Here is a 57,664-nt window from a genome sequence, read left to right as displayed (position 1 = left end):
ACTTTTACACTGTTGGTGGGACTGTAAACTAGTCCAACCATTGTGGAAAACAGTATGGCGATTCCTCAAGGATCTAGAACTAGAAATACCATTTGACCCAGCCATCCCATTACTGGGTATATACCCAAAGGGTTATAAATCATGCTGCTATAAAGACACATGCACACGTATGTTTATTGCAGCACTATTCACAATAGCAAAGACTTGGAATCAACCCAAATGTCCATCAGTGACAGACTGGATTAAGAAAATGTGGCACATATACACCATGGAATACTATGCAGCCATTAAAAGGGATGAGTTTGTGTCTTTTGTAGAGACATGGATGCAGCTGGAAACCATCATTCTCAGCAAACTATCGCAAGAACAGAAAACCAAACACCGCATGTTCTCACTCATAGGTGGGAATTGAACAATGAGATCACTTGGACACAGGAATGGGAACATCACACATTGGGGCTTATTGTGGGGAGGGGACGGGGGAAGGGATAGGATTAGGAGATATACCTAACGTAAATGACAAGTTAATGGGTACAGCACACCAACATGGCACGTGTATACATATGTAACAAACATGCAAGTTATGCACATGTACCCTAGAACTTAAGGTATAATAATAAAAAAAATTTTTTTTTAAAAAAGAGAAACAGGGTCTTCACAATGCCTGGGAAAGGGAAAGATAAGTCTCACTAGCCACAGAAAAACAGGCAGTTAATTTTTAATTGACTTCAGCTCTTTCTCTTCCTCAATGGGAATTGGGTTTTCTTACACACAACTGAGTTTTTGCTTACACATTTTTTAATTTCTTTTAATTTCTGTTTCATTGACAGTAGTTTTCTTCTTGCTGCAAGGAGCGGCCTGTGCCACTCACACAGACTCTAAAGCTGTGTTTCATTCTGGGTTTCCATTCCTACTCTAAGGGTGTGCTTGTCCTGACTTTATTCGTACACGCATGCTCCTAGAGGCTTCAGTGGTGCAGAGACCTGCACAAACCAGCTTCAGACTGAGACTGTTACCATCTGCTACTTCCTCCCCCATACGGTTCCAGGTTAGAGCTCACACTGAGGTCACCACCTCCCTCATCTTTGTTCTGTTGATCCTTCTCAGGGTGACCCTGGCTCCTAGGGCCCATTCTGCTAAAAGGGGTTCACATACGCTTGAGGGACAAGGTATCCCCTCCAGGTTAGAGAAGAACATCAAGATACATATTAAGTGCAGGTGGATGCTCTGGAGAAAAAAAAAGGCATAGTATGAGTTCAAGAAATGAATTTGAACACCCTGTGTTCGGTGCACATGTGCTGTGTGATATGGGGTGGATCAATTAACATTAGAACCATCGTTTAATCAGAATATGTGGTCCTTACCCTGATTTTGGAAGATAGAGGTGAAAGAGAAACATAGCAAAATACTACATTTTTTCCCATTCCTATTTATTCCCACTTCAGCACAACAGTAAAATCCAGGGCAGACTCTAAAGTCAGATTATCTAGGTTCAAGCCCTAGATCTGCCACATGTAAACTGTGTGACTTTGGACAAAATTCTCAACTTCTCTGTGCCTCAATTTCTTTATCTCTAAATTGGGTATAAAAGCAAATGCATCTGCTTTACATGGAACATCATAAGGATTAAATAAAATGACACATGTAAAACAATTACATAGGACACAACAGTGCCTGTAACACAGTAAATGTCTTACACGTTAAGTGTTATTATTATCATTAGCAGTGTTCTATTACTCCTTGAATTCACCCCTTCAAAGCCTCTTTCCACTGCATTCTTAATTCTCAGTTTCATAATCTGATAGTCTCTCTTTTATTTTCTGAGACAGTCTTGCTCTGTTGCCCAGGCTAAAGTGCAGTGGCGTGATCTTGGCTCACTGAGACCTCCGCTTCCCAGGTTCAAGCAATTCTCCTGCCTCATCCTCCCAAGTAGCTGGGATTACAGGTGCCCATCACAGACCCAGCTAATTTTTGTATTTTTAGTAGAGGTGGGGTTTCATCACTTTGGCCAGGCTGGTCTCAAACTCCTGACCTCAAGTGATCCCCCCACCTCAACCTCCCAAAGTGCTAGGATTACAGGCGTGAGCCACTGCTCTCGGCCTTAGTCTTTTAATATATCTTAAATTTTTTTAAGATGATTTGGGAACTGAACTAGAATATTTGGAAGCAGAATAGTCCCAACTTAAAAAAAAAGGCTGAAAGGCAAGATGAAAGATTCATATTTGATTAAAAAAAGAACTTTATTTGCCAATAGAGCCACAGGAATTAGTCTGGTTAAGACTGCTTCTAAATGAAATGAGAAATGTGATGTCATTGTCCCCAAGCCCCAGCTCTCTACATCACTGTGACCTGGGATGAGGGAGAGGTGACACCTCAGCCCCAGTTCTCAAGCTTAATTTCTACACTGGCCCTCAACTACATGCTCTCTTTTGCACTCCAAAGTTGCTCTCTGAAAAAAAGTCTGAGAAACCCATTTTCATCAGTTCAAAGAGGTTTCCTGGGGTTTTGGTACGTTTAACCTTCAGTGTTTGGCTCATTGTGGAATGAATCCAGGGGGTTAGCTGAAGAGACCTTTGCAGAAGTCCCAAACTATGTTTAGGGTGTAACTGGTCTTGGCTGAGGAAATCCTATTGCTGATGGGACAGGGGCTTCTCACTTCTCTGCTGTTGGAGGTGAGATTAAAAATGAGGAATGAGCTTCCTATCTCCATCCAATCCTGCTTCAGTCCCTACTGACTCAGCATTGCCATTCAGCTAATGGAGCACCTGGGAACTAAGGGATTCCAAGATGCTCCTTTGGAAAGGCTGAGAGAGGGTAAATATGGGTGAGAAGAATTTATGGGTCTCTTCTGTGAGCACTTCATAGGGGATGGACTCTGAGTTCCAGGCGGATTGATGATCTGCTAGTCTCAGCCTTGAACTCTTAATAAGGAATTAGCAGACAGTTGAAGTTACATCTCTATGGATTTTTCTGGACCCCAGATTTACATGCCTGGCATTCTCAGGACCTGGGGAAAAGTGGAGACTGAGCAGGGAGGTCTTTGCAGAACCACTGGATGGGGCAGCAGCAAACTCAAATATACAAGTGCTTTGCTGTAAACAAACGACAAACTCAGTCACTGGAAATTGACAACTGTCATTCTTTAGTATTGTTTCTGCCTCTTAGCTGTATAAAGAGGCAAAGCAGCTTGGTGGAAGGAGTGTAGACTTTTGAATAATGCTTCACTACTGTGTTTTTTACAGGGACAAAACTCAATGTGGAAGAGCACTCTTGAGCACACTCCTTAAGTCTTCTATACTGAGTTTTTTTCCCTGTATAGTGAAGATTAGGCTATCCTCCCCCAAAAGTGATTGTAAAGATTAGTGTAACATTCATAAAGCACATACTGGGGTCCCTTGAGCTCAATAGAATTGACACAACATTATACAAGGTATGTGACTTAGAGTCAGTTGGAAGACACACTGCCTATCTGAGATGCCTGCTGGAGCCACACAGAGAAACTGTCTTTCTCTTATAGACATTATTGTTTTCACAATACCTTCCCTTCCTCAAAAGAATGCACACCCTCCCATTTAGGGCAACATAGTAGAATGTGGTAATGGCAACTCTTTCACAATCACCCATGGTGAATGGACTTTTTTGTATACAATCACAGAACACATTCACAATTTATGAAAAGCAACAACAAACATTATTATAAAGTCGTGGTCATGTGTTTTGATATTCCAGAATAGTACATTAACCCCCTCTCATATTGAGCCTTTTCCACGTGGTAATTATGGTGTGGCCCAATAAACAACAACCAGCCCACTGTTCAAATGTCATGACTTAGTTCTGGTCTTCCTCAGTAAGGAATCCAGCATTCACTCCCTCTTGTTACCAGTAGCCTCTACCCAAAACAGGTTGCCCATTTTCCAACCACATAACTTTACATATTTAGAAACTAGTTAACGATGAGGAAGTCCAACTCACAATACAAATAAAGCTCACAAAGTGTTTTCTATTGCAACTTGATGAATACACAGGCATTGCTAACGTGATAATTATTTATTAATTGTGTGATTAGAACATGACAGTGATGTGAATGAAGAGTTATTTTTTCGACTTTCATGAGGACAAACCTAACTCTCAACCTTACATAAAATTGTGAAAAATGCAATATCAACAAATGAAGTTTGTGGTTTAAGTTTGGTGTAAAAGCATGTTCTGGTGGAATACTAACAGGTACAGGTAAATACTACTTAGCAAAAGTAAAAGTGCTAGTTTGCAAAATTAAAGAACTTACACAGAATGTAAATCAAAAGGTTTTCTAGGAAAAAAAAGTCAATTAAACTGAATAATGTATTTAGTGCTTTAATAAGAATGGGATTATAACTGACTTAATGTGCTAAATACTAGATTATTCTCTTTATTGTGTGGTAACATGGAAATTGATCAGAAACAAGGAGTTGCCATCTGATGAGGAACAATACCTATTAAGGTGAACATTTCTGTTGAGATGTTTGCACTGTGGGATGAACTTTGAGTGTTTCTGCAGAATCAGAAACCTGTTTGGTTCTTCCAGATTTTCTTACCTGGCTGTCTTTGTTATTTTTAATATTCTTAATATGTCATGTAACATGTTCTTTCATAGTAGATACGTTTTAGAGGCACATATTGAAGTTCAAAGTTTGGAAGAACAGAATTTGTATAGAACAATTAACATACTTTTATAATAATAATTTTCAATAAAATAATTGATGAACTTATATTGCATATCTGTAAAAAGTTATTACTATACACCTTGCTAATTTAATAGAATGTTTTGAATTTTATTTCCTATCCAAAAAAGTCCACACATAGGAAGTTCATGAATTCAGAATCTAATTTGTCATTAAAGAAAAAAAAAAAATGAGTTAGGCCAGGTGCAGTGGCTCATGCCTGTAATCCCAGCACTTTGGGAGGTTGAGGTGGGTGGATCACTTAAGGTCAGGAGTTTGAGACCAGCCTGGCCAACATGGTGAAACCCTGTCTGTACTAAAAATACAAAAGTTAGCCAGGTGTGGTGGTGTGCACCTGGAATCCCAGGTACTCAGGGGAATGAGACAGCCAATCTCTTGAACCTGGGAGGGGGATGTTGCAGTGAGCTGAGGTTATGCCACTGCACTGCAGCCTGGGTGACAGAGCAAGACTCTGTCTCAAAATAAATAAATAAATAAATAAATAAATAAATAAATAAATAAATAAAAGAAAAGAAAAGAAAAAATGAATTAAATTTAACTATAAATGTATAGAATAAATTGTTGAAACTGGTCACTAATTAAGCATTGAAGATAAATTTTTAAAATATAGCCTGCTTGGCTAATTTTTTAAAAAATATAAAAATAATTGTCTTGAAAATGACAAAATTTCTCTAAAATCATTTCTTTTATTCCTATTAACAGACCTTTGGGAGACAAGTTAACCTACTACAAACATTAGAAAAGCAAAAGCTAATACAAACACACATAAAAGTAGTTTAAATATAAATTATAAATTATTGCCAGGAAGTACCACTGTCATCAGTCCAACCTGAATTAGATAAATTAACAAGCAAGATGCAAGTTCACTTGACATAATTTTAAAGGTTGACATAAATTATATTCTTTCACCTGTGTGTCTAGACTTTTAAGATGGGGCTTTCACTATTTTACTTAAAACTTTTTCATTTAACTATAATTGCATAATGACAAAATTTCATAAGTCTAATATAAAATCTAAGTCCTCTATGTTAATCGCCCATATGCACACTTTCAAAGAACAATGTGTGCAATTTTGGGGAGTATTTTAATTATTTTCTATGTTTTCCTACACTGGTTATACTTATTGAAAGCTTTTTATGTCTTTTAAATATAACAGTAAAAGCGAGGCTCAAATTTTTTTGCAACTCTGTAGTGATTAATTATGATAAGCATTTTTTCATATGTTTGCTGGACACTCATATATCTTCTTTTGGGAAATACCTGTTCATATCTTTTGCCCATTTTTAACGGAGATTTTTGGGTTTATGCTTGTTCAATTGTCAAGTTTCTTATATATTCTGGATGTTAGACTTTTGTCAGATGCATTGTTTGCAAATATTTTCTCACAGGATCTTTGTTTGCACTATTGACAGTTTATTTTACTGTGAATAATCTATTTAACATAATTAGGCCCTACTTGTCAATTTTGGATTTTGTTGCAATTGTTTTTGAGGACTTAGTCATAAATTCTTTCCCAAGGCCCATGTCCAGATGTTGTTTTCCATGTACTCTGTTAGGATTCTTGTAGTTTGAGGTCTTACATTTAAATTTTTAATTCATTTTGACTTAATTTTTGTATATAGTAAAATGTAGGGTTCCAGTTTCATTATTCTGCATATGGCTGGCCAGTTTATCCCAGCACGACTTATTAAATAGGGAGTCCTTTCCTCGTTGCTTATTTTTGTCAACTTTGTTGAAGATCAGATGACTGTAGACATGTGGCATGGTTTCTGATTTCTCTATTCTTTTCCATTCGTCTATGTGTCTGTTTTTGTACCAGTACTATACTGGTTTTGTTACTGTAGCCTTATGGTATAGTTTGAAGTAAAACAATGTGATGTCTCCAGGTTTGTTCTTTCTCCTTAGGATTGATTTGACTATTCAGACTTTTTTAGTGCCACATGAATTTCAGAAGAGTTTTTTCTAATTCTGTGAAAAATTAAATTAGTAATTTGATAGAAATGTCATCAAATCTGTACATTGCTTTGGTCAGTATGACCATTTTAACAATATTGATTCTTTCAATCCATGAGCATGGAATGTTTTTCAATTTGTTTGTATCATCTGTGCTTTCTTTCAGCATTGTTAGTAGTTCTTTTTTTTTTTTTTTTTTTTTTTTTGAGACAGAGTCTCACTCTGTCACCCAGGTTGGAGTGCAGTGGCGTGATCTCTGCTCACAGCAAGCTCAGCCTCCTGGGTTCACGCCATTCTCCTGCCTCAGTCTCCCAAGTAGCTGGGACTACGGGCACCTGCCACCACACCCGGCTAATTTTGTTTTTGTATTTTTAGTAGAGATGGGGTTTCACCATGTTAGCCAGGATGGTCTTGATCTCCTGACCTCATGATCTGCCCACCTCAGCATCACAAAGTGCTGGGATTATAGGTGTGAGTCACCGTGCCCAGATTTGTAGTTCTTCTTCTAGAGATCTTTCAACTCCTTCATTGGTTGTATTTCTAGGGGTGTGTGTGTGTACGTGTGTGGCTAATATAAATGGGATTGTGTTCTTGCTTTGGCTCTCAGCTTGGACATTATCGGTATATAAAAATGCTACTGATTTTTGCACATTAATTTTGTATTCTGAAACTTTAAGATGTTATTTATCAGTTCCAGGATCCTTTTGGTGTAGTCTTTGGGGTTTTCTAGATTAAAAACAAAACAAAACAAAAAACAAACATGTCATCATCAAGGAGAGATAGTTTGACTGTTTTTTTTTCTCTTTGGGTGCCTTTTTTTCTCTTGCCGAATTGTTCTGGCTAAGACTTCCAGTACTATGTTGAATAGAAGCGGTCAGAGTAGCATTCTTCTTCTTGCTCTAGATCCCCAGGAAAATGCTTCCAGCTTTTTTCTGTTCTGCATGATATCGGCTGTGGGTTTGTCTTAGATAGCTCTGTCACTTTGAGGCATATTCCTTCAGTGCCTAGTTTCTCGATGGCTTTTGTCATGGAGGAATGTTGGATTTTGTCAAAAGCTATTTCTGCATCTATTGAGATGATTATACAATTTTTGCTTTTAATTCCATTTATGTGGTGAATCACATATGACTGATTTGCATATGCTGAAGCAAACTTGCATCCCAAGAATTAAGTGTACTTGATCATGGTGAATGAAATTCTTAATGTAGTACTGGTTTTCATTTGCTAGTATTTTGTTGAGGATTTTTGCATCTATGTTAATCAGGGATATAGGCCCACATTTTTTGTTGTTGTTGTATCTTTGCCAGGTTTTGGTATCAGGGAAATGTGGCTTCATAGAGTTAGTTAGAAAGGAGTATCTTCTCCTTGAGTTTTTGGAATAGTTCCAGTTGAATAAATATCAGCTCTTCATTGTACGTCTGGTAGAATTTGGCTATAAATCCATCTGGCCTGGGCTTTTCTTGGTTGGTAGGGTTTTTTTTAAATCACCGATTCAATTTTGCAACTTGACATTTGTTGGTTCAGTGTTTCAACTACTTCCCGATTCAATCTTGAGAGATTGTGTGTTTCCCGGAAACTTATCCATTTCCTCCAGATTTTCTAGTTTGTGTGTGTGGAGGTGTTCATAAGAGTCTCTGAGGATCTTTTGTATTTCTATGGGATTGGTTATAATGTCACTTTTGTTTCTGGTTATGTTTATTTGACTCTCTCTTTTTTTCTTTTTAAATATAGCTAGCAGTCTATTATCCTTCCAAATAACCAAATTTTGATTTTGTTGATTCTTTGTAAGCCTCACATTATTCTTCTGAACACAGAAGCTACCTCTATTGTCATTGATATATGACATAAAGTGTACATTCAATATTTGGCCTAGATACAAGTTGCAGGTATCTGAATTAACATACGGGCAAATGAGACAGAGGGGTGAGTAGGACTAAAATCCCAGGGGCTACTGAAATAGAATAATAAATATCCAAAGAATGGTTAGATGTGGAAAGTCTAGAAAAGATGTTAGGAACTTGTTCATTGATTCTTACAATTTGTAGAATACCATATTAGATTCTGAGGATGAGAAGATAAAGTAAGGCACAGTTCCCCTATGGATAGAGTCTCTAGTATAAGAAATTGGGAATTTGCACAAAGGGAAGATACATAGGATAAGATCATTTGTGTGTTGTAAAGTCACCTACTGATTTTTAGATAATTACTATCTTTTAGTCCAAACCAGAACTTGTAATTTCATTCATGATCTAAGAATGGGACTGAAAACTTGCAACCTTCCTGACCAGAAGGAGTAATTGGCACCTACAGCAGTAAATGTGAACTTGTGGGAAGCAAAACTGAGCCTAATCTGTTTTCTACTCCTATAAACCACAAAAATGTGGGAGGATTTTAAATGACAAACTGATGAGCTCAGGTTTAAACATAATGGGTCTGAGGTGAGAGTGACAGCAGTAATTGGTAAAGGTACTAACATATTATTGTGAAGTATGTTCTTATACCTAGCTGGTTGAGGGATTTTTTTTTTATCGTGAAGGGATGCTAAATTTTATCAAATGCTTTCTCTGCATCTGTTGAGATGATCATGTCATTTGTGTCCTTAATTCTGTTTATGTGGTGAATCACCTTTATCATTTTGTGTATGTTGAAACATCATTGCATCCCAGGAATAGAACCTACTTGGTCATGATGTTTTATCTTTTTGATGTGCTGTTGGATTCATTTTGCTATTATTTGGGTGAGGATTTTTGTGTCTATGTTCATCAGGGATATTTACCTCAAAATAATAAAGGCTATAATATGAGAAACCCATAGCCAACATCATACTGGACAGAGAAAATTTGAAAGCACTCCCTCTAAGACCTGGAACAAGACAATGATGCCAATTTTTACTACTCCTATTCAATATAGTACTGGAAGTCATAGTCAGAAAAATCAGTCAGGAGAAAGAATTTATTTCTTTCAGAAAGGAAGAAGTCAAATTATCTCGGTATGCTAACAACACGATTTTATATATAGGAAACCCCAAAATCCTGTCAAAACTCTAGATTTAATAAATGAATTCAGTAAAGTTTCAAGATACAAACCAACATACAATAATCAGTAGCATTTCTATATACCAATAACAATAAAGCAGAGAACCAAATCAAGAAGGCAATCTCACAATAACTACCAAAAATTGTGCCTAGGAATACATTTAACCAAGGAGGTTAAATATCTCTACAAGAAGAACTACAAAGTACTGATGAAAGAAATTGTACATGACACAAACAAATGAAAAAATAACTCATGGTCATGGATCAGAAGAATTAATGTTATTAGAATTGATGGATACACAAAAAGCCCATACTTCACCACTATGCAATATGTTGTAATAAAACTGCACTTGTACCCTTTAAATTTATACAAATAAAAAAGACACTAACATAACAGCTAATATTAGAATAGCATTTTACAATCTGCAAAGCACATTTATCCACATTTCTTAAGCCCAGTCCTGATCCTATGAGCTGAGGAAGATAACACATAAAAACTAAAGTATAGCATAACCAGCAAAAAGTTTATATAGCCATAGAAATAAATAAACATTTCTGGGGAGGAGGGTAGAAAAATAATAGCAGATGATTGAGCCAGAGATAGAGGGTGGAAGGAGGAATGATGACTGTACAGACATCAGATTCTTTTTCTTGGGATATTTGTCTTTCATGAGAGCCATTCATGTGTGTTAGTGAAAATCATGGGTTTCAACACCTACCAGGATGAAAGGAGTGTGTACTTCTAAATTACCTCAACTGGCTGGGTGCGGTGGCTCACTCCTGTAATCCCAGCACTTTGGGAGGCCAAGGCGGGCGGATCACAAGGTCAGGAGATCAAGACCATCCTGTCTAACACGGTGAAACCCTATCTCTACTAAAGATACAAAAAATTAGCCTGGCGCAGTGGTGGGCGCCTGTAGTCCCAGCTACTCGGGAGGCTGAGGCAGGAGAATGGCATGAACCCTGGAGGCGGAGCTTGTAGCGGGCCGAGATCACGCCCCTGATCTCCAGCCTGGGCAACAGAGCAAGACCCCATTTCAAAAAAAAAATTATCTCAACTCTGTATCGATTTATTTATTATTCCTTTCATAAACTTAAAAAATATTATCTCTTGGTCAATCCATGTTCTCAGCAACATGGAAATAACCAGAAGAGAATAACAGAATACTAGAAAATCTTCTGGTATCTGTGGCCAGTTTTGCAAGTTGACACGGAAAGCAGAACTCTCATACAGTCAAATGTGTCTTAATTTTAAGTAACTAGATTTCACATTGAAGTAGACAGTATAATAGTGGTTACCAGACTGAGGAGTGGACAGGAAAAGCAAAGATATTAGTCAGTGTTTAAAGTTTCAATTAGACTAGAGGAATATGTTCTAGTGTTCTATTGCACATCATGGTGATTATAGTTAATAATAATGCATTGAATACTTCAAAATTTCTAAAAGAATAGATGTTAAATGTTCTTACCATAAAGAAATCATAAGTATATTAGGTGATTAATAAGTTAATTAGCCTGATTTAGTCATACAATTTATTTTTGTCAATTAAAAATTTAAAAATAGCTGAAATGTAAATTAATTAAAACTTTAAAACACAACTAGAGTTTATAGCAACCGTAAAAGTAGGCTCTGATCTTCCCAGATTTTTTTTCCTTCATTTGGAGTCTATTTTCATAAGCATGAGGCTGTGTTTAATGAGAATATCACTGAACTGGGGGTTAGCAGATTGTATTCTAGCTCCACATTAATAACTTCCTTGCTGTGTGTCTTGGAAAAGTTATCTGTACTTTTTTATCTTCAGTTTCCTCTTCTGAGAATGAGATTTGGATAGCTTCAGTTGCATAGGACCTGGCCCTAGCCCTGCCTATTCCTCATGTCCTATCCCTTCCCTGGATCACTCTGCTGCAGCCACTAGGGCCTTATTTCTATCCTCAATTCATGTCAAGCTCTTTTCAGCCCTAGAGTATTTCATTTGCTGTCCTCTCAGCCATTGTCCTTCAGGCCAGTTTTAATCCATCACCTTATTCAACTTTATTTTTTTCATTTGTTATATTAATATTTTTAAGCAATGAACTAATTTCTTTGTTTTATTGCTTATCACTCTCCCAAGAATACAAAATCCATGGAAGAAGGCAGATATTCCTCATAATCCCAAATGCTTAGAACAATATCTAAAATATAGAATGTCCTTAATAAATAGTTTCCAAATGAATGGATGATTTTCTTTTTTATAATTTAACTTTTGTTTTTAAGTTCTGGGGTGCACTTGCAGGTTTGTTACTTTGGTAAACTTGTGTCATGAGGGTTTGTTGCACAGATTATTTCATCACCTAGATATTAAGCCTAGTATCCATTAGTTATTTTTCCTAATCCTCTCCTTTCTCTTATCCTCTACCCTCTGATAGGCCCCAGTGTGTGTTGTTCCCTCTGTGTGTCCATGTGTTCTCATCATTTAGTTCCCACTTTTAAGAACACACAGTATTTGGTTTTCTGTTTCTGTGTTAGTTTGCTAAGGATAATGCCCTCCAGCGCCACCCATGTTCCTGCAAAGGACATGATCTCATCGTTTTTTATGGCTGCATAGTATTCCATGGTGTATATGCACCACATTTTTTTATCCAGTGTAACATTGATGGGCATTTGGGTTGATTCCATGTCTTTGCTATTGTAAATATTGATGCAATGACCATATGCATGCATATGTCTTTATAATAGAACCATTTATATTCCTTTGTATATACCCAGTAATGGAATTGCTGAGTCAAACAGTATTTCTGTCTTTAGGTCTTTGAGGAATTGCCACACTGTCTTCTACAATGGTTGAACTAGTTTACACTCCCACTCTCAGTGTATAAGTGTTCCTTTTTCTCCATAACCTCACCAGCATCTGGTTTTTTTTTTTTTTTTCATGTTTTAGTAATAGCCAAAGAATGGATGATTTTCAAAACAGGATTTATTGGAGAAACTTTATTGTTCAAGTAGAATCTTACCTAAGTGCTTGATACACAAGCAAAAGTAGATAATATCAGGTCTGCTGTGATTGTGGAAAAATAAGACAAGAAACTTCCTTCATATAAGCCTTGAGATGCACCTTAAAGCAACCTCTCAGAATCCAGCTCTTTAGGATTGCCTTGGAAACCACTGGGATAGATCAACTCTACATTTCATAACAGTTTATGATTATGCTTCTAAGTTCCTTCTTTGATCTCAACATATAGTATTTTCTCAGTACCAATGCTTACAAAATTTGGATGCATTTTTCCATGGATGTGTTACTATATTGTAGTGTTCCCATCCTCATTCCCTCTCCTTGCTGTAAAATTGTGGCTTGCAATCAAGGAACTGCAGTATATAGAACAGAGTTCCAGAGGTCCTCTAACTAGTGTGGTTACATTTGTACTTTAGTTTCTAAATGAGCTGGCTTGAAGTCTAATCTGTGTACTGTGGGAAGTCCCGTTCTTTACTCAAATCTCTAACTGTTTTCAGGGGTTATGTTCTCCCAGTACTACCTCTGCAGCTCACTTTCTCAATGTGTCTTGGGGCCTAGAAGCTACTCTCCTCTCCCAGCACTAAAGCCAGCAACCCTGCCATTCATTGATCAATATGCTAATTCACTCATTCCCTTTATAGCACTGCTGATATAACATTATTTTAGCAGGCTTGTACTGAAGGCTCTTCAATTTTTCATATTGTGTGTGTATAGGGAGGAAACATTTAAAGGGAATTACAGTGGAACATAAAAGGAAGATAATTTGAATCAAATGTTATCATTAACATCCTAAATATCCATCTGATAATCCTCTCAGTGAGAAATTTCTCACTGATCTTTTCACTTTTATTCTCTCTTACTCAGTGTTTCTGTTTTACTTAACACACTCATAATAGCTACGAATCGCAATTTCCAAATTTTTATTTCTTTTTCAATTTAGAGTAATTTCGCTCTGTTTTCATCTCCTTCTTCCTGATCATATTCTGTACAGCACCCTATTTCACAAGCAAAGAGGTCATCAAGGATTTTTTTTATACATAGGACCATCATTTTCATACAGATCATGCCACATTCTTGGCACATGAAAGTAACTTCAGGTAGTTCTTGCTTTAAATAGCATTTGTCATTTCACTCTTTCTACATTTCTGTACACTGTAAGCTTATCCTAGTTATTCCATTGCCCAGTAAAACATCATCCTGTACCCTTAGTAGAAAACAAAACTATAACCTTATCTCTGATCTGCTTGGTCTTCACTCCGTAAACCATGGGGTTAAGTGCAGGTGGGATAACAATGTAGAGATTGGCAAACATGATGTGGAAGGTGCGAGAGACATTGTGTCCAAAACGATGGGCAAGGATGGAGAAAAAGGCAGGCATATAAAACATGAGGATGACACAGACATGAGAACCACAAGTGCTGACGGCTTTCTGGCGGGCATCTTGGGAGGGAAGGCGAAAGACAGCACAGAGGATAAGGGCATAGGAAACAGCAATGAGAATCACATCTGAGATGACCATCATGATGGGAACACAAAAGCCATACCAGATGTTGATGGAGATATCAGCACAGGCGAGCCGGACAATGCCTATATGCTCACAGTATACGTGGGGTATGATACGTGTCCTGCAGAAAGGCAGGCGCGTCAGCAAGAATACGTCTGGCAGGATGATGCAGAACCTTCGAAAGGAGATGCAATCTTGATGATGGTCTTGGGAGTCAAGATGGTGGTATATCTCAAGGGAGAACAGATAGCTACATAGTGATCAAATGCCATGGCCATCAGAATGGCTGAATCCAGGACAAAGCTGTAGTGAAGGAAGAACATTTGTGTAAGGCATCCTGGGAATGTGATTTCTCGAGCCCCCAGCCAAAGATACTGAGTGTTTTAGGCACACCAGCGGTGGACAAGGTGAGGTCAGTCATGGCAGCAAGGAGAGAAAGAAGAACATGGGTTCATGAAGACTATGCTCCACCACAATGAGGTAGAGAAGGATGCAGTTTCCCACAACAGCTACAATGTAGATGACACAGAAGGGAATTCCAATCCACATGTGGAATTGCTCCAGGCCTGGGATCCCTACCAGAATGAAGGGCCCTGGATTGTAACTGCTTAGGTTGAAAATGATCATGGCAGATGCAGATGGCATAAATCTCAGCTCCTAAAGACAGAGCATGATTAAGGATAGTTAGAGAAACTTGAGTAACTCTCAGACTTTCAACTAATTATCATTATGGCCTCCTGAAGATAAAGTGACCATATAATTTGTCATCCAAAATAGAACCTTTTGAAATCAACAAAGGTTAAAATTAGCAGTAATGGTAGCAACATGCATAAACCAAGATTATTCCAGATACAAATAGATACATTATTGGTCTACCTGAAGAGAATCTTTTCTTTCTTCTGGCCTCCCCCAGTAGTGTACACAGCTACTCCAGGAAGCCTTCCAGACTGGTTACACTCTTCATTGTACACTGTTCTCCCATACAAGTTAACAAAGTACAGAATACACTTTTTCATGGTGGATTATAGCTTATATGACCTTATGGACATCATTATTTAGGATCTGCTTGCTCTGTCATTGCCCCCAAGACAACTGTTTGCTTCTCTTAAAGCTACCTGATGACTGTGGCTCTTAGATTTGTAAGATCAACACCCCTTTATTGCCATCTAAAAACCTAATTCAGTTCAGCAAACACCAGATGAGTTCCTACACTATGCTGGATAACATGTGTAAGCCAAATTTAAATTAGAAAAGTCCCTTATAGCTGAGGCTCACTAGCCTTTCTCCTTAAAAAAAAAAAAAAAAATTCAGTAGTTTTCCAACACTTTGTATACTACACAAGTGTATTCTAATAGTGTGGACTTAGTGACACTATCAGTCAAGGTTTCTGTCCAAAAGAAGGACTGCGTTTTTGTGAACATACATCTATTAGAGAGACACATCGACCCAAGCAAGACACATACTCTCTCAAACACCGACCTTTAATATTTACATTCTCAGGCATATCCGGACCTACACTTATATGTTTTGCCGCCATATATTTACCCATACATAATCTTACACAATTATAAGCCCCTTCTCCTCCCGTCTTCCCCCCACACATGTGCTGAGAATATAAACAAAACATTTCATAATGAGATTTTGTCATTGTCACAGGCTTTGTAAATTCCTAAGACCTCTCCACTGGTCCTATACCTTCTTCCTTCCCTAGTAATGTCTCTACCCACCCCTCATCAAACATCCCATTTCATTTACATAGAAAGATATTTTTTATGTGTATAGATACTCCTTATGCTTATAGATACTCCTTTTGTGAGTAGAAAGACACTACATATGTAAGTGCTACAGGTAATGAACCATATAGCAAGGCCAGGGGCTTCCAGAATCAGGACTAAAATGAGACTTGTGGTAGCCATATACGTCATATTCCTCATCTGAGAAGGCCAAGAATCATGTTTAAACTTATTCCTACCCCTGCATTTTATGTCCTTCTTGGGCCCAGCTCATAATGCTTTCCATTCCTCAGATCAGAACTTATTTTCTTCATTCTTCTTTAGGTAAAAAGGGACACAAGATGCTTTCTCTTTATTTCTTACCCTTCCTTATCTATAGGTAAAAACACCTTTCTTACAACAACTCAAACTCTCCTCTACAGTGTCTTCACATTCTAGATTCTGAGAACATAGTCCAGACTTCAGAGGGTGGGTCATAGCTCAGCCCCCCATCTACTGAGGATTCAAAGTTTTCCTGCTTAGTCCACCTTCATCTTGATTCTCTTATCCACTGGGGCCATAGAATTCACCTGTTGCTAACACTAGAAACCTGACTAGGTTGTTCAGCCTTCATGTTGAAAAATCCTCTTTTATGCCGTTCACATACTGAAACATCATGTGAAAACTCCTATTCTGTGCTACTCACATACTCAAACAACATGTGGCATCAACATACTGAAACTATATGTTAATACTTTGAATCACAGCTCTCCCGTCTTGTCTGAGGTCATCCTTTACTCATACATATGTGAGGAAAGGTTTTCTTGAGTTTTTGTATTTCCATGAACTCAAATACAACAGATGTTCATGAAGTCATCCAAAAGCATTCACGAACACACATGGGTGCACAGACAGTTAACTCTCAGGGATCTCATTTAACGATCAGACAAATCCACAACATGGAAGAATCTACAACAGTCTGTTTTCCTTTTTCAAGTCAATGCCATTAAAGGGGAAAGGGGAATATCAGATAAGGAAAATCCATTTCCAGATTAAAGTACATTTAAGAGAAAAACAAATAAATGCAGTACGGTTATTTATTTATTTATTTATTTACTTCAGACAGAGTCTCACTCTGTCACCCAGGCTGGAGTGCTGTGGCATGATCTCAGCTCACTGCAACCTCTACCTCCCCGATTCAAGCAATTCTCCTGCCTCAGCTTCCCGAGTTGCTGGGATTACAGGCGCTCGCCACCACCCCCAGCTAATTTTTGCATTTTTAGTAGAGACGGGCTTTCAACATGTTGGCCAGGCTGATCTCGAACTCCTGACCTCAGATGATCCACTCACCTCAGCCTCCCAAAGTGCTGGGATTATAGGCGTGAGCCACCACGCTTGGCCTGCAGTATAGTTCTTGATCGAATTCTGTTTAAACAAACCAGGTATTGAATTCAATTAATGAATAATTAGGGAAACTTAAATATGGACTAGGTATAGAGTGATATAAAGGAATTAGTGTTAATTTTATCAGTAATAATTATTGTATTATGGTAGACACACACACATACACTCAGGCATCCACAGTATGTTAGCAAAATATTGGCACAGAGCATGTGCTCTGGAGCCTCAGAAAGCTAGCTTTCACAACTTAATCATGGTTCCACAATTTACTAGCTATGTGAATCTGGGCAAGCTATTTAAACTATATGATATTTGGGTTCCTATGTTTTTAAAAGAAATTAATATTTCTAATTTTTACAATTATTATTAGGACAAAATGATACACACTAAAAAAAAAATTTTTTTTTGAGACAGAGTCTTGCACTGTTGCCCAGGCTGGGGTGCAGTGGCACAATCTTGGCTCACTGCAACCTCCATCTCCACGGTTCAAGTGATTCTCCTGTCTCAGCCTCCCGAGTAGCTGGGATTACAGGCGCCCACCACTATGCCGGCTAATTTTTTTGTATTTTTAGTAGAGACAGGGTTTCACTATGTTGGCCAGGCTGGTCTCAAACTCCTGACCTCGTGAACTGCCCACCTCGTCCTCCCAAAGTGCTGGGAATACAGGCGTGAGCCACCACACCCGGCCGAAAAATATTCAATATAGTACCTGAAACATAGTAAGCATATAACAAGTTTTACTTCTTTATATTAGGTTATATTTATATCATTAGTATTATCATTAACAGTCAGACCACACAGTGGAGAAGAGAACAGAAATAGCAAGATGGATAAAAATTAACAAGAGCACCCCTGGGCATACACACATACCAGCACACTTAATTCTACATTTTAGGTTAGAGTTACGGAGTCTTGTCATATGTCTTGAAACAGAAATTTCCTAACACTGCTAACTGTGGTCATATTTAATCCAACTGTATAATTATCCATCTGTTCTGATCTATTGATGCTTATTCAGTGGAGCATATACACAAGTATTGGAGATCAGGACCTCAGTTTATAAACGGGAGTTGCTCAGGGAAGAAAATTATAGTGCCCAGCCCATGGCCCCTAAGAAATAGAGCCCTGGCTTTTCACTCACTTTCTCTAAGTCTTGTCCCAATCAAAGCCCTTCAAATAGCCAATACTCACCAAATCTTGGGGATCAGGCCAAAGGGAAAGAAGAAAGAATGTGTTGACAAAACCTGCAAGAGAGCAGACACACCAACCAAAAAAAATAAATAAAAATAAAAATAAGTAAGTGGAAGGAAAAGGAAGGACGTTAGAGAGGTTGATTCCCTGTCCATTTATTTTCTCTGATCACTCACTGCTCTCTGTGGGGAAAAGGCAGGTAGTCAGGGGATTAGGGACTCTGACATGCCTTCTTCTCATCCTCAAGGGAAGAAAATGAAAAAGATTCTATTAACTTTGTTAATGTCTTTGAGTAAACACTGCTTTAGGGTACTTTATTTATTTGTTTGTTTGTTTGTTTATTTGTGAGCTGATGTGTATGTGAGTGGAAAGCCGTGTGGATGTGCCTGTCATATCACCCAGGTTTCAAGTTCATGCCCTCACTTACCAGATAAAGGACTTTGGACGAGTTACTTAATTTCCATTAAAAGATGGTCATATTAGCACCTATCTCTCAAGATTTTATGAGGATTGACAAATTAAGTAGGGTACTGCTTGTGAAAATGCTTAACATATTGGCAAACTCATAGTGTAGAATAATAACCTAGGGCACCTGTTAAAATAAAAATTATATGGCCCACATGAAATAATCCTAACATTATCTTTTAAAAATTCCAGTGACTTTAGGGGTACAAGTGTTTTTTGATTACATGGCTGAATTGTATAATGGTGAAGTCTGGATTTCTAGCGTACCTGTCAACCGTATTGTGTAGTGTGTACTCAGCAGGTAATTCTTCATCCCTCACCCCTCTCCCAACCTCTCCTCTCCTGGGTCTCCAGTGTCCATTATACTACAATGTATGCCCTTGCATACCCATAACTTAGCTCCCACTTATAATTTTTAAAAAATTAAACTTCATTAAAAATTATAAAAACAATTTGAGCAAATAAAATATATTCTTATGGAAAAACTGTTAGGTCTACCTGCTGGTACTGTCAGGAATTTCTGGAAGTCCAGATATCAATTTTTACCTGAGAGGCTTTTATCCCACAATTCTGAAAGCCAAGTCAGTTTCTGTCAATGTTTGTCAAAGGTTTGCTAAATATTGTTGGATGTGTTAATTAATAAAGATCGCCAGGAGTCCACTCAGTACTCTGAATGTTCTATTATATCTGGAATAAACCAGAACTAAAGAGATTAGCATTGTATTGGCTCCCGACAGAATTTTTACCTTCTGCTGAATAAAAATTGAGGTTACTTCACTTCTCTATACTAGGATAAAGGACTGAAAAGTCACATGAACTTGTGTATTCTGTAAGAATGTCATTAATTGCATCACTTACTGCCTTTTCTAAGAGCTTTCTGAAGATATTTCTCTGTTCTTCATATCAAGAGTAGTTTGGCTTCTCTAACAATTAACTGTCTGAACTTATAGCTATCATGAATGATTTAGCTAATCATGTTTAACTCTCACACAGACTGCTAGAAAGCTTACAGCTGAATTTCTGACCCACATATAATAAGAGAACAAAAATTCATAGCAGGTGGAAAGTGTATTTTCAGCCTATTTTTTGTCTTAATTTTTTAAAATCTGTCTATTTTTCTTTTTGCCTTTTCTATTTATACTTTGTAATATGCCACATAACAATGTTTCTGAACAATGGTCCCATAAGATTACAATACCTATTATAGAGTACCTTGTCTATGTTTACACATGTTTAGATGCACAAATACCATTGTATTACACTTCCCTGCAATATTCGGTATAGTAACATGATGTACAGTTTCGTAGCCTAGGAGCTATAGAATATATTATAGAGCCAAGGCTATATCACACAGATTTATGTAAGTATGCTCTATGAGATTTGCACAATAATAAAATCACCTAACAATACATTTATGAGACTGTAGCCTCATTGTTAAGTGGCACCTGACTATATTTTTATTTATGGTATGCAAAATACATCAAATAATTTTGGAAACAATGTATGTAGCTATTGTCACACGTTAAGAGATAGAATATAAATTCAAATACAATTCTCTGGGTCCAAAGGACATCCTTTTCTATTAAAACTATATGTTGAGAGCCATTGTAGAAATAAAAATTTAATGATACGTGAAAAGGGTAGTAGCACAGGGATGGCAAAGTGGTCTTAAGGTAAAAACACCATGAATGACTCTGACATTTTGAGTCAAGTGAAAGCAGTGAGGGTTTGAACTACTGGGGTAGAGCCTGCACTCAGCTGGGGAACCCAAGAGGTTATTTAGAAAAAAAAACACAGGTTTTGAGGACATATCAGATTTGAAGGGGAAAGAAGACATTGACTATCATTACTACCTGGCAAACACCTAAAAATAATTATTATTGACCGAGTGACTGAATGACTCACTATGACCAAGTTATGCATATTGGATTTGAAGAGATAATGAATCATACAGAGGTACATTTTTGGCTTGTGACTACATCTCTATGAAGATACAAACATGAAAAAAAAATTGAGACCACTAGTGCTTCCAATTGGTCAAGTCTCAAACCCACTTCTTAGTCTGTATATGCTTTACCATTTTACTAGCCATAGGAATTTGCCTCCCTCCTTTTATTCCTTGTGGAAAACTCCACCCACCTACATCTCATTTGGCTTTCTCAAGGTTGAGTTAAACATTGAGTTTTATCATTGCCTTATCCCTTTGCTTAATATAAACACCTGCACTCTTAAGTTAATAATTTTATGATTATTTGCCATTTATTTGATAAGCATTGTATGTCCCTAGTGTATGCTACATATTATACTTGATATTGTCTAGAAATTAATAGGTGTGAACGAAGTAAAAACTCAGAACCCTGCAGAATCATCAAAGAGGTAATTTACTGCCTTGCTATGGTGTATAAATAAACTACTATGATATATACATCTGAAAAACCATTGAGATTTGCCAATCATTACATTGTCTTCATTAAAAGTTTTATAATCACTTTAGAGCAATCATAAGGAATTACAAAAGTTCTTGTTTCTAGAAGTCAAAAAATATTTATTATTTCCTAGACTCAGAACTTACTTTGCTATAACTGGAATGATTGAGTAGACTTCTGCCTCAAATCACAAAGAAAGCAAAACTCAAGTTCTCGTTAATAAATTTTAGTCTGTCCTTTTTCTTGGGCATCTGAACACAGGTTCAGTCTTTGACCCAACATACACTAGGAACTTGTCCCTACCTCCAAGAGCTCAGGCACCTATCACTGGGACCCCTTGGGAAACAGCAGAAGAAGGATTCTGTTCCAGATCTGCTTGGTCTTTACTCTGTAGACAATAAGGTTGAAAGCAGGTGGGATGATTACGTAAAGGTTGGCAAACATCATATGAAAGGTATGAGGGACATTATGCCCAAAGCAATGAGCAAGGATGGAGAAGAATGCTGGTATATAGAATACGAGGATAACACAGACATGGGAACCACAGGTGCCAAGGGCCTTCTGCCGGGCATCTCGGGAGGGGAGACAAAAGACAGCATAGAGGATGAGGGTGTAGGAGACAGCAATGAGGATCACATCCGTCATCACTGTCATGATAGGAATACAAAATCCATACCAGATATTGATGGAGATATCAACACAGGCAAGCTGGGCAACACCTATGTGCTCACACTATGTGTGAGAAATGATACGTGTCCTGCAGAAGGGTAAATGATTCACAAGGAAAACACACGGGACAAAAACACAGAGACTTTGGAAACATATTCTCACAGCAATTTTGATAATGGTTTTGGGAGTCAGGATAGTAGTGTATCTCAAGGGTGAGCAGATGGCCATATAGCAGTCAAATGCCATGGCCAGCAGTATAACTGAGTCCAACACAAAGCTATAGTGCAGAAAGAATAATTGGGTGAGACAGCCAGGAAAACTGATTGTTTGGGAACCAAACCAGAAGATGCTAAATGTTTTGGGGACACATACGGTGGACAATATGAGGTCAGTAATGGCCAGCATGGAAAGGAAAAAGAACATGGGTGCATGAAGACTGTGCTCCACCACAATGAGGTAGAGAAGGATACTGCTGGCCACGACAGTCACGAGATAGATAAAGCAGAACGGGATGCTGGTCCAGAAGTGGTACTGCTCAAGTCCGGGGATGCCCAAAAGGGTGAAGGGGCTTGTACCATGGTCACTCACATTGTACATGGTCATTAAGATCAATAACTTCTGTGTCCTAAAAACAAATTGTTTATAATGAACATGAGGAAATTGTATGGTAATTCTTCCTCCACCACTTCCTCGGGGCTGGTCCGCCTCTTTCCTATATTCCAAGAAAAAACCTCTCATTGATATTAAGAGCAATGTTCATCACTTGAAGAAAGACTCTCAGACCCAAAACTTCTGATACTAATCATCCAATTACTCTAGAATCTTCTTCAAACTGCATAAACTGCTATTCCCATTTTAATGACTGAGTTCTCCCTGGGTCAATGGAAGTTGCTGCTCTATAGATATGAGTATAGAAAAAAGTAGTCTAACTACTTGCAGGGATAGAAAGAAACTGAAAAATACTGGATCACAGTTGGGAAAATGAGGTAATTAATAATTACAGACTCCCACTATGTGCCAGGTTCTTGAAAAATATTATCTTATTTAGAGCTACCTTCTGAGATATGTATTTTTATCCCCCTCATTTTTTTTTTTTTTTTTTTTTTTTGCAGAAGTTGAAACTGAAACGTAACCTTACCTAACAACTCACCTTTAGTAACTAGCAGAGCCAAGGTCATTAGATTCCACAGCCACTACTCTTTCACGTTGCTGTTACACCAGGTGACTGCCTCAACTCACTGTGAGATGCCAAGAATTCAGAAGAGGCATGGAAGTGTAGCAAAGGATGTAAGGAAACGGATCATTGGAACTGTAATTTGTCCCGCACACTGACCCCACCCCAATTTCAATGACTGTTCTGATATCCCAGACGCTACACAGAGAGACTTAAGGCGTGTAGACCAAAATGTTCTCTGAGATTGTGATGTTTGATGCCTCCCATATGAATGACATGAGAAAGGGTATGAGGCTCAATCTCAGTCCATCCTTAGGAATTAATGAGGGAATCTTGCTTAAGTATCAGAGAAAATTGGTTTGTGTGCTTTTTACAAATACAGAGGGGACCTCTAGTGGAAGAAAAATAGAATTTATATATTCTAAATCCTAGGTCAAGCTAAAAGCAAATAAACTTTATAACAAAAGCTAATATTTTTTGAAAAGTTTAATATACTACATGAGACCACTTTTGTAATTTTCTTAACAATTCTATGAGACAGGTAATAATATTATCCACATTTTAAGAATGCAGAGAAAAGTAATTTGTCAAAAGCCACACAAGGAGGAAACGGTAGCACTGGGAATCAGACCCATGAGTCTTTTCCTAGACTCCTCTGTATATAACCAAAATTATCTACAGACTCTGTGTGGCAAATAACACATATAATATCGGTATAGCAAGAGATACAAAATTAACCAATATATAGAAAACAAAAATATAAAACAAGTTAACAACATAAAACCAAATACATCATTTATGCTTATAGATTGCTTGAATTCTTCTGTCAAAAAGCACAAAGATAAATAAAGTTTAAAAATTCAATTATATGTCACATGAGAAAGATCTAAAACAAAATGATGCAGAAAGGATAAACAAGTGTGAATAAACAGGATAAAAAGGATAGACAAGTGTGTTTCAGACAAATTTAAATGTGATGGAAGCAAGTCTAGCAAAATGGAAAGCAGAAACAGTAAAACTTAACTTAGCATTAAACAGAACAAAAGGTACTTTGCACAGTTAAAAGGAACACTTCTTAATGAAGGTGTAAGTCATGCTATTTGTACACATCTCTTCTTAGCACTCTAGATACTGTTCCTTAGTGATAGTCAATTCATTTACCCACTTTTTAAATTTTTTATTATTTTTCATAGTTCTCTTGTAATTCCTCTTGATTGTTTAAAGACATATGTCTAGACATTAACTGCAGTTTAAAATTCTTGTGACTCATCTACTCAAAACTTTGTCTCCAATGGATGGATTTATATGTTACTGAGGCACAATCACCTAATTCCAGGGTCATATATTTGAAGCACTGTAGTCCAAAATTGATCAACTTCATAAATCACAAATGTAGACACTGCAATTTGTATCTATTCAATCATGTGATTCAGTTATTACCAATTTGTCCTTGAAAAACCTGAAGCCCTCTAGAATGACTTTCTTACTACCATTCATTCAATGCCCAGGAGTCTTTACATTCTGCTCTGTTCAGGTTAAAATCCGTGATTCATCGTTTCAGCCACTCTGTTACCAACATTTTGCTTGCCCTTGTTCCACTGACCTTCCATCACATATGTGTGATAAAATCCCCTGCATTATTCCACCAAATAAGTACCCTAGGTCCAAGAAAATAAGGAAACAAGCAAACTTCTTAACTAGACGTATTTGTGTTTCCATAATCTCATGATAATCAATGTTAAACTTAACTGGTGAACTATCCAGTGATTCAACAGCATAATCTTGCTCAGCTTAATCTCTATGACTCATTGTTTCCTACACTCCTCAAAGCATTCTCATCTCACTCCAACTCCCTTTCTCAACAGATAACCTTTCATTTTACTTCACAGAGAAATTAGGAACCATTAGGTATGAAATTATATAAGACTGAAACATCAGTCTTACATGGGAAAATTATTATTTTACGATTACCAAATATATGACAGTAATTTGATGAAATTCATTTTGTTATTAAAGGGAATGCTGAAAATTTTAGACTTTCATTAGAACCATTTTAATTAATATCCCCAACTTCTAGAGGAGTTTACTCAGTATCCTTTAATGAATAACTAAGAATCTCATGTTTTCTGTTGGACCAGCTCTAGGCTCATGAATCACCTGGAGTTGTCCTTTGATTTTTGAAAATAAGTTGGGCAATCTGCTATTGATTACTATCACTTGAAATATTGGTTGGTGACATAAATTGGCATAGCAGCGATTATTGAGTTACATTCACCAAAGAATAGAAATATGTGCACAACAATATATGATTGTCCTTTATTCCATATTAAAACATTTTTCTAATTTTTTTAAAGAGCCAAGGCATTTTTCCTATTCACAAAGATCAACTTGACAAATAATATCTTTGATGTGATGTCTGAAGCTTTTAAAATGGAAGAAGTTATGTGTGTGAGCTCAGACTTCAAAGACAAGCAACCGAGAAGTCTAGATCAAGATCTAGCTACCCACAGAGGATAAGATTTGAGAAGTACCCGTAGAATCCCTGTCTTCTCTATCAAGAGCACTGATTCCCCAGACCACTTACTTAGGAGCATCTCTGATCTGGAGTCCTACTTCAAGTTAAAAGACTAGAGCACCCTCTTGAATAGACTCTATTAAAAGCCTGTGTCATTCAGGAGCCCCTGGATGCTGGCATTTTCATCATGCATGGTTCTGTGAATTAGATAATTACAGCTGCAAAATGTCACTGGGGAAGACTCAGAGAGCAAGGCACAGAGGTGGGCATTATTCCTGGGAAAGGGCACAAGAAGGCTGAAAGTTGGAGAAATCTTACAGGGGACCTGTGGGGAAATTCAGATTCAGAGACTTGAAATCCTGGGTAAAGGTTACACTCTGAAATAAAATTACTTACTTTACCTCCTGCCAACTTGGCTAGCCCACAATCTAGGTGGTTACAGTAACTTCTATGTGTCTGTATGTCCAAGTTCACCAGAATTGTTCTGCTTACTACCTGTGCAATCTAGCTCACACACTTCCATCCCTTCCTTCAACCACAGATGGGAGACTCCCACCGCGCTACAGGCAGGATGAGCCTGAGAGCGTTTATGGCTCCTAAGAAAGTCCCAACGGAGTGACCTCTGGGACTTGTTGCCTGCCCCTGTCTCCAGCTAAACAGCACACAGGGACAAGTGAGCAAAGAAGACAACAGTAAACTTCTTTTCTGTTTAACTGGCAGTAACATCTTGAGTGTCTGTGTACTGAGCAGTGAGCCCCATAGAGGTGCCTAGCATGCAATACTAAAGGAAGCAGTTGAAACCCTGAGAGTGAGTCCTTTGTTCCTTAAATGTTGCACTCTAGGCATTTCCCCTAATTCCAGCTCTGGAGGAAGCATTATTTAATTCTTCCCTCTTAGCATGTATCATCATCTCTGCCTGGACTACAGGGAAATTCTCAAACTCATTCTACTGTTTCTAAAACTTCATTTCAATTGCATCTTACTGCATTCCAATAGCAAGTCTACACAGAAGCCGGAATGCACTTTTCAATATGTCAATTTCATTCTGTCACACTCTCAAGTAAAATCCTCCATCAGCCCCCTCCCTCCCTTAGTCTTCAGGATAAGATTCAAGTTCTGAATCAGGAAGTACAAGCCTTGTTTACTTCTCCAAACAAATCTGACCTTCCGCTTCTTTTCTCTCAGTTTCGGCATATCTAGGGTGCTGTCCATACCAGGGTACATACAATTCCCCAAATCTCACAATATTCTCACTTAATCCTTCACATTTGAAATAATGTCTTCTCTGCCTACCATATTCCTATTCCTGTCATTTGCCTTGAGAATTTCTCTTTTTCCTTCAAAACACAGCTCCAGTACAAGGTTCTTGACCATCTTGCCCTCTTTCCTAATTACATAGTAACTTCTCTGTGCCCACACAGATCTTTGTGCTTTTTGAGGTTACGTATTATTTGTCACTCTGCAGTGGAATTGCCTCCTTCTGTGTGTATTTCCCTACTAATCCGTGATCTCCTTGAGGACAGTTAAAAAAAAAAAAAAAGCCTTAGTCATATCTGCATCCACAGTGCTTGTTACACAGTAGAATAAAATATAAAATTAAATTAAAACTTAAAAAAGGTCACTATGTAATGTACTAAATAATGTGCAAATTGCATTGCATATAACATTGCAATCAATCATCAAACCTGTGAGGTAGCATAGATCTTCATACACGCATGAGGAAACTGAATCTTGGAGTGGTTAAATAATTTTTCCAATTTCATCCACAGAGAACTGATGGAGTTGGTGTATGGCAGCCAGGAGTCTCTGGCCTTCAAGTCTTTTCTCGTAACCATCTATACTGTCCTGTAGATTGCCTCAACAAATGGTGGGTGGACAAATGCATACATACAAGAATAGCAAACTGGGACAGAGCAAGACTCTGTCTCAAAAATAATTTTTTTTTTAAAGTTAAATGTGAAACAGCAAAAACCTCATCCTTTGTCTACAGCCAAGTCTTCCTATCACCAGCCTTCTTTCTTTTCCCACCGGGGACCACTTAGCTATAGTGAGGTGTCCTCCTGTAGCTTTTCCCTATCAGTTGTGTGTCACCTGCACTGGATGGAGAATGACAAGACACTATTCAGCTGCTCTATCTGCACTGCTCCTATACCAAGTGGTGTGACTGACTGATGCCTCTTTGCACTTCCCATCCTTCAGAAATCCCTGTGAAGATTTTCAAAGAAATTTTACCTTGCTCCAGAACCATGGAAACTCTTTCTTCTCAGTTGTCTGTACAGACTTTTGGCATCTTTTAGGGTATAGAGAAATTACTTTTGTGTTTGTCCTGTGTTGGGGATGTTTACATTAATTTTGCCAAAAACTTGGGATGCTAGGCTAACAGCAAGCCTTGGAATTGAATTTACAACTACATAGATATTGAGAGAACGCCAGAGGGATTTACCTAACTTCAGAAGTGTGGAGACATTTCTGGGTTGTGAAGCTTGTGAGAATGGTCTTATTTTTTTCTGGAATATTTATACCCTGTTAATGTCTAAGGAAACATTCTGAGAAGGAGGGAGGTGTGTGTGTAGGGGTGGGTCTAGGGAATAGTCTTTCTGGCTTTTGTAAGCAAAGAAAATACATATTTCTTCATTCTTTGCTTATAATGCAAATATAGCAAGCTATCGTACATTTGACCTGGCCTGCATTGCATTGTCTCAGGAGTAAGAATCAGCTGTGGGGGACCATACAGTTATTATTTTCTTTTTAAGTGAATAATAACAATGTCTCTGGTCCAGAATAATTTGTATGTTCCTTCAAGATGAAATTGATAAAATGAATCTTTAAAACACAATATAATTCAGTGCAAACTTCTAATGTAAATGATCTTCAACTTTCACATAATGCAACCCTGTATATTTTGAGTGACCATTGTCTCTATGCTAATTCCTATCTCTTCTTCCCACTCTCCTTTCTTCTTTACTCCCTATAGTAATACAAAGCTATATACTTAAAAAGTTATATCTAAATCACAATAAAATAATGTGTTATCATACTACTCTCAAAAATACGATCAAGTTTAGGAATATGAAAGGTCATTGGGGTAAAACTAACCAAGGGGACATAAAAATCAGAGTTCAAAAGAAAAGAGCCAGTGAAGTGGTTGAAGCTCAAGTGCAGCCTTACAAGGCCTGCAGTCATGGCCTGAGCCACACTCAGACTTGTGAATTGGGCTTCAAGAGGACTATGGCCAGTGGTAAGCTGATGAATGCTTAACAGCCAATTTTTGGGGCTTGCTTGTAGAGTGGCTGATTGAGAAAATGTAGATATTTCCACTATAGCTGACTTCAAACTACCAATTTGATGTTGACCTGCTTGCAAAATTCCTGAAAGTTAACATGACTCTCATGAGCCAGTGGGAGCAGCCTCTAGCACATGACTCTTGTGATTTTAGTTAGACCTGACACACTGGGATTAGAATGATGTAACTCAAAAAGGATGTGACAGTGAAGTCTCTGGACTACAGAAATCCTGACTCATTCTGAGGTAGAATAGTGAGTAGGTGAGAACAAAAATTTTGGAATGAAGTTGACTTATTGTCTATATATCATCATATATTTCTTGCATAATAATGAGCATCTTGTTTAACTTTTATTAAGGTAAGATTCACATGACATACAATTCTCCACTTTAAAGTATGTAATTTAGTAGCTTTTAGTACATTTCTAATGTTGTGTAAACATCACCAAAGTCTAATTTCAGACCTTTTTATCACCCCAAAAAGAAACCCCATATTCACTAACTAGTCACTGTCCACTTCCTTTTCCTCCATTAACATAGTTCCTGTCTCTACAAATTTATCTCTTCTAGACATTTAATGTAAATGAAATTACACAATATGTCAGCCATTTGTGTCTGGTGTCTTTCACTTAAAATATTTTCAAAATTCATTCATATTTCAACATGTATTGAAACTTTATTCGTTTTTGTGGCTGAATATATTTTATTGTATAGTTATACCACATTTATCAGTTGATATACATTTTATTTATTTTTACTTCTATTTTTGCTACTATGAATAATGGTTTTATAAGCAACCATTTACAAGTTTTTATTTGAACACCTGTCTCAGTTCTCTTGGGTATATACCTAGGAGTAGAATTTCTAGGTCAAATGGTAATTCTACATTTAACTTTTTGAGGAACACCCAAACTGTTTTCCACAGAGGCTGCACCATTTTACATTCCCACTACCAACAGGGTTCTAATTTCTCCATGTCCTCACTTGTTATTTTCCTTTTCATATATATATGTGTATATATACATATATATATGAAAAATATATATAATCACTGTCCTAGTGGATGTGAAGTAGGACAAAGTATTTTATGCAAAAGGGTTTTATGCAAAAGGGTTACAAAATCGTTTCCCCTTCTCCTCCTTGTTACCCAAGTTCAAGCTAAGCTTCATTTTCCAGAGGGAATAGCATGTATAAAGGTCCAAGTGGAAAGAAAACACACTTTGTTTGAAAAACTAAAAGAAATATGGTATGATTGTAACATAAGGGCATGTAAAAGTAAGAGAAAAGAAGGAGGTTGGGGCTAGTGGACACCAAGCAATGACTGGTTGGCATCGTCATACCATAAAAGGCTTTGAAAACATACATGTTAGGAAATTTGGATTTTATTCAAAGCAAATAGATCTACTGTTGAATTATTTAAAGTAGAAGAGTGAGTTGATCTAGGTTTGAGTTTAGTAAGACCATGATATTTTCTGAGTAGCAAATGGATGGGAGAGAAAAAAAGATTGGAGGTAACAAATTCCTAAATTACAGTATTGAAAAGCTTGGGAGGGAGGGACAATGGTGATCACATTTTAATGTGAAATGTGTGGAAAAATTCAAAGCATATTTAGAAGACATCATAAATAATAAACATATGTTTAAATAATTAAAAATTAAAGAAATTAAATGATATAAGAAAAACAGATGTTGACATGGAAAACTAGTTAAATTTTGTACTGTTTAATAAGAGAGAATTCAAGATGATTTGTGGATCATGAAGCAAGTAAGGAGAGAAGATGGTAATTTTTATTTGAACATGTTGATTTTGAAGTTTCAGTGGGAAACCTGAGTAGACATCAAATAGGAAGTTGGCTTTATGGGGCAGATAAGGAATTTGATGTAGAGCTTTAGACCTGGGAATTTTCAGCATAAAGATGGTTACTGAATTTATGAGCTTGCTATATCTTAAACAGACTGAGCCTTACAAGTCTATAAATTAGTTTTTTTCTTTATTTGAAAAAGAGAAAATTGAAAAAAGATGAAAGGACTAAAAGAAGGGTAAAAGTTTCTGCATTTATTTATAATTTGAAATAAGCAATGCTTCATTTTAGGCCATAGAATGAGTGCTTCCCATATTTATGTTTTTGATGGTAGAAAATTAGAATGCTTCCATTTGATGCCTATTATTTTCTTGCAACTTGAATAATCCTTATCTCTCTTATCTCCTAATTCCTTTAATTGCACTAATGAGTTTCTCCAACAGCGCTGAAATCTTAAAATTCATAAAAATTGGATCTCTTATTGGAAGACTTTCTGCTAGTAATTTACATAAGAATTCTTTTAAATTTTTCATAGCCCATTTCTCCATATTCTCATCCTCATATCACTGCATCCCTTTAAGAAAGAATAAAAGTATGACCTTGTTTCCAATCTGCTTTGTTTTTATTCCATAACTATGGAATTGAGTACAAGAGGGATTGCTCTATAGAGGCCCAAAAACATGATGTAAAAAGTGCAAGAGATATTTTGGCAAAAGTAATGAGTAAGGGCAGAAAGCACGGTTGGTGTGTAAAATATGAGAATGACACTGACATGAGAACCACAGGTACTTAGGGCCTTCAGAAGGGCATCATTTGATGGAAGGTGGAAAACAGCATGAAGGGTGAGGGTGTAGGAAATATCAGTGAGGGTCAGATCTGAGATAATAGTCATTACCAATATAGTAAAGTCATACCAGATATTGATGGAGATATCAGCACAGGAAAGCAGGGCCACACCTATGTGCTCACAGTATGTGTTAGAACTAATGTGTGTTCTGCAGAAGGGCAAACACTTCCCCAAGAAATCAATGGGCAAAGTGTTATTAAACCTCCAGTCAATGCTCACCACAATCTTGCCAAGTGTCTGAGGTGTCAAGTCACTGGTATATCTCAAAGGGAAACCAATGGCCATGTAATGATCAAATGCCACACCCAACAAGATGGCCAAGTCCAGAAAAAAATCTGAAGTGAAGTAGACCAAAATAAAACCTGGTGAAGCATCCAGGAAATATTATTTCCTGAGCCTTCTACTAGAATATCCCTAATGTTTTGGGGAAATGCGTGATGTATAATATGAGGTTTACAGAGACCAGTATAGAGAGGAAGAAAAACACGGGTTCATGGAGGTTGTGTTCCATGGTGGTAAGGTACAGAAGGATGCCATTCCCTGCAAGGGAGACAAGGTAAAGGAGAGAATTTCCATCCAGATGCAGAACTGCTCCAGCCCTGGGATCCCCAACAGAATGAAGAGTCCTGGATTAAAGCTACTTAAATTCAATGTGGCCATCATGGTGATTGCCATTTGCTGAGGACAGAATGTCACATTTGATTCTGAGACTGACTGGCCTTGAATCCATTTAAGTCTCTTTTATAACTTGAATCCCTTTGCCTTCATCATGTAACAAACACTAAGAAAAACACAATCTATCTCTTGTCATAATTTATCTTTTATCAAAGGCTTTACATCATTTATCAAAGGCTGACAAAAGGTATTAATTAAACCCACAATTTCCTGCCTATAGCCATTACCATAACCACCTTGTTAGTATATCAGGACCATGTCCCACCAGACCCATAACCTGAGATAATACTGGCCCTTTGTTGTCAACTAAAATTCCAGGACTGTTTTTCTCTCATCAACGAATTCAGTCTGAGATTTCTCAAGGATGTAATCGGAGGGTTGACTATGACTCTTCCTCCTCCTTCAAACCCGATGTTTTATTTTCCTACTTCTGTGATTTTTCTTTTGGAACCCTTCTTTTATCTGCCTACTCCATTTCTTCACCACTGCCTCACCTGAACCTATCCTGATTATTAATTGGAGCTGTAGAATGAGAATGCTGATTCTTATTCTGGTTGTGTCAATATTTTGCAAACCTTTACCTAATTGTGCTACCTTATTTGTCCCTGAAAACAGGAAACTATCAAGTCACTCATAATCTTGTGTAAAAGCACATAACTATTCCCTTTATGCCTACAGAATACATTTTACTTCCTTGCTCAGCAGGCATATATCTTTCCTGTATTATATGGGTTCTACCGATATGAATGTGTCTAAAATTCTCCCCTAAAGCATACTTATTTATATAGGACTTCATATATTCTCCATCATTCTTACATCTCACTGCTTATATTTTACTCCAAAAGTGCAATCTTACCTTCTCTCAATGTCTACATTCTACCCATTATTTATGATTCTTGAAAGTGCTAACGTCCTCTGAAAACCTTCTCCAGGATTACTTAATCACATTTTGAAAAGGACTGACATAACTGTGGGAATCCAGAAGTTCACGTGCTTGTGAAGAGCTGTGAGGAGGCCCTATTCTCTCACTTCTTGCTGACCTTAATACACTGCAAAAGCAGGAAGTGGAGGCAAAGAAAGGGTCGTCAACTGCACTGCTAAGTGTTTAATGTGTGCCTCAAAATGCCAATGAAGCCCTTCAGCAACCTGGGAGATTTATTGTTCACAAATATTTAAGAAAATCTCTGTCCGCTCATTAGCTGACCACTAAGATAACTGAGTAGAAAATTCGGTGGCTGTACACGACAAACAATAAAACCTTTACAGAAATAGTACCAAAAGTATCACTTAAAAAAGAAAAACTTACAATAATTAACAACAACAGCAAATCTTGGGAATGGAGGAGAATCTACTTTCCAGGGTTATCACTTTATATTATTTAAATTTTCCAGTTTTAACAAAAAAAAAATTATGAGACATTCAAAGATATAAGACATATGACCTATACACAGGAAAAAAAAAAAGTCAACAAAATCTGTCCTTGAGAAAACCCAGATGTTTTTATACAAAGACTAAATGAGCTGGTTTAAATATATTCAAAAAGTTAAAGGAAATCATGACTATACAACTAAAGGAAAATATGAGAAAAACATCACACTAAATATTAAATGTCAACAAACAGAATTTATAAAAAGAAACCAAACAGACATTCTGGTGTTAAAAATTGTAAAAACTGAAGGGTGGATGGCAAGATGGCCGAATAGTAACAGCTCTGGTTTGCAGCTCCCAGCGAGATCAATGTAGAAGGCAGGTGATTTCTGCATTTCTAACTGAGGCACCCGGCTCATCTCATTGGAACTGGTTAAACAGTGGGTGCATCCCACAGAGGGAAAACCGAAGCAGGGTAGGGCGTCACCTCATCCAGGAAGCACAAGGAGTTGATGAACTCCCTCCCCTAGCCAAGGGAAGCTGTGAGGGACTGTGCCGTGAGGAACAGTGCATTTCACCCCAGATACTATGCTTTTCCCACAGTTTTCACAACCCGCAGACCAGGAGATTCCCTTGGGTACCTACACCACCAGGGCCCCGGGTTTCTAGCACAAAACTGGGTGGCCAGTTGGGCAGACACTGAGCTAGCTGCAGGAAGATATGAAATGATATGAACAGACACTTCTCAAAAGAAGACATGCAGCCAACACACATATGAAAAAAAGCTCATCAACCCTGGTCATTAGAGAAATGCAAATCAAAACCACAATGAGATACCATCCCACGCCAGTTAGAATGGTGATCATTAAAAAGGAAACAACAGATGCTGGAGAGGATGTGGAGAAATAGGAATGCTTTTACACTGTTGGTGGGAGTGTAAATTTGTTCAACCACTGTGCAAGACAATGTGGCACTTCCTCAAGGATCTAGAACCAGAAATACCATTTGACCCAGCAATCCCATTACTGAGTATAACCCCAAAGGATTATGAATCATGCTGCTATAAAGACACATGCACACGTATGTTTGTTGCAGCACTGTTCACAATAGCAAAGACTTGGAACTGACCCAAATGCCCATCAATGAGAGACTGGATAAAGAAATTGTGACACATATACACCATGGAATACTATGCAGCCATATAAAAGAATGAGTTCAAGTCCTTTGCAGGAACATGGATGAAGCTGGAAACCATCATTCTGAGCAAACTAACACAGGAACAGAAAGTGAGACACCACATGTTTTCACTCATAAGTGGGAGTTGAACAATGAGAACACATGGACACAGGGAGGGAAACATCACAAACCAGGGCCTGTTGCGGGGTTGGGGGCTACGGGAAAGACAACATTAGGAGAAATACTTAATGTAGATGATGGGTTGATGGGTGCAGCAAACCACCATGGCACGTCTATACCTATGTAACAAACCTGTACGTTCTGCACATGTATCCTAGAACTTCAAGTATAATGACAAAAAAAAAAAAAAAGGAAATGCTTAAACAAAACAAAATTACATGACAAGAAAAAATATGTATGTTTCAAGGTGACTATAATTTTTTGTTTTTAATTATAGGTCGAGCACTGTGGCTCATGCCTGTAATCCCAGCACTTTGAGAGGCTGAGGGGAGCAGATTGCCTGAGTTCAGGAGTTCGTAACCAGCCTTGGCAACACGGTGAGACCCCGTCTTTACTTAAATACAAAAAATTAGCGTGGTGTGGCTTTGTGTGCCTGTAGTCCCAGCTACTCAGGAGGCTGAGGCAGAAGAATTGCTTGAACCCAGGAGGTGGAGGTTGCAGGGAGTCAAGATCATGCCACTGCACTTCAGCCTAGGTGACAGAGTGAGACTCCGTATGCAAAAAAAAAAAAAAAATTACAAAAACTAAAATTAAAAATTCACTAAAGGAATTCAAAGGCAGATTTAAGCAATCAAGAGAAAGAATCTGCAAACAAAGATAAGCTTATTTAGGTTATCCAGTATGAAGAATTGAAAGAAAAAGACAAAATATAAACAGAGACTCAGAAACATTTGGGACATACCCAAGTATACCACCATATTCATAGTGAGAGTCCTAGAAAGGGGGGACAAGAGACAAAGATGTAGAAAGAATATTGGAAAACTAATGGCAAAAAACTTCCTAAATTTGATTTTTTTTAATATGACTCTACACATTCAAGAAGCTCAAAGAACTCCACGTAGGATAAACTAAGATATCCATATCATAATAATGAAAATATTGAAAGCCAAAATCAAAAAGAAAATCATGAAAGCATCAAGAGAAAAGTGAGTTTGTTCCAAAACTTCTGAGCACATTTTCTTTAGAATAATTTTTATATGAAAATGCTCTCAAATAGTTCCTATTCTTCCTAAAATATTTATCTTAATTGCCTTAGTACCAGAGCTGGCACATAGTAAGTACTCAGGCATGGCAGTATTCACTTTCCATCTCAAAGAAGTAAAGCATTTACATAAAATGTGTCACTTCTTTGGTAAAAAATAAAAAACATAGACTAAAAAAAGTTGATAGCCTCATAATTCTTTGACTTTTGCTAGTTTGGTGGGAATATATATTCTATTTCTAGTGAGGTTGAAAATTTTTCCAAACATAGCTGTTTTATTATCATTTTTATTATATTTTATAATTTCTACTTATTTCCAGTCTTTTTAAAGACATTTATTCAGCATCACAATCAGACTATTACATTGAGAATTCAACAGCATGGGTACAAAAAAAAATTAAAAATCTACATTATAACCCTGTGTTGGAATGCTTTACACTTTCCACAGAACAGAAACTAAAACAACCTGTTATACAATTCGTCATAAATACAGTCCTTGAGTTTTTTTGCCCGTAAACATGAGTACTTGTCTAAAACATGTCTTCTTTGTAGCAGGTAGGCCCTGCCACCACTGTGCTTGGCTGAGTTCACAAATCTGTTGTAACCTGTAGCTTCCCTGTCGCTTCTCTTGCTCTCCTCTTCTGCTAAGCTTTGTTTCCTAATCAAAATCTTCTGCCACTGCCATAGCTACTGCTGCTGCTGGAACCACCATAGCCACTTTGGTTTCGTGGTTTGGCAAAGTATTGGCCTCCACCACCATAGGGGCCAGAGCTTCTGCCTCCAAAATTTCCTCCCTTCATGGGTCTGAAATTTGAAGACTGATTGTTGTAATTCCCGAAATCATTGTAACTTCCACCACCTCCCAAATTGCTTTCATCATTACCAAATCCATTATAGCCATCCCCACTGCCACCATATCCACCACCACCATGGCTGCCAACAAAGCCACCATAACCACTGAAGTTTCCTCCATGACCAAAGTTGTCATTCCCACCAAAACCACCTCCATGACCACCAACAAAGCTTCCAGAACCACTTCAACCTCTTTGGCTGGCTGAAGCACTAGCTACCTCTTGCTTTCACAGGGCTTTCCTAACTTCACCGTTGTGGCCATTCACAGGATGGTATTTTTGAATGACAATCATATCCACAGAGTCATGGTCATCAAAGGTTACAAAGGCAAAGCCCCTTTTCTTGCCACTGCCTCAGTCAGTCGTGATTTCAATCACTTCAATTTTTCCATACTGTTCAAAATAATCTCTTAGGTGATGTTCTTCAGTGTCTTCTTTAATGCCACCAACAAATATCTTTTTCACAGTTAAGTGGGTCTTTGAGAATCTTCTCTTGAGACAGCTCTCTTTGGTTCCACAGTTCTTCCATCCACCTTGTGTAGCCTTGCATTCATGACTGCATCCACCTCCTCCACAGCGGCACATGTGACAAACCCAAAGCCCCCAAAGCGCTTGGTGTTTGGGTCTTTCGTTACCACACAATCCATGAGTGTTCCCCATTGCTCAAAACGGCTCCTTCCTCAGTCTCTCATTGGTTGTTTCAAAGTTCAACTCTCCAATGAAGAGCTTCCTCAGCTGTTCGGGCTCTTTAGGAGACTCTGACTTAGACATCAGGGCAGGGAGAAGAGAGACTTTAACGATGCTTCTTCGGTGGCATCCACGGGCAGGAAGGCATTTCCATTTTTTTTTTAATTTTTTTTTTTTTTAGACAGAGTTTCACTCTTGTTGCCCAGGCTGGATTGCGATGGCATGATCTCCGCTCACCGCAACCTCTGCCTCCCGGGTTCAAGCCATTCTCCTGCCTCAGCCTCCCAAGTAGCTGGGATTACAGGCACCCATAACCACGCCTGGCTAATTTTGTATTTTTAGTAGAGTGGGAGTTTCTCCATGTTGGTCAGGCTGGTCTCGAACTCCCGACCTCAGGTGATCCACCTGCCTTGGCCTCCCAAAGTGCTGGGATTACAGGAGGCATTTCCATTATTCTTATACCTATTAGTAAATCAGCAACACCTTATTTAAAAGAGAGAGAGGAAAGAGAGAAGTGACTCATTATGTGCAAGGGATCCTGAATAAGATTAGTGCTTATTCAGGTAGGGGGATGACATATTTAAAATGCTGAAAGAAAATAAATTGCCAGCAAGAACTCCATATCTGGCAAAATTATCCTTCAAATAGAAGATAATCTTCAAAAGAAGACACTCAACAAACTAGTATAGAATGAAACTCTCAGAACCTGGTAAAGGTCATCTATGAAAAATTCACAGCTCAATTAAAAGAAAATAAAAGGCACCAAAAATTAAAAGTTGTAAGTAAGATTATCTCTAATCACAGATGGCATGATCTTATACATAGAAAGTGCTGGCCAGGTGCGTTGGCTCACGCCTGTAATCCCAGCACTTTGGGAGGCTGAGGCAGGCAGATCACGAGGTCAGGAGATCGAGACCATCCTGGCTAACACGGTGAAATCCCGTCTTTACTAAAAATACAAAAAATTAGCTGGGCGTGGTGGCGGGCACCTGTAGTTCCAGCTACTCGGGAGGCTGAGGCAGGAGAATGATGTGAACCTGGGAGGTGGGAGGTGGTGTTTGCAGTGAACCGAGATTGTGCCACTGCACTCCAGCCTGGGCAACAGAGAGAGACTGCATCTCAAAAAAAAAAAAAAAAAAAAAACAGAAAGTGCTAAATGAGACACTTAAAAAACACTATTAGAACTAATAAATGAGTCCAAAATGTTGCAGATCAATATATAATAATCAAAGTCAATATACAAAACAAAGAGCAAAAATTATAAAACTACAAGAAAACATAAGGGGAGAACATTGTGACCTTGGATTTGGCAAAGTATTCTTAGATATGACACCAAAAACATGAGCAACAAAAGAAAATATAGATAAATTGTACTTCATCAAAATTAAAAAATAAATTGTTCTTCAAGGGACACCACTAAGAAAGTGAAAAAAATGACACTCAGAATGAAAAAAAAATTGCCAATCATATATTTGAGAAGGGTCATATATCTAGAATTAATAAGCAACCTTTGCCATCTTTGCAATTCTATAATAAAAAGTCAAATATCGCAAATAAGCAAAAAATGTTCATAGATATTTCTCAAAGCAGGTATGAAAATGGCAATGAACCCATAAGCAAATAATCAAAGAAATGCAAATCAAAACCACAATGAGAGATCACCTCACACTTACTAAGATATCTAGATTTAAAGTTTCAGGTAACAGCAAGTGTTGGCGAGGATGTGGAGAAATTATAATCCTCATACACCATTGGTGGAAAAGCAAAATGGTACAACCACTTTGAAAAACAGTCTAGCATTTCTCAAACAATTAAACTCAATTAGAGTTAACATATAATCCAGCAATTCCACTTCTAGATATAAATCCAGGAGAAATAAAGACTTATCCACACAGAAACTGGCACACAAATGTTTTATGGCATCACAATTTATAATAGCACCCCCCAAATGAAAATAAACCAAATGTTCCTCAATCCAAGGGTGGATAAATAAAATGCATTATATCCATGCAATCAGATATTTGGCCATACAAAAGAATGAAGTATTGACACATGCTACAAAATAGGTGAACACTGAAAACAGTTGCTGAGAAAGAAACTACATTGAAAGATCACAATTTTGTGATTTGATTTATATGAAATGTCCAGAATAGGAAAATCTGTAAAGACAGACAATGGATTAGTGGTTTCCGAAGGCCAATGCGGAGGGAAATATGTGGTGTGACTGCTAATGAGCAGGGAGATTCTCCTTGGGGTATAAAAAATGTTCTGGAATTAGTAGTAATAGTTGAAAAACCTAGTGAATAAGCCAGAAGCCACTGAATTTTACACTTTAAAAAAGTAAATTTTATGGTGAGTGAATTATATCTCAATTAAAAAAAGAAAGAAAGAAAGAAAGAAAAACTAAGTTAAGCCTGGCCCAGAAAAAGAAGTCATCTTAATTTTGAAAGGTTCTGAGACAGATTGATACAATTTATTGTACCCTGAATATTAGTCTTTACTATTTCTGTCATGGTACTAGTGTTATTATTTTCTTCTTACCCCTTAATCTATATTCTTGAAAGCATTGCCATTGTCATTTATTTCATCCTTAAAGTCCTTTTACATTCATTGTTTCAATTAAGCAGTCACAATAACCTTACATACTCTCTCTCGTACTAACTACAATTTGATACTCTGTAAAGCCTCCCCTAGCTATACCAGATGAATTATTTATCTGGATTCTGGACTCACAGCAAGTTGTACTCACTGCTGTATTGCAATTAATGATAACTGTTCATGGTAAGGAGACATGATTTCTTCATCTATTGACCTCAAATGCTGACCCAAGGAAGGGATCAATCAGGCATTGTCAAATGTTTGAGTGAGCAAGACAGGGGTATAATCCCTGTACATCCCTCCCTTTAGAATAATATATGAATGTAATAGATGTTTAGGGGCAGTGGAGGGGTAAAGGAAAAGCTCTAAGGTAAAAAAGAAACCTGGGTTTTCAGACAGACACAAAGAAGGTGATAAATTTAAAAACCCTAAGAGAAAAAGACTTTACGAAGGACACTAGGAAGAGAGAAAAAAAGGTGGAATTGAAGACATGGAAAACAACTAGTATTGGAACAGTAAATGCAAAAACAAATTTAATGAACACTCTCAGGCCAAGAGCCTCTGAGTTGTTGCTGAGCCCTTCCCTTCTTCAGATATGAAGAGTGTCTATCAATAATCTCTTCCATCTGGCTCTATACCAAAGCGTATACCATGTGGCTTGGATCCTTGTGTTGAATGGGAGAGCGAAATGGGCCCTGATGGCAGGGGAGGAAATTAGAGCTGAGAAAGGGAAAGATATACAGAGGTAGGAGAATCCCTGCTCCCAGAGGACAGGAGGGAATAAATACTGTATGAGACAAGACCTGAGATTTGATTCTATATGTTAAGGAAGCCAGCGCTGTGTATGAATTGTGGAATTGAGAAGCTGTGAATCTGAGCAGGTGACATCAGGGAGGTAAGTCTGGGTCAGATATTTTTAGGATGAAGAGGAAGTATTGATACGGAGGAATAGGATGAGAAATTGGCAATGTTCAAAGAGGGACAGAGAGAATAATGGGCAAGGGTAGCTGGAATGAATTGTGTTTTCCTGAGGGGTGGAGTGGAAGAAGGGCAGTTTGGAGGGTCACTTTCTAGGTAAGGTTGGAGAGACTGGAAGAGTAAATAATCCTTGGCTCTCAAGGAGGATGCAAGAATCATAAATTACAGATAGATTATATCCTCGGACATTGAGGAACAGTGGAAACGAAACTACAGCATATGGGAGATCATGCATAAGGGATAAATGGGTCAAGTTCCTGGACAGAAGAGTCAGGTAAAGGATTTAAAAACAGGTGGTAGAAATGTACTAAAATGGTAGAAGGGATAATTTCTCCCATTAAAAAAAAAAGGAAGATAATTAGAGTTATGAAGGAGGATTGCCAGAGTACAGAGAAAAGAAGATAAAGGAATGTTTGCTTGATGGTCTAGATTTCTCTGTTATTGCAGAGATCAGCCCATCTGCTGTACTGGGTCTTGGAGGAGAGGAAGGAAGAGAAGGTTTGGAACCAACATTCATATTTTGGGAACCTGATAAGGCATAAGTCAACAGATGACAAAAAAATTCTAATAGAAACTGCCTAGATTTGTAATAGATCATATATATGAATTTATCAAACAAAAATATACTGCCTAAGAATGAAAACCAGGGGCCGGGCGCGGTGGCTCAAGCCTGTAATCCCAGCACTTTGGGAGGCCGAGACGGGTGGATCACGAGGTCAGGAGATCGAGACTATCCTGGCTAACACAGTGAAACCCCGTCTCTACTAAAAAATACAAAAAAAAAAAAAAAACTAGCCGGGCGAGGTGGCGGGCGCCTGTAGTCCCAGCTACTCGGGAGGCTGAGGCAGGAGAATGGCGTGAACCCGGGAGGCGGAGCTTGCAGTGAGCTGAGATCCGGCCACTGCACTCCAGCCTGGGCGACAGAGCGAGACTCCGTCTCAAAAAAAAAAAAAAAAAAAAAAAGAATGAAAACCAGGAATATGGCCGGGCGCGGTGGCTCAAGCCTGTAATCCCAGCACTTTGGGAGGCCGAGGCGGGCGGATCACAAGGTCAGGAGATCGAGACCACAGTGAAACCCCGTCTCTACTAAAAATACAAAAAATTAGCCGGGCGCGGTGGCGGGCGCCTGTAGTCCCAGCTACTCAGGAGGCTGAGGCAGGAGAATGGCGGGAACCCGGGAGGTGGAGCTTGCAGTGAGCCGAGATCGCGCCACTGCACTCCAGCCTGGGCAACAGCGTGAGACTCCGTCTCAAAAAAAAAAAAAAAAAAAAAAGAAAACCAGGAATATGAGCCAGGATAAGGAATTGTTAGTGACTGGGGGCATTAAATGTGGTCAGTATTATTCAAGTTTCTAACCAAGGAACTCAGACTTGCGGAGTTGAAGCCTAAAACCAAGCGAAAGTAAATAAAATCTGCTTCCATTCTTACAGTTAATATATTTAATTTTGTGTTTAACTTTGAATAGTCTATCTCTGAACTGATTCTACTCTAAAAGATGTAAATTTCCATGGTGGCCGAGAGATGTTTAATTGGAAAATATACATTAGAAAAGACAAGAGATTCCAAAGATAACTGAAGGAGGCACTCGTGGACAAGGGGATTAAGTATACATGGAGTGGAAGGCTTTTTTAAAGAGCTGCCAGATGGACACTTAAAGAAGAGTTGCTCAGTTTTGAGGTGTGAAGACTTTAGTGGATGCCTGAATTGGAATGAAAACAAAAATTACTGGGATGGAGAACAGGGAGACACCAGATGGACACAGGCTGCATTGGAGGTTCATTATTTAGGAGGAGAACTGAAGTCAAGTTGGAGAAGAAAGGTGTTTGCAAGCGCTGATTTCACCAACAAAGGAGGGAACATGTAGCAGAGGATGAACATGATGAATGATGGGTGCTGTGGAAAGAATGAGCAAAACGGTGGCACCAACTACAGACACGAAGAGAACATGAGAACAGAAGATCCATGATAAGAAACCTGTGATTTTTGTGGTGCTGGTTGTTGTCAGTGTAAACTTACATGGCTGAGTGAGTGGGAACTTACCTACTCTGCCTTCTTTTGAACATTCGTTAAGTGTAAATTCTAACTCAGTCATAGCAAATGAGGCATAGTCCTGTCTCACAGAGAGCTCACAATATAGTGGGACTGAAAATATTTTAGTACAGTAAGTATAGAGAGGGAGAAAGGGAGATGGCTGCAGGGGAATGCAATAGTACAGAGAAAGTTGCTGATCCAGCCATTTGGAGGGATGAGAAAAATCTTTCTGGATGAGAAATATAGACTGGCTATATTAAAGAGGAGGATGGAAGTAGAAGAAGCGGAATGCATAAAAGACCACAGGAAAAAAAGAGTAGTTTCAGGGGCATACATGCTTTCCAGTATGAGTAGAGAAAAGAAAAAGAAGGGAGGGAGAGAGAGACAGTGTTTGTGTGTGTTAGTTGCATGAATCTTTCAGGCAATGGGAGTTATTATCCATAATCAAGATAGTGCATATGCAAAATTATCTTTTGTGAACATTGTTTAATTGTGAGGAATGGTTTAGAGTCTAGAACTGCAGACTAGGAGACCAGTTGGGAGGTCTTTTGATAAGTGGATCTAGAGGCTGGAAAGCAACATAATGACAACGTAAATTTGGGAGATATTAGCACATCAAGGCTAAGTGGAGCCAAGGTAGTAGACAAAATTGGCCAGAGAGAGGAAAGAGTGAGAAGAGGATGGCTACAGACCATTAAGAAAAAAAAAACAGGAGGGGGGCGGAGCAAGATGGCCAAATAGGAACAGCTCCAGTCTCCAACTCCCAGCGCGAGTGACACAGAAGACCGGTGATTTCTGCATTTTCAACTGAGGTACTGGGTTCATCTCACTAGGGAGTGCCGGACAATCGGTGCTGGTCAGCTGCTGCAGCCCGACCAGTGAGAGCTGAAGCAGGGTGAGGCATCACCTCACCTAGGAAGCGCAAGGGGGAAGGGAATCCATTTTCCTAGCCAGGGGAACTGAGACACACAACACCTAGAAAATCGGGTAACTCCCACCCCAATACTCCGCTTTAAGCAAACGGGCACACCAGGAGATTATATCCCACACCTGGCCGGGAGGGTCCCCCGCCCACGGAACCTCCCTCATTGCTAGCACAGCAGTCTGCGATCTAACGGCAAGGCAGCAGCAAGGCAGGGGGAGGGGCACCCGCCATTGCTGAGGGTTAAGTAGGTAAACAAAGCCACTGGGAAGCTCGAACTGGGTGGAGCTCACAGCAGCTCAAGGAAACCTGCCTGTCTCTGTAGACTCCACCTCTGGGGACAGGGCACAGCTAAACAACAACAAAAGCAGCAGAAACCTCTGCAGACGCAAACGACTCTGTCTGACAGCTTTGAAGAGAGCAGTGGATCTCCCAACACGGAGGTTGAGATCTGAGAAGGGACAGACTGCCTGTTCAAGTGGGTCCCTGACCCCTGAGTAGCCTAACTGGGAGACATCTCCCACTAGGGGCAGTCTGACACCCCACACTTCACAGGGTGGAGTACACCCCTGAGAGGAAGTTTCCAAAGCAAGAATCAGACAGGTACACTCGCTGTTCAGCAATATTCTATCTTCCACAGCCTCTGCTGCTGATACCCAGGCAAACAGGGTCTGGAGTGGACCTCAAGCAATATCCAACAGACTTCCAGCTGAGGGTCCTGACTGTTAGAAGGAAAACTATCAAACAGGAAGGACACCTACACCAAAACCCCATCAGTACGTCACCATCCTCATCAAAGACCAGAGGCAGATAAAACCACAAAGATGGGGAAAAAGCAGGGCAGAAAAGCTGGAAATTCAAAAAATAAGAGTGCATCTCCCCTGGCAAAGGAGCGCAGCTCATCGACAGCAACGGATCAAAGCTGGACGGAGAATGACTTTGACAAGATGAGAGAAGAAGGCTTCAGTCCATCAAACTTCTCAGAGCTAAAGGAGGAATTATGTACCCAGCACAAAGACTAAAAATCTTGAAAAAAAAGTGGAAGAATTGATAGCTAGAGTAATTAATGCAGAGAAGATAATACACGAAATGAAAGAGATGAAAAACATGACACAAGAAATACGTGACAAATGCACAAGCTTCAGTAACCGACTCGATCAACTGGAAGAAACAGTATCAGCGATTGAGGATCAAATGAACAAAATGAAGCGAGAAGAGAAACCAAAACAAAAAAGAAGAAAAAGAAATGAACAAAGCCTGCGAGAAGTATGGGATTATGTAAAAAGACCAAATCTACGTCTGATTGGGGTGCCTGAAAGTGAGGGGGAAAATGGAACCAAGTTGGAAAACACTCTTCAGGATATCATCCAGGAGAACTTCCCCAACCTAGTAGGGCAGGCCAACATTCAAATCCAGGAAATACAGAGAACGCCACAAAGATACTCCTCGAGAAGAGCAACTCCAAGACACATAATTGCCAGAGTCACCAAAGTTGAAATGAAGGAAAAAATCTTAAGGGCAGCCAGAGAGAAAGGTCGGGTTACCCACAAAGGGAAGCCCATCAGACTAATAGCAGATCTCTCGGCAGAAACTCTCCAAGCCAGAAGAGAGTGGGGGCCAATATTCAACATTCTTAAAGAAAAGAATTTTCAACCCAGAATTTCATATCCAGCCAAACTAAGTTTCATAAGTGAAGGAGAAATAAAATCCTTTACAGATAAGCAAATGCTTAGAGATTTTGTCACCACTAGGCCTGCCTTACAAGAGGCCCTGAAGGAAGCACTAAACATGGAAAGGAACAACTGGTACCAGCCATTGCAAAAACATGCCAAAATGTAAAGACCATCGAGGCTAGGAAGAAACTGCATCAACTAACGAGCAAAATAACCAGTTAATATCATAATGGCAGGATCAAGTTCACACATAACAATATTAACCCTAAACGTAAATGGACTAAATGCTCCAATTAAAAGACACAGACTGGCAAACTGGATAAAGAGTCAAGACCCATCAGTCTGCTGTAGTCAGGAGACCCATCTCACATACAGAGACACACATAGGCTCAAAATAAAGGGATGGAGGAAGATCTACCAAGCAAATGGAGAACAAAAAAAAAGCAGGGGTTGTAATACTAGTCTCTGATAAAATAGACTTTAAACCATCAAAGATCAAAAGAGACAAAGAAGGCCATTACATAATGGTAAAAGGATCAATTCAACAGGAAGAGCTAACTATCCTAAATATATATGCACCCAATACAGGAGCACTCAAATTCATAAAGCAAGTCCTTAGAGACTTACAAAGAGACTTAGACTCCCATACAATAATAAGGGGAGACATCAACACTCCACTGTCAACATTAGACAGATCAACGAGACAGAAAGTTAACAAGGATATCCAGGAATTGAACTCAGCTCTGCAGCAAGCAGACCTAATAGACATCTATAGAACTCTCCACCCCAAATCAACAGAATATACATTCTTCTCAGCACCACATTGCACTTATTCCAAAATTGACCACATAATTGGAAGTAAAGCACTCCTCAGCAAATGTACAAGAACAGAAATTATAACAAACTGTCTCTCAGACCACAGTGCAATCAAACTACAACTCAGGACTAAGAAACTCAATCCAAACTGCCCAATTACATGGAAACTGAACAACCTGCTCTTGAATGACTACTGGGTACATAACGAAATGAAGGCAGAAATAAAGATGTTCTTTGAAACCAATGAGAACAAAGATACAACATACCAGAATCTCTGGGACACATTTAAAGCAGTGTGTAGAGGGAAATTTATAGCACTAAATGCCCACAAGAGAAAGCTGGAAAGATCTAAAGTTGACACTCTAACATCACAATGAAAAGAACTAGAGAAGCCAGAGCAAACACATTCGAAAGCTAGCAGAAGGCAAGAAATAACTAAGATCAGAGCAGAACTGAAGGAGATAGAGACACAAAACACCCTCCAGAAAATCAATGAATCCAGCAGTTGGTTTTTTGAAAAGATCAACAAAATTGACAGACTGCTAGCAAGACTAATAAAGAAGAAAAGAGAGAAGAATCCAATAGACGCAATAAAAAATGATAAAGGAGGTATCACCACCGACCCCACAGAAATACAAACTACCATCAGAGAATACTATAAACACCTCTACACAAATAAACTAGAAAATCTAGAAGAAATGGATAATTTCCTGGACACTTACACTCTTCCAAGACTAAACCAGGAAGAAGCTGAATCCCTGAATAGACCAATAGCAGGCTCTGAAATTGAGGCAATAATTAATAGCCTACCAACCAAAAAAAGTCCAGGACCAGATGGATTCACAGCTGAATTCTACCAGAGGTACAAGGAGGAGCTGGTACCATTCCTTCTGAAACTATTCCAATCAATAGAAAAAGAGGGAATCCTCCCTAACTCATTTTATGAGGCCAACATCATCCTGATACCAAAGCCTGGCAGAGACACAACAAAAAAAGAGAATTTTAGACCAATATCCCTGATGAACATCGATGCAAAAATCCTCAATAAAATACTGGCAAACCGGATTCAGCAGCACATCAAAAAGCTTATCCACCATGATCAAGTGGGCTTCATCCCTGGGATGCAAGGTTGGTTCAACATTTGCAAATCAATAAACATAATCCAGCATATAAACAGAACCAAAGACAAGAACCACATGATTATCTCAATAGATGCAGAAAAGGCTTTTGACAAAATTCAACAGCCCTTCATCCTAAAAACGCTCAATAAATTCGGTATTGATGGAACGTACCTCAAAATCATAAGAGCTATTTATGACAAACCCACAGCCAATATCATACTGAATGGGCAAAAACTGGAAAAATTCCCTTTGAAAACTGGCACAAGACAGGGATGCCCTCTCTCACCACTCCTATTCAACATAGTGTTGGAAGTTCTGGCTAGGGCAATCAGGCAAGAGAAAGAAATCAAGGGTATTCAGTTAGGAAAAGAAGAAGTCAAATTGTCCCTCTTTGCAGATGACATGATTGTATATTTAGAAAACCCCATTGTCTCAGCCCAAAATCTCCTTAAGCTGATAAGCAACTTCAGCAAAGTCTCAGGATACAAAATTAATGTGCAAAAATCACAAGCATTGTTACACACCAGTAACAGACAAACAGAGAGCCAAATCATGAATGAACTTCCATTCACAATTGCTTCAAAGAGAATAAAATACCTAGGAATCCAACTTACAAGGGATGTAAAGGACCTCTTCAAGGAGAACTACAAACCACTGCTCAGTGAAATCAAAGAGGACACAAACAAATGGAAGAACATACCATGCTCATGGATAGGAAGAATCAATATCGTGAAAATGGCCATACTACTCAAGGTTATTTATAGATTCAATGCCATCCCCATCAAGCTACCAATGAATTTCTTCACAGAATTGGAAAAAACTGCTTTAAAGTTCATAGGGAACCAAAAAAGAGCCCACATCTCCAAGACAATCCTAAGTCAAACGAACAAAGCTGGAGGCATCACGCTACCTGACTTCAAACTATACTACAAGGCTACAGTAACCAAAACAGCATGGTACTGGTACCAAAACAGAGATATAGACCAATGGAACACAACAGAGTCCTCAGAAATAATACCACACATCTACAGCCATCTGATCTTTGACAAACCTGAGAGAAACAAGAAATGGGGAAAGGATTCCCTATTTAATAAATGGTGCTGGGAAAATTGGCTAGCCATAAGTAGAAAGCTGAAACTGGATCCTTTCCTTACTCCTTATACAAAAATTAATTCAAGATGGATTAGAGACTTAAATGTTAGACCTAATACCATAAAAATCCTAGAAGAAAACCTAGGTAGTACCATTCAGGACATAGGCATGGGCAAAGACTTCATGTCTAAAGCACCAAAAGCAACGGCAGCAAAAGCCAAAATTTGACAAATGGGATCTCATTAAACTACAAAACTTCTGCACAGCAAAAGAAACTACCATCAGAGTGAACAGGCAACCTACAGAATGGGAGAAAATTTTTGCAATCTACTCATCTGACAGAGGGCTAATATCCAGAACCTACAAAGAACTCAAACAAATTTACAAGAAAAAAACAAACAACCACATCAAAAAGTAGGCAAAGGATATGAACAGACATTTCTCAAAAGAAGACATTCATACAGCCAACAGACATATTAAAAAATGTTCATCATCACTGGCCATCAGAGAAAAGCAAATCAAAACCACAATGAGATACCATCTCACACCAGTTAGAATGGCAATCGTTAAAAAGTCAGGAAACAACAGGTGCTGGAGAGGATGTGGAGAAATAGGATCATTTTTACACTGTTGGTGGGATTGTAAACTAGTTCAACCATTATGGAAAACAGTGTGGCGATTCCTCAAGGGTCTAGAACTAGATGTACCATATGACCCAGCCATTCCATTACTCAGTATATATCCAAAGAATTATAAATCATGCTGCTATAAAGACACATGCACACATATGTTTATTGCAGCACTATTCACAATAGCAAAGACTTGGAATCAACCCAAATGTCCATCAGTGACAGACTGGATTAAGAAAATGGGGCACATATACACCATGGAATACATGCAGCCATAAAAAAGGATGAGCTTGTGTCCTTTGTAGGGACATGGATGCAGCTGGAAACCATCATTCTTAGCAAACTATCACAAGAACAGAAAACCAAACACTGCATGTTCTCACTCATAGGTGGGAACTGAACAATGAGATCACTTGGACTCGGGAAGGGGAACATCACACACCGGGGCCTATCATGGGGAGGGGGGAGGGGGGAAGGATTGCATTGGGAGTTATACCTGATGTAAATGACGAGTTGATGGGTGCTGACAAGTTGATGGGTGCAGCACACCAACATGGCACAAGTATGCATATGTAACAAACCTGCACGTTATGCACGTGTAACCTAGAACTTAAAGTATAATAATAATAGTAAATAAATTTTTTTAAAAAACAGTAAACAATTCTGCAGGGAGAGAGATGATTTAATGAGAGCAGGATCAGACCAGGGTACAAGAGAAGAAACGGTGGAAGGTAGAGAAATCAAAGTCAAAAGTGGTCTTTCATGGAAGAATGATTTTTAAAGGAAAGAAGAGAGACAAAACTATAATTTAAAAGAGAGTTTAGTAGAATAAAATGTTTTTATTATAGTTGTTCTTAATTTTTTGCTTGTCTTCAGGTTAAAAACATTTGAATATTCTTTAATAAAGATCCAGGAAATTAGGAGAAGCTGAAGATAAAGAGAGAGAATAATTGATGAAACAAAGTCCCTGAAGTGGTAGGAAAGAAAGGAAGTTCAGAGAATAGGTGGGGAAATTATTATTGACGCTATAGCTACATACATTCATACACACATAAATACATGTACATACATGCATACATACATATGTACATATATGAATGCATGCATGCAAGTATGCATATGTATGTTTGTCTGTGTATAAGGTTGTTTTTAAAAGAATCTAATAAGTTAAATATTCATACATGAGGCCCTAGGTTCATTTCCCAGCACCTCCCAAAAATTACTCAAGAAACTTTTCTTATATTTAGGTAAAGTAAAATACATTACAGCTATGACAAAGGAAACATTGGAAAATAGAAAAGATATTAGCACCTCTTTCGCTGGAACTGGAGGATATGAGGGGAGGATGGATGCAGAGATAAATAAATTTACAGGAAGGGAATAATATGAGGGATATGTTCCTGATAGTCTTGAAATGTGAGTTACAAAAGAGAAACATTCAGTGGAGAGAGAAAAACAGAATTTGGGCAGTGATAAAAGTCGTATAGGCCAGGCATGGTGGCTCATGCCTGTAATCCCAGCACTTTGGGAGGCCAAGGCGGGTGGATCACTTGAGGTCAGGAGTTCAAGATCAGCCTGACCAACATGGTGAAACCCCATCTCTACTAAAAATACAAAAAAAAATTAGCCGGGCATGGTGGTGGGCACCTGTAATCCCAGTTATTCGGGAGGCTGAGACAGGAGACTCACTTGAACCCAGGATGCGGAGCTTGCAGTGAGCCAAGATCACATCATGGCACTCTAGCCTGGGTGACAGAGCGAGACTCCATCTCAATAAAAAAAAAAAAAAAAAAAAAAAAAAAAAAAAAAAAGTCATATATTCATTGTGAGAATAGTTTAATAGGACTGAGGAGGAATCACGTGTCCTAATATGTACTAAAGACTACTTATGTGATTGTGTCATTTTTTTTTCACAACCTGACTATGTAAGCTGAGGATAACACTAGTTAGATTTATTTGAAGTCTGAGAATTTACAGATACAGCAGAAACCAATGGGTACTAAAAAGAAATGATCCTGGCGGAAATGATAGACATCTAGAGTAGATAGGGAAGAAAGCTCAATAAGTTCTTACATCAGTGGTTCACAAACTTCAGCATGAATCAGAATCATCTAGAGAGCTTGCCAAAACACAGATTGTTATCCCAACTCTAGGTTTTCTCATCCGTAGGTTTGTGGTAGGGCCAAAGAATTTACAAGTTCACTGATGATGCTGTGGAGACCAAGCTTCAGAAACGTTGTCCTACACCTACCTTTCTGCTCTGGATGATAGTGCCACATTTCACAGTCACAGAGGTGACTCAGGAAGTCACACGCAATTTAATAAGCCTTCCATGGAGAAAATTTAGCTTAATATACCAACAAAACAACAATTATGCTCATTTTAAAAATTAGAAAATTGTTACTCAGAGAAGTGACTTGTCCAAGATCATGCAGCCAATAGTTAACAGGGCAGAACTCTGACCCAGGTTTTTTCACACTCTCTCCTGTGTTCTTTCTAAACGCCATAGCTACCTTAACTGCCTTCATCTGTGCCTAGGGAAAAAGGGATATAGGGTTGACAGTACCTACCACCCCCAATCCTACTCTTTCATATAATCTGCTAAGCAAATTGTTGCTTAGTCCTCTTGTTGTAGGACTGCAGTCCTCTCTGCAGGGCCTGGGGCTTTTGCAGAGCTCATTACAGTTCACATGCCCAAAGAGATTGTAGAGATTGGTTTTGATGTTCTACCTATCCCTGTTCTTTTCAGGACCTATGGTACTGTGCTGAGTCTGGCAATGTTTCTGAGCCCTTTAGTTTCCTGAATTTTTTTTTTCTGTTTTCTTTTTTCTTTTTTCTTTCTTTTTTTTTTTTTTTTTTTTTTTGGATTTTTAGCAGAGATGGGGTTTCACCATCTTAGCCAGGCTGGTCTTGAACTCCTGACCTCATGATCCACCCGCCTCGGCCTCCCAAAGTGCTAGGATTACAGGCGTGAGCCGCTGCGCCTGGCCTAGTTTCCTGAAATTCTTAAAGTTGTGTGGAGGGCTTCTGAGTAGGAACACAGAGCCTGTCTGCGGGCAGGTCCTGTAACTGTGCAGAGCCCATGTGTAATTATTTAGAGAGAATATGGCTGTGTGCAGAGCCTGTGTGTGATTATCTGTAGAGATATGTCTGTGTGCAGAGGCCATAACTGTCATCAGGCCTCTAACTATATGCAGACCTTGTGGCTGTTTGTTTTTATGGACACTCTGCTAATGCGTTCAAAAATCTGAAGCTCTTTTTTCCCTATGGCACAGGTGAGGACTCTACATAAAATCATGGCCCTTTTTTCTGTTAACAGCATAGCTGCTGTGAACAACTCTGACACTCGCATAGCAGGCTGCTTCCTTACTGGCATCCCTGGGCTGGAGCACCTACACATCTGGCTATCCATCCCCTGCTGCATCATGTACATTGCCGCCCTGGCAGGCAATGGCATCCTAATTTGTGTCATCCTCTCCCAGGCAATCCTGTATGAGCCCATGTACATATTCTTATCCCTGCTGGCCAGTGCTGATGTTTTGCTCTCTACCACCACCATGCTTAAGGCCCTGGCCAATTTGTGGCTAGGTTATAGCCACGTTTCCTTTGATGGCTGCCTCACTCAGATGTTCTTCATTCACTTCCTCTTTGTGGCTGACTCTGTTGTCCTGGCGGCCATGGCCTTTGATCGCTACGTGGCCATCTGCTCCCCGCTGAGATATGTCACGATCCTCACAAGCAAGGTCATTGGGAAGATTGCCGCTGCCGTCCTGAGCTGCAGGTTCATCATTATGTTTCCATCCATCTTTCTCCTCAAGCGCCTGCACTATTGCCGGATCAACATCATTGCACACACATTTTGTGAGCACATGGGCATTGCCCACCTCTCCTGTTCTGATATCTCCATCAATGTCTGGTATGGGTTGGCAGCTGCTCTTCTCTCCACAGGCCTGGACATCATCCTTATTACTGTTTCCTACATCCACATCCTCCAAGCAGTCTTCCACCTCCCTTCTCAAGATGCCCGCTCCAAGGCCCTGAGTACCTGTGGATCCCATGTCTGTGTCATCCTACTCTTCTATGTCCCTGCCCTTTTTTCTGTCTTTGCCTATAGGTTTGGTGGGAGAAGCATCCCACGCTATGTCCATATTCTCCTGGCCAACCTCTATGTTGTCATTCCTCCTATGCTCAATCCCATTATTTATGGAGTGAGGACCAAGCAAATACTGGAAGGGGCTAAGCAGATGTTTTCAAATCTTGCCAAAGGATCTAAATAAAGGCTTTCAACTTAGTCTCAACCCTTTTCTATATCTATCAATTGTCCCGTATTTAGCCCATTCTTGCCTCTACATTTTCCAATTATCCCTGTGTTATTCTCATCGATCTTTCAATTTATTTAAATATGTCATCTATTCAAACCCACCTCTGATTTCTTTTATTGGAAATCTCTAGCAAAATCTATCTAATCCTCTTACCCTTACTATTGAAATGCAATCTGATTTCCCATCACCTCAAGAAAAACTAGCTAATTAGGGGAAATGTAAAAACCAAATTTACAGTCTAACTGAAACCTTTCTCTAACTGCTTACATTGGCTTCCTAATTTGTTCTTAATCACTTCTACATAATTTTGACATTTGCCAGTTCAACATCTTTCTCATGATGGGAACCCCTGAGAACTGTCATGTCTAAGAGTTTATAGTCTCATGGGATGATATTTTTCTTACCAGTTGCACAAATTCATGATCACATACATGTATATACCCATGTTCGGAGATACTAACACAGCAGCAGCATAAATAGGTGGACATATCCATTTATCAACTTTTATCAAATAATTCTGAACTAACCATTACCTGTTCTGGATGAAGTTTTCCCTGAAATGTAGACAATTGTATAGGACTCCTATCCATCCAAATATGCTTTGTATTTAAAAGTTATATTCATCATTAAAATTAGAAATAAAAATACCTGCTCATATCTAATATCTATGGATGTATGTATTATTTAATAGTTAAAGAAATATAAACGTCTATATGTTATTTAATAACTTACTCAATAATAACTATTAACTCAATAATAACTATTAACTCAATAATAACTATTAACATCAGGAATTAGCCTAGGCTGATGTTCTCTAAGATTGAGAAGAGGAACTCAACCTGAATTCTAGCCCAAGACCAAACTATTCTTGAAAACATAGTTCACATCTCAACCCTGCCCACTCCTATACTCAGCCCACAGTGAAAGAGCCATCATTTGAGATTCTGCCCCACTTTTCATCTAAATCACTGTTTTGTTGGATCATTAGTATATTGCTTCTTGTTTTATTAGAAAACTCATGTTTGTGTCTTAATTCCCTGTCTAGAGTGTACACTTCTTGAGAAAGAAAAGATTATTTTGAAGGCTTTTTATCATATTGCCCCAAAGCATGAGAACCTTCTCCTGGCAAATATGTAATATGAGTATATCTGTATAAAATTCTTCTTTAAAAAAATGTAACATCACTTTTTTTCTCTAGACTCATTCTTCTTTGCAGGAGTTCTTCCTCCTGGGAGATACTGGAACTCAATGTCACATAGAGGAGAGAATTGTGCTAGGTGCCAGGAGATATGGATTTAAAAGTAAGATGTACTACTTGTTCAATAAGCTTGAGAGTTTGCATAATATTCATGAACTTAATTTTCTGCTCAACTTTGAAGATGAGAATAATATAACATTATGATCAATTGCATAATAAGCATTCAATGAATGTTCAGTTCATTTCCACCTTTTTGTTTCCACATAGCTCTCTGCATCCTCAAGACAATGATAATAAAAATTAGAGAGAGGAGCCATTAGCATCCTTATTATGTGGAAGAGAAAACTGTAAGAAGTAGTGATCAAGTTTTGAGTTCTAGATCTTTTTGAAATTGACTGTGTTGGAAATGACTGTTCCATTTACTAACTGTATGAGTCTGGGCAAGTTACTTTACTTCTCTGTATCTCAACTTTCTTCTTCTTTTGTTTTTTGAGACAAAGCCTCGCTTTGTTGCCCAGGCTGGAGTGTAGTGGCCTGATGTCAGCTCACTGCAACCTCCACCTCAAAGGTTTCAGCGATTCTTGCGCTTCAGCCTCCCCAGTAGCTGGGGATGCACTACCACACCGGGCTAATTTACATATTTTTAGTAGAAGTGGGGTTTTGCCATGTTGCCCAGGCTGGTCTCGAACTCCTGACCTCAGGTGATCTGTCTGCTTCGGCCTCCCGAAGTGCTGGGATTACAGACCTGAGCTCTCACACCCAGCAACTTTCTCATCTTTAAAACGGAAATAATAATAGTAACTTTCTCTTAATGATTTAATGAGAAATAAATATATAACCATCTTAAAACAGCACTTTCCATATAAATAAGTGCTCTACAAAGGATAGCTTTATTTGTATTATTGTTTCAATTATTATTAATGAATGGCTCATCCAACACTCAGAATGGTTGTCCTGAGACCTAACCAGATTGTGTATCATACTCAAATTTTGTTTCTACAAGGAGGAATAGGAAAAAGAAGACAAGAATAAAACAGAAAAATATTTTAATCTAATATTTACAATAACTAAATGCAATCAAATATAATTCTAACAAGTCAAAATTAAATGTATTTTTAAAAGAATTGCAGAGATTTCTTTAAATACAACTATGCCACTGAAGATACATAAACTTGACCGCTGTTTTACAGACACACCAAGCTCATTTCCTTCTTAGGCTTTTGTGCTTGTTATTTTGTTTCCTGAAACATCCTTTCCCTGTATCTTTACATGACTCATTCCCACCTTTTCTTCATTTCCCTGTTTATATGTCTTTTCCACAGGAATTTCTCTATGATTTTCTAATAAGAAATATACCTCCCTTTCTTTCATGGGAAAAAAAAAAAAAAATCATAAGCAAAGAGACAAAAGTCAATGACAAATTGAAATCTTTTCAAGTTATATTATAGATAAAATGCTTGCTTTTTCTAATACATAAAAGTTCCTCAAAATGTAGAGGAAAAAAATGATCAAAAGCCTGATAAACATAAAGAACAGATACATCATTAGAATATGCTTTGCTTATTATTAATAAGAGAAAATACATTAAAAACTATACCAAGGTACCATTTCCCACCTGTCAGATTAGTAAAAGTTAAAAGGATTAACCCTGTGCTGGCTATAATGTTAGAAAACAGAGCCTCTCATACTTTGCTTATGGATAGACCATACAACAGAATTTTTAAACATCTAACAAAATGTGTATGAATTTATTATTTGATCCAGAAATCACATTTACAGGAGTTACATTTCATATATGCCTCCTTATGACAAAATGATGTGTACAAGGTTAGTCATTATGATAACATTTTTGTAACACAAAAATATTTGAAACAACCTAAACAGAGTCTGAATTCCTAGGTTTCAAATCCACACCCTATGCTTACTAAAGTATAAAACCTAAACTTTTACCAAGTTACAAAAAGGCGTTATAATCACACAGGTGGGTTAGATTGTAGTCACCATATTCAGTACATACTACCTAATTATTTGTCACGGGCAATTTGGTAATTATCCTCTTTAAGTCTCAGTTATCTTCTCTGTAAAAAAAAGAGTAATAATACCTGCTTCAGGGGTTGTTTTGTTTATTAATGAGATTAGCTAGATATAAGAAAATAAATAACTGGTATATTAATGGATACTTTATTGCTATCAAAATTTTTACTAATATAAAATAGCTAGAATATACTTTATTTCAGGTATATTTGTGTGCACCTCTGGTAGAACTGTATTTCCACTAGCTGAATGCCTAAAAGTGGAATATCTAGATCATAGATCATACATATTTAAAATTTTGATAAATAGTGCCAAATTGTCTGTAAATATTAGCTAGGTAAATTCATAGCAAATGAACAGTACCACTTGTAATATTATCACATTGTTTTTTTACTTTGAATTTTAAAAAAAGCTATCTTTTAATAATTCATATCTATATTTTATCTTCTTTGAATTATCTTTCTCCGTTTTTCTCTCGTTTTCTTGATCTGATTTTAAGATTTGATATATAAATTATATTAATCCTTTACAAAATAAAAAATATAGCAGAATACATGCAAAACATAGAAGCTTATACCAAAAAT

The 57,664-nt window shown here is 38.3% G+C and overlaps 2 protein-coding genes and 2 pseudogenes across 2 annotated transcripts; 1 reads left to right on the top strand and 3 right to left on the bottom strand.

Annotated features, from left to right (window-relative positions):
- Positions 1 to 6,852: 6,852 nt before the first annotated feature.
- On the bottom strand, positions 6,853 to 15,496 carry LOC105468603 (olfactory receptor 52H1-like). The gene is given in 4 exon segments (XM_024788745.2): positions 6,853 to 14,394; positions 14,397 to 14,573; positions 14,576 to 14,629; positions 14,632 to 15,496. Coding segments are annotated over 4 exon segments (951 nt in total). The 5' UTR covers positions 14,849 to 15,496; the 3' UTR covers positions 6,853 to 13,891.
- A 3,082-nt stretch (positions 15,497 to 18,578) lies between these two features.
- Positions 18,579 to 23,167, bottom strand: LOC105468604 (olfactory receptor 52H1-like; annotated as a pseudogene).
- Positions 23,168 to 30,738: 7,571 nt separating this feature from the next.
- Positions 30,739 to 41,354, bottom strand: LOC139357525 (heterogeneous nuclear ribonucleoprotein A1-like; annotated as a pseudogene).
- Positions 41,355 to 52,792: 11,438 nt separating this feature from the next.
- On the top strand, positions 52,793 to 53,803 carry LOC105468606 (olfactory receptor family 52 subfamily B member 6). The gene has a single exon (XM_071075201.1). It carries the CDS (start codon positions 52,793 to 52,795, stop codon positions 53,801 to 53,803), a length of 1,011 nt encoding a protein of 336 aa, XP_070931302.1.
- Positions 53,804 to 57,664: the final 3,861 nt, after the last annotated feature.

The sequence above is a fragment of the Macaca nemestrina genome, chromosome 12, assembly GCF_043159975.1.
Source record: "Macaca nemestrina isolate mMacNem1 chromosome 12, mMacNem.hap1, whole genome shotgun sequence".
Lineage (NCBI taxonomy): Eukaryota > Metazoa > Chordata > Mammalia > Primates > Cercopithecidae > Macaca > Macaca nemestrina.
Note: the sequence above shows the minus strand (reverse complement) of the source record. Positions and strands in the feature narration are given on the sequence as shown.

What these genes read in the sequence shown, in the direction of transcription:
- LOC105468606 (XM_071075201.1), top strand. Translation starts at nt 52,793, where the DNA reads ATGGCACAGGTGAGGACTCTACATAAAATCATGGCCCTTTTTTCTGTT.